The 72,089-nt window shown below is 32.6% G+C and overlaps 3 protein-coding genes across 6 annotated transcripts in view; 2 read left to right on the forward strand and 1 right to left on the reverse strand.

The window, feature by feature from the left end:
• The first annotated feature begins 12,423 nt into the window (after positions 1–12,423).
• Positions 12,424–44,731, forward strand: LOC134706993 (kinesin-like protein KIF28P). 4 transcript variants are annotated; one of them, XM_063566412.1, is made up of 24 exons: positions 12,424–12,603; positions 15,034–15,241; positions 16,163–16,295; positions 16,933–17,012; positions 17,432–17,543; positions 18,715–18,826; positions 23,907–24,014; positions 24,552–24,682; positions 25,046–25,116; positions 25,872–25,932; positions 26,263–26,433; positions 27,114–27,232; positions 28,522–28,691; positions 29,359–29,645; positions 30,873–31,021; positions 31,242–31,376; positions 31,949–32,032; positions 33,445–33,507; positions 34,184–34,333; positions 35,025–35,150; positions 35,587–35,739; positions 36,312–36,392; positions 37,508–37,646; positions 38,787–44,731. In XM_063566412.1, the coding sequence occupies exons 1-24, from the start codon at positions 12,560–12,562 to the stop codon at positions 39,098–39,100; spliced, it is 3,201 nt and encodes a 1,066-aa protein (XP_063422482.1). In that variant the 5' UTR covers positions 12,424–12,559; the 3' UTR covers positions 39,101–44,731. The 4 variants fall into 4 exon arrangements, with proteins under 4 accessions (XP_063422482.1, XP_063422485.1, XP_063422483.1 ...); XM_063566415.1 differs by having other exon boundaries at positions 37,508–37,656; positions 38,787–39,001; XM_063566413.1 differs by lacking the exon at positions 12,424–12,603 and adding an exon at positions 12,742–12,977 and having other exon boundaries at positions 15,043–15,241.
• A 7,102-nt stretch (positions 44,732–51,833) lies between these two features.
• LOC134705048 (uncharacterized) lies at positions 51,834–67,451 on the reverse strand. Its single transcript, XM_063563819.1, has 2 exons — positions 67,356–67,451; positions 51,834–54,048 (listed from the first exon to the last, which is right to left on the reverse strand). Exon 2 carries the CDS (start codon positions 54,037–54,039, stop codon positions 52,870–52,872), a length of 1,170 nt encoding a protein of 389 aa, XP_063419889.1. The 5' UTR covers positions 54,040–54,048; positions 67,356–67,451; the 3' UTR covers positions 51,834–52,869.
• A 1,819-nt stretch (positions 67,452–69,270) lies between these two features.
• LOC134706995 (iron-sulfur cluster transfer protein NUBPL-like) overlaps positions 69,271–72,089 on the forward strand; it is a 17,147-nt gene continuing 14,328 nt past the window's right edge. The window contains exon 1 of the mRNA XM_063566416.1: positions 69,271–69,407. Coding sequence (XP_063422486.1) covers positions 69,327–69,407 — 81 coding nt within the window. The 5' untranslated portion in view covers positions 69,271–69,326. The remainder of the gene's footprint in view (positions 69,408–72,089) is intronic.

Consider the following 72,089-nt stretch of genomic DNA (forward strand, 5'->3'; position numbering starts at 1 on the left):
GGTCTTCTGTGAAATAAATCAAAATTTGAATGAAATGCATATGGGTGAGTATAGACTTTAAAGGTGTTTATAATAACCAGAATGACCTGACCAATCATTTAGATTTTTGCACCACAGTAGAAAGACTGTAATGTTCGAGGAATTTAAGCATAATCTTTATATCATAAAAATTAAACAAACACAAAAACATAATTAAAGAAAGAAAACCAGTTAATATTAAGTGTTGTCTCTTCATCTTTATTTCTTCACATTAAAGTATGTGTATTACTATTGATGGCTATCAGTTACATGTTCCTTGCATGCACCTATTCTTGAGCCTTAATGTAACTCTATGGTAATCTATGACCCCATTGGACCCGCCTCTAAGATTCAGACCAAAAGGCTTAACCTATAATCCATTGATTATATTTGATCACTTTCTATATCAAATAGAAGATGCGGTATTGAAACAGCTCTTCGCAAGAGACCAAACAAAACAAAAATGAACAACTATAGGGTACCGTACGGCCTTTAACAATGAAAAAGCCCACACCGCTATTAAGCACACCGAAATAACAAATGTAGTCAGTGCATACGAGAAAACTAACGGCTCAATTTTTGCAAAAAGTGTGAACAAAATAATATATACAACCACTGAATTACAGGCTCCTGGCTTTGGACAGACACATATAGAATATGACGGGATTAAACATGTTAGCGGGCACCCAACCCACCACCTAACCGTACATTGACTGTTGTATGGTAAACACTTTCAAATATGCTATGAAATTAGAAATCGAACGTGTGTATCTGTATGCTTTGTCATAGTTGCATCTGTTGAGTTATTGTATTTTCCTACCAATTCACACTTTTGTATACATGAGGATTTTTTTAAATCTAAAAATTTCCTCCAAGTGTTTTTCGACAATACAACTGACATTATAGGTTGTTGTCTGCATGTTATGATGGTACATTATTATTTTCAAACATGCATATTCGTTATAATCATATCAAAGCATAATCTAATACATGCAAAATTCATCGACAAACGCAATATTTTGTCAACGAAGCGTACAGTATAAAAAGGTGTAATGACAACGAAGCGTACACAACATGAAAATAGAGACATTTTAAAACGTGTATTTTTTTATTTCTAGATACAACATAAACAAACGATCTTTATAAGTTTGTTAATTTATACTATGAAGTTTTCAAAAGTGTATGTTTTAAAAACTATGAGGTACGAGAAACATTAAGTTTTGAATGTTTAAAAATACCAAGCACGTTTTATCATTGATATCGTCATGCGTTTTTTGATGTTTGTATAAAAAAATGTCACATTTTTTAAAAACCTTTTAGTAACTCATGAGTATTATGGCAAAGAATATATTGGCTCAAAATATACGAAGAATAGATATTGAATTGTCTTTAAAAGTATGAATTCCTTACTGTATGAACTCAGTGCTATACGGTGTGCTCGACTCGAACGCGTCAACGTCCGGTTTCATCTGTATCGGGGTTATACAGGGTGTTATTGTGCAATTGTGATTCGAATAACATTTTGTATACAAACTACTGATCTGCTGGCAATAAAGGGAAATAATTTACATTACAAATAATCAGCAAAATTTTGTTCTGTCTGACAAATATCAAATTTCCCCATTTAATTTGTTTGTAACATTATTTCTGTTATTATTTAACTTTTATCTTCTGTTCTAAAACGAAAGATGAAACTTATTTAATGATGAAAGACGATTAACAGCTGTTTTGCAAAATGTTGAATTGTTCAAAGTATAAGGGATTGTCTACCAAGGAGCACAAGATATCTTATAAGCAGTATTTTGCAAAACCTTTCTAATTTGTGTTCTACATGCCCTTCAACTTCATACTAATTTTGCATTTCATTTTTTTTTTTATGAATCTTTTGTAGGCAAAATCATAAGCCTCGTATCATTGATTAAATTTTATGTGTACATTTAAACTCAATATAAATTATTTCCCTTTAATGACAGCAGATCAGTAATTTGTATAGAAAATGTTATTCGAATCTCAATTGCACAATAATTTCATCTTAAAGACAAAGCTATTAAATATACACCTACAAAACAATGTTTTGAACTATTCATTTATAATACTTATTTTTGATAGAAGTTTCCATGTCAAAATTATACCATTTTATTCAGTGACTCATACTATAGTAGGATATTATTTGTGTTAGAAATTATTGACAAAGGTATCAACTGACTGGATCTGGATGGTAAGTATAACTTTTTATTTTACAGCACTCACTTCATACTAACAACATTTCACTTGAGCAATCTGCTAAAATATTTTACCAGTTGATCAGTTAGTTGGAGTAGAAATCTGACTGCAATTTGGTAAACTGTTTTGGTCTTTGCAAATGTGATACCCCAAAGGTCACTGGATAAGCACTGTAAGAGTGATTGATTCTTGTTTTAAAATCTGATAATGGTTGATGTACACTTTTTGAGGGAGTTTGAGGGATCTGAAAAATTGTGTATTTTGTACACTTTGGAAATTGGTTAACAATTATGACCCCTTAGCAATTAGAGAAAATAAGTGGCTCGTGAAATATGGTAAACATAACACATTCTATCTACCCAGAAGGGCCAAGTGAGCTTTTCTCATCACTTAGCATTGTCCGTCATTGTTAACTTTTACAAAAATCTTCTCTGAAACTACTGGGCCAAATTTAACCAAGCTTGATCACAATCATCATTTGGGTATATAGTTTAAAAAACCAATAATTCCAACTGTCTTTCTATACATGTGGAAATAACTATTCAAAGAACTCTGCTTTAAATATGGTCCCACACAACAGTCACAGATTTGGTAGGTAGTATAATGGATCATAATGTTCCTACTGTTCAGTCATATGACAAAAGTGAGTTCCCACTACAAAAATGTCCTAACATTTCAACTTAAATGGGTCATTTTCAAAAAAAAAAATTACCAAGTAACTACATTAGTGATTTGTATAAAATAAATACCATAAGATGAAGAAATGTTTATTTGGCCATGATATTATTCATGTTCTTTTTAATTTGCTGATGAGAGGAACACAAAGAAAAAAAAGGTTTGCCATGTATTCTAATCAAATTAAAATCGTATAAATTTGCAATTGTGTTTAATTAAAGGGGCACTTGCTGTCAAATATATGGTCACCGATTTGACTCTAATTCTCATATTCGATTTATAACAATGTAAAACATTTATCAACACTATCTAAAGTCTAAAATAAACAGTTTACAGAGCATGGGGTAGATAAAATATAGGTTCGTTTCGTGTGTATTTTAGTCCAGACGCCATCTAATTTACTATTGATTTGACCTCAGATGACCATATAAGCGATGTATTCATCAATAAAGATATGAAAAGATTAAACCAACACGTGCAATTGGATTTTTATAGGTCTGTTTGATTTTATTTTATAGATTAAAAATAGATGTTTGTCATTGCTTTTAACCGTATAAGAATGATTTTATGTGCATCGAAATAGTAATCAAATGATTTACCGTAGTTTCACTTTCATTGTTGACATTCTTTTTCTTTAAATAACCAGTACAAGTACAATGCATGCGTTGTCAATCTCTAACTTGGGGTTAAATTGAAGTTCACATGAATACGGATTTAAAGAGGTCGACTCATTCACTTGCAAGTGAAAACCTAATTATCAATGTTTCTTAGCGTAATTTGACAAAATTTAACCTTTTTGGCTGCAAAAAGTGAATTGTTATTTCACTATTTCACTTTCATTATTGATTGAACAAAAAAATTAAACTTTAAATTTTTTATATATCTCGTAGCTAGTGCTCCTTTAACCTATCAGATAATGAAAACAAACCTCAAGAAAATTATGGTCAAATAAATAATAACACTTCAGACATTTTTGCATCTTATGGTATCTTAATTATAAAAATCGCTCCTTTAGTTACTTGGTAATATTTTTTCGAAATTTTCGAATTTAGTTGAAATGATAGGACATTTTTTGAGTGGGAACTCGTTTTTATCCTAAGACTATAGATGAGCAGCTTAGCTTACACATATCTAATATAGTAATATATGTCTGTCTGTCTGTGTCAGCTGCATTACTTTGCATTACTTTAGGACTGTACTACATGACAAAATTAGTGTCAGATTAAATTAATGTAATATGCATACACTTCTAAAGAAATGTCATAAAATTGACCTCAAAAAGTATGGAGAGCAATTAGAGTCAACTAACATTGTTTTGGGTACAGACATAATCATACGACCCCTCTAGGTTAGTAATCAACTACCTATTGAAGTAATGCTTTTAAATGATGAATTTTCATAATTTTTGGGGGCATTTTTGCCTAATATCTTAAAAATTTTAATAATAAATAGAACTTTAGAAGCAAATATGATAGGCAAGACTAGATCTATTAATAAGCCATTATGACCAATGTTGTTATGATCGTCAACTTCTTTAATGTTACTGCTCTTTATGGTTATTGTCCCCCAAATTTAAGGCCTTTACATGTCATCTTTGTTGTCTGAAGACAATTAAGGTTTCCAGATGATTACTTCCGTATAAGTGAATGAAGTGTGGCATTTAGTACTACAGGGTTCCATACCAAAAATTGAAGTTGGGATAGATTTTAAGGGTTATTGTCTCAACTGTTTTTATGGGCCAAAAGTCAAAGATTATCTGGTTTCCAGACAATAACTTAAGTATAAGTCTTTGGAGCTCTATAAAATTGTACATTATAGTTCTTTCGTAACCACAAAAGGAAGGTCACTGACATATCTCTGTGATAACAGTTTATTTTTTAAAAAAAATGCAGTTTGAGCAAAATCGGATAAGTATGTCAAGTTCTATCTGCCATTTAAATTTTCAAGAAAATTAGACTACCCAATTTGAGTTATGCCCTTATTTATCCATTTTTAGCTCACAAGGCCCAAAGGGCCAAGTGAGCTTTTCCCATCACTATGCGTCCGGCATCCGTCGTTGTTAACTTTTACAAAAATCCTTTCCTCTGAAACTACTGGGCCAAATTAAACCAAACTTGGCCACAATTATCATTAGGGTATCTAGTTTAAAAATGGTGTCCCGTGACCCTGCAAACCATACAAGATGGCCGCCATGGCTAAAAATAGAACATAGGGGTAAAATGCAGTTTTTGGCTTATAACTCGAAAACCAAAGCATTTAGAGCAAATCTGACATGTGGCAAAATTGTTAATCAGGTCAACATCTAACTGCTGTAAATATTTCAGATGAATCGAACAACCGGTTGTTGGGTTGCTGCCCCTGAATTGGTAATTTTAAGGAAATTTTGCTGTTTTTGGTTATTATCTTGAATAATATTATAGATAGAGATAAACTGTAAAAGGCAATAATGTTCAACAAAATAAGATTTACAAATAAGTCGACATGACCAAAATGCTCAGTTGACCCCTTTAGGAGTTATTGCCCTTTTTAGTCAATTTTTAACCATTTTTCGTAAATCTTAGTAATCTTTTACAAAAATCTTCTCCTCTGAAACTACTGGACCAAATTAAACCAAACTTGCCCACAATCATCATTGGGGTATCTAGTTAAAAATTGTGTCCAGTGACCCGGTCAACCAACCAAGATGGCCACCATGGCTAAAAATAGAACATAGGGGTAAAATGCAGTTCTTGGCTTATAACTCAATACCAAAGCATTAAGAGCAAATCTGGCATGGAGTTACTAGTAAATTGTTTATCAGGTCAAGATCTATCTGCCTTGAAAGTTTCAGATGAATCGAGCAACTCGTTGTTGGGTTGCTGCCTCTGAATTGGTAATTTTACGGAAATTTTGCTGTTTTTGGTTACTGTAAATTCACAAATTATTGCGAATTTTTTATTATTGCGAATAATGCGATCGAGTTGTAAACGCAATAATTAAAACTCGCATTTTGTAATATTTTAACTGAATTAAGCATGACTTTTCTCAAAATCGTAGAAATTAAAATCACATTCAAGTGTAAAATGACAAAATCACAATAATAAATGCACTCAATAATTTCTGAATTTACAGTATTATCTTGAATAATATTATAGATAGAGATAAACAGTAAACAGAAATAATGTTCAGCAAAGTAAGATTTACAAATAAGTCAACACGACTGATATGGTCAGTTGACCCCTTTTGGAGTTATTGCCCTTTATAGTCATTTTTTTACATTTTTCATAAATTTTGTTAGCTTTTTAGAAAATATTTTTCACTCTAATTACTAGGCCACTTCATTATAGATAGAGATAATTGTAGCAACAAGAAGGTTCAGTAAAGTAAGATCTACAAACACATCACCATCATCAAAACACAATTTTGTTATGAATTTATCTGTGACCATTGTTTAATATGCACATAAACCAAGGTGAGAGACACAGGCTCTTGAGAGCCTCTAGTTCGTTAGTCTGCAACTTTAGTCACAGAAAGCTAAACATTGGGATAGTGATCCAGTGATGGAGGCAACAACATACCTTATTTCTTTAAAGCTTTATATTTTAGAAGTTTGAAGACCTTACTGCTTCATACTTTGTATATAGATGCCTCATGTTACGAAGTTTCTGTCAGTCTCATGTCCAATGTCCTTGACCTCATTTTCATTGTTCAGTGACTACTTGAAAAAAAAGTTTTTTTGTATTGTTAATTTCTCTCTAATTATTAGTAATAGGATAACTATTTGGTATGTGCGTACCTTGCAAGGTCATCATGCTCATCAGACAGTCTTCCCTTTCACCTTGGCCTCATTTCATGGATCAGTGAACAAGGTCAAATGTTGGTGAACAAGTCCATATCTGATGCTATAATCAATAGGTCTAGTATATTTGGTGTATGGATGTACATGTCCAACTGGCAGGTGTTGTCCAACATTGACCTCATTTTAACGGTTCAGTGGTTATTATAAGTGCCCTCAACCTTCTAATTAGTTATACCTATCAAGTAATGAAAATAAAAGTAATAGCGTTTAAGCTCACCTGACCGAAACAAGTGAGCTTTTCTCATCACTTCAAGCGTCCATCGTCCAGCGTCATTAACTTTTACAAAAACAAATCTGATAAAATTTCTTGGCCAAATTTTATCTAACTTGGCCACAAGCATTATGTAACCCCACCTGCCAACCAAGATTACCGACAGGGCTGAAAATAGAGCATGTATGGGGTAAACTGCAAGTTGTGTCTATTATCTTGAAATCGCTATGAATAAACAAATATGATAGGGGCAGAGATATTCAGAAGTTTGAGGTCTACTTGCTGTCCAGTTTTAATCAGTTTCTTGTATATTCCTCCATTAATTGTAGAGCATTGTCTATATACATCTTAAAACATAAGGAAACATTTAATTATGTACAGATGAATTAAGGTATATAATTACTAAATAATATCATTATTAATTCATAGGATTGTCATCATAAAGTTTTAGAATAAAAAATCATTATGTGCTGAAGTGTTAGAAAGGGTTAAGTAAGACTGGATATATTTACAAATAAGAATTTAGAGGTCTCAAATTAAACTTTCTTATAATTGTAACTTAAGTTAAAGGTGCCATTCATACATTAAAATCTAAAATGGAAAGGCTATTTTATAAGACTTGTGTAAAAAGGGTTGGGGTTTAGAACAGTTCAACAAAGATACAAAAAGTTTTCCTTCACAGTTTTAAGTTACCTATTTAGTTATCTTGATGTCCATTTACATCAAAATTGTAAGACGACTTTTTACAAAAATGTATTTGAGTTATCTTCCTTAGATAATCAAATTTTACAGATTTGTTTTTCATTTTTAGCTCACCTGGCCCAAAGGGCCAAGTGAGCTTTTCCCATCACTTTGCGTCCGTCGTCATCCGTCGTCGTTGTTAACTTTTACAAAAATCTTCTCCTCGGAAACTACTGGGCCAAATTAAACCAAACTTGGCCACAATCATCATTGGGGTATCTAGTTAACAAAATGTGTCCGGTGACCCGACCAACCAACCAAGATGGCCGCCATGGCTAAAAATAGAACATAGGGGTAAAATGCAGTTTTTGGCTTATAACTCAAAAACCAAAGCATTTAAAGCAAATCTGACGCGGGGTAAAATTGTTTATCAGGTCAAGATCTATCTGCCCTGAAATTTTTAGATGAATCGGACATTCCGTTGTTGGTTGCTGCCCCTGAATTGGTAATTTTAAGGAAATTTTGCTGTTTGGTTATTATCTTGAATATTATTATAGATAAAGATAAACTGTAAACAGCAATAATGTTCAGCAAAGTAAGATTTACAAATAAGTCAAGTGACCAAAATGGTCAGTTGACCCCTTTAGGAGTAATTGCCCTTTATTGTCAATTTTTAACCATTTTTCATAAATCTTGGTTTTCATTTACAAAAATCTTCTCCTCTGAAACTACTGGGCCAAATTAATCTAAACTTGGCCACAATCATCTTTGGGGTATCTTGTTAAAAAAATGTGTCCGTTGACCCGGCCATCATATCAAGATGGCCGCCATAGCTAAAAATAGAACATAGGGGTAAAAGGCAGTTTTTGGCTTATGACTCAAAAATCAAAGCATTTAGAGCAAATCTGACATGGAGTAAAATTGTTAATAAGGTCAACATCTATCTGCCCTGAAATTTTCAGATGAATCACAAAACCTGTTGTTGGGTTGCTGTCCCTGAATCGGTAATTTTAAGGATTTTTTTCTTATTTTGGTTATTATCTTGAATATTATTATAGATATAGATAACCTGTAAACAGCAATAATGTTCAGCAAAGTTAGATTTACAAATAAGTCAATTGACCCCCTAAGGAGTTATTGTCCTTTATAGTCAATTTTTAACATTTTTCAAAAAATTTGTAAATTTTTATTAACATTTCCCACTGTAACTACTGGGCAAAGTTCATAATAGATAGAGATAATTGTAAGCAGCAAGACTGTTAAGTAAAGTAAGATGTCCAAACACATCACCATCACCAAAACACAATTTTGTCATGAATCCATCTGCTTCCTTTGTTTAATATTCACATAGACCAAGGTGAGCGACACAGGCTCATTAGACCCTCTAGTTGTCGAGCCTTCGACTTTTGTCAAATAAGGGAGATATCGATTCTAAATTCCATCATCGGCGGCGGCGGTGTCCACAAATATTCACTATGTGGTTAAAGATTTTGAAATTTTAATAACTTTCTTAAATTATCATGGATTTCTACCAAACTAGGACAAACGCTTGTTTATGATCAGAAGATGGTATCCAGAAGTAAATCATTTGTTAAAAAAATCCTTTTTTCCTATTTAATTTATTAATGAACTTAAGTCTGCTAATTTCTATTTTCTATTTAGTTATACGTCCTTGTCTACCTTTGGAATGTCCGCCATATTTTGTTCAACAAGGATTTTGCATACAAGACATACAAATCGAATTTTTGACTAGAAATTGCATTTTTATTAAATAAAAACGAGTACTATCTCTTATGAGTATTCTTTATTTTTGTAAAAAGTAGTAAAAACAAAATTAAAAATCTTGTTCTCGGGATATATAATCTTGTTTTCGGGCTATTACGTTTTTCTCGTATTTCTCGGGAAATCGTGGTACCGTAACTATAGTTCCTGTATTTTCCGTATGTTACTTTAACATTATGTACGTAGTTTCCTCTAGTTATTGGTGTGCTTGACAGGTCCTGCAATATATTTTATTTACGCTAAAAGGATGATCACCGAGACAGTTAAAACATCGACCTTCATTGCGTTAAAAAAGTTATAATTTTTACACAAGTTTTAAATTTGGTACGTCAGATCAAGCTACTGGATGTATATCTTCATTAGGAATGCTTAGAAAAGATGTGCTATTAATCGTGCCAGGAAAGAGGCTCTTTAGCTGATCATCCTCGCCAGAACCGACAACTAGCAACGGTACATGATGGGTCCACTGCAAGAAAATGACAATTACTATTTGTTAATTTGGTTAATTTCTATACTAAGTATTCATCATAAGGAACTCTGAAACGCAAACAATTGAAACCTAGTGATGTATCATTAAACTCATACCTGATGAACTTAATGAATAAAAGTGACAAAAAAAGAATAGCTAAATCCAACTTAAGTCAAGTTTGAGGGAGTTAGAACCTTAACGTACGTATAGATACGTGAACTCTCTTGTTTGAGAAGGGATAAATCGTACTTTTTAAAATCCTAATCGGTTTCCAACGAAACATTTATCAAACTTGACATCATCAAGATGATTGTTTTTTTTATTGCCAATAAATTTGTCACATTTTTCATTATAGACACACAAACGGCATTCCAATGTGAATCTGCTGTGCCTCTCTTCTTGTCGACTTGTCGAAGTTGTATCATCGTTTTAACCCACTTTCCGTATTTTAGATGATGTCATCTAACTAAATTATTCAAACTTTGATGACTATGTTTATGTTGAAAGCATCTATCCCATTCAACTTGCATTTAATTATGATTCTGTCCCACATCTGGAAATTGACAATAAGAATCAGTTGGAAACAAAACTTTACGACATAATAAATTATTTCAACTTTTCGATTGTGAGCTTTCTATTTCTTTAGGTAGCAACATTCGAGCAGGGGCTGCATAAGCAGTATATATCTCCCAGTTGTTATGATATTTCAGAGCTTGCGCTTTCTATTGTGATTTGCTAAACTCGAAGAGGACTCAGTACTGCTTATACATTGAAGCTTTTGAACTGTTGGTGTTTTTTTTGTGTGGTAAAGAACGTTGAAGTCCCCCATCAATTTTGTTTTCTTACGCCATTGGGACTGACTTGAAAAAATGGACTTGTCAGATAATCAAGGGTATGTAACAATTGTCGTAGCTACCCATCCCCTTTTCTATTCCTATGTGCTGGTGGACGTTTCGTCCCCGAGGGTATCACCAGTCCAGTAGTCAACACTTCGGTGATGACATGAATATTAATAATGGGGTCATTTTTATAAATTTCCTGTTTACAAAACTTTTGAATTTTTTGAAAAACTAAAGATTTTTTTATTCCAGGCATCGATTACCTTAGCCATATTTGGCACAACTTTTTGGAATTTTGGATCCTCAATGCTCTTCAACTTCGTACTTGTTTGGCTTTATAAATATTTTGCCGGATATGAGCGTCACTGATGAGTCTTATGTAGAAGAAACGCGCGTCTGGCGTACTAAATTATAATCCTGGTACCTTTGATAACTATTGTGACATAGTAAAATAAGACAAGACTTATTGATTTTTTTCTAGCCATAAACTTCACGACGGATGTCGCATGTCCGACGGGAGAATGGCCTGCTTATCCGCCAGCATCTTATGCCCTTGTTGCTTTAGTTTTCTGCCGGTACAGTGTTGTGTATTGGAGATTGGTGCTGGTCTTTTCGTCGCTTTTGAAAAACTTTTACATGATGTTTTTTTTTAGGGGGGTGATGATCTTAAGGTAGTTTACTCTTTAAACTTTTGAATAGTTATGCTTGACGGGCCTGAATTGGTATCTCATGCTCCACTTCTTTGAGTTAAACTGGTGACAGGGATCAATCATAATTATAAGGGAGTAGGGGACTTGGTTACATAATATTAAATATGGATGATGCCTTGACTGTTTGTCACGTACGCAAATCATTTAATGTTGCCCAGTATTTTCATTCCCTTTTCAATATTCTGGATCATCTATGTAGTCAGTAAATCAGACCGCACGACATGCTATATAGTGATTGCGAAATATCAAATATTAGCAATAATACACGTCACAACTCATTTTACGTCACGATTTAAAGTTTTAAATGGTTCTTGTCATCGGACCACTGAATTCATGAGTTTATATTGATTCGTAACCATAACTGATGAAAACAATAGACCCGACAGTCTTGATTTTGAACCTTCTTCAGAAGTGTCCTGCAGGTTGAAAAATCTACAAAATAAAATTGGGACAAACATTACAATTTGTTTTATCACAAGTTATCTTTAGTTGCTTTAATGTTATCATAATTTCGTTGGCATGTTTTTTTACAGGCGTTTGACGTGAGGGGGTATTTTTTCAAGTTATTTTTTGAGGGGGGTGGTAATCTTTTTTTCATATTTTCAGCTGTGTAGTTCTGCTTTAATGAATTGGTTGATTTTATATTTCTCTATTCAATTTATTTAAACATCTCTTTAATATGAATACATTAGTGACATTAATTATGCTTCATACTGGTTATTTTAAATTAACATTGATTTACAGAAATCTAGGTTTTATGCTACTGTAGTATTTTATTAAAAAAAAAAACGCTAAAAAGAGTGACAAAAAAATTGAGATTTCTGTACTTCAATCAGAAATTTAATCATTTAAAATCCCTGCTTTACAATGTACTTCTAGTATTACATTTCCACATTGTCGTCTTGTTTTGACATGTACCCTATGTACCCCATTGCGTGCTATTGATACCGATCGAAGTATTTTGACAGGCTCCCTAGCAACCAGCCAATGAAATAAAGCTTCACAATATGGCCGCCACAATTCCGGCAAGTGCTCTCGATGAGAAATGACATAAACTTGTCGGAATAGAATATATTTTTCAAAATTAGGACATTGTAAAAAAAACCAGACAAGATGTCAGAAGAAAATGTGAAAGTGGCCGTTAGAGTCAGGCCTTTCATATCCTTTTTATCTAAAGCATTTTAAAATTTGTATGTTTATTTATATTATTTCGTTTCTGAGTCTGTCATGTTTAACATGATTTTGTACAGTGTATTTGATTTTATTTATAATAAGCTACTACAATGAGACGCTTATTGTATGAGGTAAATTTATTCCCCATAAATCATCGCATATTTGTGTTGAACGTGGAGGATACGTAGTGATGCGAAATGCTACCGCAAGTGTGGACATGTTGATTATTTCAGTATTTAGGGCAAACTATTAGCGTCATGTTGGATTGTAACGGGACGGAATCTCTGTGAGGTACTAGGGAATTTGAAGGCATGGACAATTTAAAAACAATAATGTGATTTAAATAAAGCAAGGCAAGGTAAGTCAATAAATAAATGTGCATCAATCAAAGCATATAAGACATTGCTGCTGTAACATGCAGCCAGAGACATATAATACAGACATATAATTGTATTATATGTCTCTGATGCAGCTAACAGATTTGAATAATGATTAGTTTTTCATTAAAAATATCACTACCGTTGTATAAAAGCCAGAATTGGTAGCTACAACGTACCCATACAGATACAGAAGTACAAAATAACCTCGCAAGAGTTTACCAGGATATTTTGTTTTGATACTAAATTTAAGAGTTCCACATAGCATCCCATCATGATTCTGTATTCTGTCATGAATGAACACAATAAACGTATTCACACTTTTGGTTTTTAGCTGAATCTTGCCTCCGAATCACCTTTTGACGTCAAGCAACAATTATTTTTAAATTGTGACGTCAAATATTTTAAATTATGATGTAAAAGTTTACGGGAACCTGTGTGATTTTACGTAATGGCGGACAAATTTGCATACAAGTGTAAATACGTCTATACACCTGATCGCTTATCCCAGCTGACCCGGCCGCTTGAACTTTTGACACATACAACAATCACTTTTCCATTGTGGCGTCAGATATTTTGTTTTATGACGTTGAAATTTTGCCAGAACCAATGTGATCAGGTGATATCCAGTAATGGCGGACAAATAGCAATAAGATGTATAATGCATTATGATTCATTCCATAGCAGTACCTTATCCATCAATACAAATTATAAGCTTATGAGACATGTAAGAGGATTGCCCTAAACTCAGTTACGGATCCAGGGTGTTCAGGGGGTTGGAACCCCCCCCCCCCCCCCCTTTTTTTTTTGACGATCAATCCATTTGAATGGGAACATGTAGCTGGAACCTCCCCCTTTTTTGTCCTGGGTTAGGAACCCCCTCTTTTTAAAATGTCTGGCTCCGTCCCTGTAAACTTCAGTCGTCAAACAGTCATTTTCGGCTACCTTTAGCGTTAAATTGGTTAAAATTTTATTGTGTTTTGTCAAAATATCTCTATCATGATTTCAATTAATTATCTGTAGTAACAGTTGTCAATGGTTGTTTTGGAAAGAATTTAACGCAATTTGTCTATTTAATCAGTGGATTCTTTTTCGTCATTCAAAGACAAATGAAAGATCTAGGAATGGTAAATTTTCCTCCACCTCTATTTTTTAAAGCTGACAAAAACAATTGCACTACATGTATACTACATGTACATGTATATCATGTAAATGAAAAGGTGCTTCCCCTTTAATGCATACATGTACATGTAGAAACTTTCACATTCATGAAATTTCTTGTTTATTTTGAATGTCTTTTTGCTTATATTACTTCACAAACAGTAAGAGTCAGTTGTTGGAGAAGTTGAAGTTATCCCAGACCCTTTGTAAGTTTTACGGGTGTCATCACAAGTTTGTTGACTGTTATTGAATATCCCTATCACAGATAATAGCAGATATGTTTCTACTGTTGTACATGTAGTACAATCCTTTTCCCTTTTTTGAAATATGACATACTTAATTAGACATACTGGGTTTGTACTAACATCAACAAAATGACAGGTGCCACATGTTAAGCAGGATCTGCTTACCTTCTGGAGCACCTGAGATCACCGGACACCCCATTTTTTGGTTTGTTTTTTTTGTTGCTCAGTCTTCAGTTTTCTATAATTGTGTTTTCTATACCACATGTATTGTGTGTTTTTTAGTCTTTTTTTCATATTTAGCCATGGCTTTGTCAGTTTATTTTTGACTTGTGAGTTTGAATGTTCCTCAGAACTGTTCTCTTTCACCTTTCTTTTAGAAAAATTTACATTAGGTCAAATTCTGTCATTTTTTGTTTCATGTACACGTAATACATGTATTCCTACAAATGTATATATATGCTTGTGAATTATATTATGCTTGAAATGGAAAATCTACTGTAGGACCCATACTTATTGATGATACATTGTTTAACTGTATTAGGGATCTTTTGCACGAATGGAGGCTTGGTACAATTTTAAGAACTGATATCAGAATGACAGATATTAAATTTTATTTCCTTAACCTTATTCACAATCGAAGAGAAAGGGAAAGAAATGCAAAATGCATTATTGATATGACTGGAAATACTACTAGTATTGAAGACCCATCATCTAGTGATGAACCCAAAAAATTTTCATTTGACTTCAGTTACTGGTCACATGATGGATGTAAGGAGGAGGGTAATGGATACTATGGACCAGATACATCACATGCCAATGGCAAGAAATTCTGTGATCAGGTAAACTAATATTATATGTTTAAAAAAAAACTTTTGTTCATTAGGTCAAATAAAATATATGTGTGGTTCCAATTACTCTACCTTTCCTACTTTTTCGTCTTAAAAAAAGCCTACCCTAAAGATTTTATTGTCATCTTCACTTTACTGTTAAAGTTAGTATGTTGCTCTCATAGACTCAATGTAAAAAAATATATAAAATAAAAAATAATCCCTTTCTACTCTCCCTTACTTTTATTCAGATGTAACTGGAACCACACATACAGTTTTATTTGGCCTTACAATGTAAGTCAACACACAAACATATTATGAATGAATGGTTATCAATGTTCTCCCCAGATATTTCATTTAGCATCCTGGTAAACAGAAATTCGAAACACCATCATGTTCTTAAAATTATAGCCCCACATCCATAAAATAATCTATTAGAATTCAGATAGCTTAACAATTAAAAAAATATAATACATGTAGCATCATATTACCATGATGCTTTAAGGCGCTAGGGAGAACACTGATTATTTTAGAATTTCTATTCACCAACCATGAATGTATAAGTTAATTAGTTACATCATGTCACAAACAATTGACTAAATACTTAAAGAGAACTGAATTGAAGGATACAGTGTACACAAACAAAAATATTTTCTCTTTAAAAAGGCAGAATGTCAGGGAGATTTTGTAGGTTTCTAAATGCAAAATAGACCACCAAAAAAAAAATGAGACAATTACTAACCATCAGAGTTCATAGAAGTGGATAGCATTGTTTTAAATTTTATGGTACATGTAACCTGAGAAAAGTTAAACATAGTATTATTGTTGTATTATTTCATTAATCATCTTTCATTGTACCTGTATGATTTAGATGTATCAGCTTTATGAATTTCAATTAATGACAATTTAATGTATACATTGATTTGGTTACAGATGAAAGTCTATAATGAGCTTGGTGTAGGTGTTTTAGAGAATGCATGGGAAGGATACAATTCAACTTTGTTTGCCTATGGTCAGACAGGATCAGGAAAAAGTTGGTCCATGGTAGGATATGGTGTAAACAAAGGTACGTTGACATACATTAGTAAGTTCTCAATCCTGTTAAGTTGTTTATAGATGTATGTGATGTAAAAGTTAGTAAGACAGTCAACTTACTTTAATGAAGTAGATTTAACCTACATGTATGTACACGTATCTATGTTTTGAGTCTAGCATAGAGGAAAGATGAATTTTGTGACTGAAAGGACTCTTATTATACATGGAACAACAGTACAAAGTTTATAGTAAAAGAACAATTTAAAAGACAAGAGGGATCTCTCGAGCTACATGTGAAATAACATGTAAACAAAAGAATTTGAAGAAATCAATTGCTCACTTATTTAGCCATTATAAAATGAAAGTATTTTTGCACACTCAATGAATAGACTAATCTTAATACAGTGTACCGGTACAAATATCAAACATAATGTTATTGTGCAAAACAAGAGTTTTATTTCTATAAAGAACTTGTCCTCTGTCCCTGACCCCTACCCAAACAGTAACAAAACAAGTGGTGTTAATTTTCATAGACAGATGTTAAATAATGCATATGACATTTTACGAATGATTCTACCTTAAAATTAACACTTTGAAGAAAATTAATATACATGAGCAAATAATTTGAGGCATGGTATTTATACAACATGTGTTTTAATTGTTCACAGGAATTGTGCCTTTATATTGTGAGAACATTTTCAAACAGATTGAAGAGAAGAAGGCTGGTGGAGAGAAAACTGAATATGAGGTATGTTAGACAGTTGTTATAAAACTGGCAGGATAATAATTTGGTCATCATGTATTGTCTTTACTCTCGAACTTTGAGAAACTCATAGCTTTGTACAGACATAGAACTGAATGTTTAAACATGAGTTTTTAAGTAAAACTTAGTTCTTGTAATATCATATGAATTAAAAGATAATACACTAATGAAGATTTTGTGAAGAGAAACTTTAAAAAAAAATATTCATGTGACTTGTCGTTGAGATATATGTGTCACTCCAAAAGAGATTGAAAAAGAAATTTTCATGAATCTTCATACATGTATGTTATATGAGATAGAAAATTATTTGTAACAGAATTTCAGATTTATTCATGCTAAACTTCTCTGTAAGTATAAATTGATAAATTGTTTTCTTCATTTGCTTTTAAAAATCTTTATTATAGGTCACTTTCAGTATGTTAGAAATCTACAATGAACAAATACGAGATTTACTAGACTCTAAGACGAGAAAAGGAGGTCTGAAATGTAGACAGCATCCTAAACAGGGATTTTATGGTAAGCGAATAAGTCCATTTGGAATCATTTTCATGAATATTCAATTGCAGTTAAAGATATTTAGCCATAAAAAATATTTAAGAATAGTTTAAACCTTTAACTTTTTAACATGGCAGTCTCCGTTATGAAACATAGAGGTATAGAAGTTGACATGTCTTACAACTTTGGTGTTTATGACCATTCAGAAATTTGGTTTAGAAGGCAAAACTTCTGGTAGTCTTGTTTGATTAATAACCAATTTGTTTAGGCATAGAAAGACTTCAAAATTGCATAGGATATATACTTTTTCTAGTGTTGGATATAGTAACTATCTATTTTAGAATTTGTTTTATTATAATTTGGTGTGACTGATTCATTTGCATTTATGAATAAGCAATGGCTTGCAAATCAATTTCACAAAAAGAATATAAAAAGAAATGCAATATTCAGATAAAACTTCAACTTACTAATAATACAACATGAAAATCATTCCTGCTAACCAGTGAGTTAGTGACTGATTACGTGGTTCATGAAGAATTCACATTTTGGGAATCTTATGCATTCTAGATGACATTTTGAAAACCGTATACTAAAATGTTATGATTGGTTTAAAATGTTTTTAACATGGAATATTCAACCATTGATGTAACATTACTTTCATTTTGGTGTAAGAACAAAGGAATTGCCCATAGTCCTATAGAATATTTTGAAAAGGTGAATAACTCCTAAAACAACATGCCTGTGTTAATTTGATGGTATATGTATTAGTATCCTTGTATCTAAGTCATAATACTTGACCCAGTGGTTATGCTTTAATAAGGGATTTTGGAAATGTATGAGTTTTAAAGGTAAGCATCACATGTTTATTATTAAAAGGAGATTGAAAAATTAACAGAATGAAAACATTTCTCCTTTAATAAGATTTGCATAGACAGAGAACAGTGTATGTCTTCTTTTGAGTTGACTCCGATTTATTCTTGTATTTGAATGAAAAAAACTATTTGGAGGCCTTTTATTGCTTGCCAGGCGATAAGGGTTTTGCTCATTGTTGAAGGCCGTATGGTGACCTATAGTTTATTTAATTCTACATCATTTGGTCCCTGGTGGAGAGTTGTCTAATTGGCAATCATACCACATCTTCTTATTTTTATAATATATATATTTATACATGTACATCATTTTCAATTTTTAGCTGAGGGACTAAAGATTGTACCAGTGAGCAGTTATGTTGATATTGAAGCTAAAACAGAAGAGGGAACAAGAAACAGAACTGTTGCATCAACCGCCATGAATGCTACTAGCAGGTAAGAAACATGAATGATTATTAATCATAGAATAAAGGTCACTTCAAAATACAAATTTGAGCAACTGCCATACCTCCGAAGAATGCATAGATATACATATGAGAAGCATGCTTTGGTCCGTTTAGTATATTAAGAAATGTGATTGTTAGTCTTAAATCTTAGACAGGCCTAGTTGCCACAACTTGTTTACTGCTAACATACATAGAGTTTCCTTACAATTATATGTTATGTTTCTCTTTGTCATGTTTATTAACTACTGCCAGCTTACATTTATAACTTCAACCCAACTCATGTGTCTTTGATGTGTAGCACTTGGAAAGTTTTCTCCTTGCATACTTAATTGCTTACTATAATTGTTTCCTACCTTTTTGTTGTGCTAAAAAAAATTAGCTATGAATAACATAATTTCAATGTAATTTCATCAATTCGATTTTATTCAGTTATATAATAGTAATGCTACTACAGAGCTTGCTGTTTCTATGTGAGCCAAGGCTCCGTGTTGAAGGCCGTTCCTTTATGGTTTACTTTTATAAATTGTTACATGGATGGAAAGTTGACTCAATGGCACTCATACCACATCTTCCTTTATAACAAAATGTCTTCCCTACATATTACAGTTGTGTCTTTCTTTAATGCATGTATCTGTGAGATAATTATATAAGATCTAGAACAAAAACAAAATGGATTAAGATTTGATTCAGAAAAAAAGTATATATGGTGTGTTAATTTGTGGAATATTTTATCATTGAGACCGGAGTATAAAATCAAGTTAAAGATTGATATTTGTTGTATACAACATCTAGTAAAAATAATCCAGTTTATAAATTTATATTCTTTCATTTTTTTATCGATATTCATATCATACTAACATTGGTGATTAAGGATTTTCCAATACTGAATAATGGCAACTTAATCCTTCCTGCCTCTTATCTTTAAAGAATGTCATGAATATTAGAAATGACAAAATAAAAGATATATATCTTTATACATGTATATTATAAATGAATACTGCTGTGATACATGTATTTAACAGCTAGTAAGTCACAACATATAGTGAACAATAGTGGCATGCTTCTATAGAATAATCTAACAGTATTTTGGCATTTATTTAAGAAATGACTTATTTTTTTCTGTCTTTGAAGAAATAAGATGACAAATATGGTGCAAATTAATTAACTCATATGCGGGTTATTTTAAAGTGCGCATTATATTTTTAAAGTTATTTCAAATAGACAGAAAATATTACTATTATTCAATTCTAAATTCTGTTTTTGGGAGTAAATCACGAATTTTTTTTAAAGACACTATGTGACAAAATTATGTCTATAAGTCTAAAAGCTTTTAGCTAATCAAAAGATATGTTATATCAAAAATTAAATTATTACCAAAATACATTTATGATGTGTTTGAAAAATACATCCTCCATAGACTTAACTCCAGTTATTCCTTATGAACAAGTTACCTTAAATGACCCAGGGTCTATCTGTCTTAATCAATTACATCATTGAACATCATTGAACAATCAGTTCTTACTGTGATGTAACAAAATAAGCATTGTGACATAAAAACTTTTGATATACATGAATTTGATAGACGTCTATGCTATTTCTGTATATAATTGGCAGTACATCTGAACTTGAAAGCAAAAGCAGCATAGTTTATGATATACATCAGATCAATGTAAAGCCGTCCATTTGTTTTAAACTAGATCATCCTGACTGAGAGAACTACACAGCTGTACATAAACTATAGTATTTTGTACCTTTGATTTATGGTTATATAAATGTCTAGACATATTAACAGTCTGTTTTACCATTTTCAACCTTGCCTGTATCTTCTGAGTTAAAAGAGCAATAAAAGCAATAGGCAACTCCTTAAAGGACATGTGCAGAAAGAAAAACAGAAAGAGGAATGCTGATAGCATTTTGGACCAATTTGAATGGGAATGTAACTTTTTATTTTAATGATAACACAACAAAATTGTATACCACCAAAGATTCTTTTATATGTTTTGGAGTTCAGTTTGATGTCCAGTTTACTGAACTAGTACACCATTTTACTTGGGGGCTAGCTGAAGACACCTCCAAATGCAAGATTTTCTTGCTGCATTTGAAGACCCATTGGTGGCCTTCAGCTGTTGTCTGCTGGTCAGGTTGTTGTCCCTTTGACACATTCCCCATTTCCATTCTCAATTTTATTTTGAATTTGAATGAATTGTTTTGTTCAATTGCTTGACTCTTATGTTCAGACAGTGTCTGTGAAATGCACCTTTATTTTACAACATGTAAGCAACATGGTTGATAAGGTGCTGTCTTTAATTAAAATAGACCTTTATTACACTCCAACATTTGTATCATTAAAAGATGTATATACTTCGTAGGCAAAGGTTGTGAAAATTGATCAAGGTTAATTCAATCATTGTACCTGAAGCCAATTATGGAAAGGTATTATATAGCCATGAAAGTGTTATAATCTTGTTTGTAATAATAATGTATTAGTTACATATAAAATAAGGGACTTTCTCAAAGATGACAAGTTCGTCCATTACCTTAGTAGAAGTGTTTATAGAGTGTTAAAATATCTAGAAAGATAAATCAATTCTGTAATTAATGATCTTTATTACAGAATTATCTTCTTATTTAACCAACAGAACAAAATAATCTTCAATATAAGGCGCAGTACAGTTTAATTAAATACCTTAAGTGAACAATAGATTTGCTTTCATACATGTAAATAGCTTTTAGTGCTACCATGGCTTCAATATAAATATTTTGTCCCTAATCAAATTTCTAGACTATGGTTATTCTATAATGAGGTTTATTTTATTGATTGTTAATTTCAGTGGTGTACTTATGTACAAGCAATGATTCGTGAATAACTTAAATGTAATGACATAGCTCTTATGTTACATGTACCGAGTATAAACACAAAACTTGATCCAAGGACATAAAAATTCATGTATATTCATAAGCTTATGATCAAATATAGTTCTTTATGTATTGATATTCAATACTTTTTACTTTTAATCAAAATTTTTAATGTACCATGGTCAGCAAAATCTATATTTTTACAATTTATTAATCATAGAGAAAATTAATAATCGCATTTTAAATGAAATTTAAGTGTTTCATACTCTTGATAAAACCTATAATATTATTTTATTAATTTGGTTTAAAATTATTTATAAACTATAGGTGAGAATAGGTTTTAAAAAGGCATGATGAGGATACTTACAAAGAAAACATTTACATTGACTTATAAAAAGTGAAATTATAGGTTTGAAATTAAGAATTTATTTTACATGTAAATTAATAGGGTATACAACAAAGCTTAACTTTTTATATGTTAAATGACCTTCATTCAATATGAAGGTTATGTTTGTACATGTATAACAATATTGTTAAATAAGCTTTCTTGCATACATTATAAACATACAATTTATACACAAATTCCCAAACAACAACCATGGTCTATGTATAACAGTATATACTACAAAGATATGCATGCCAGTAATACAATGATTTAATGTTGATTCTATAGATTTACTTAACAGTTAAATACATGTTAAGATATTTAAAACTTAAGTTTGTGTTTAATTCAAAATTTTCATCTTTTAATGTGGTTAATTATATGATGTTTAGTTGATCTTACTTTTTTATGGATTTTTCTACATGAGAGAAAAAAACTTTGAAAACAGGGCATTTAAGAGTGATTGTTTTGAATAACATAAATATGAAATAACAAAAATTACATAAGCATTATTTTAATCTTATAAAACCTTGAAAATATAAAAACAGTTTGATTAAAGTCTGTTATGTAAAGAGGATTACAAAGAATTTAAGTCAATCCTATCGTAAATTTCAAATTACATCATTTTGAGAGATTTAAACTTATAATTAGCTGTTTGTTTCACCTTGCTGATTTTCTTATATAACTAATTTATGGTTTTTACTGAATTCCACAGATTCAAAATAAAAAGTTATGGAGTGACCCTCAAGCCTATCCATTTTTTGTTTCAACAGGAACATGTTTTTCTGGCATTTGACATTGAATCATTCAAGGGAAACAAGCCATTACAGTTTAAACCCAGGGTTAAATAATTCATGACAATCTTTCTTTTGTTTCAAGTTCATGTGACCGTTAAGCTGTTACATTATAACTGAAGATTGAATGTTGAAAGTAGAATTTGATAGTCATCGTAAACTTCCGTAATGTATAAGCATTGATTCAGTAAAGTGTTTTTCCATGAGGGTTTATCTTCCGTGTTTCTAACAACAGATACATGTATTTCAGAAACATTGAACCATTAATGATAAATCAATATGCGTTGGGAGTGTTAAAAAATAACTAACAACAATATTTATTATAAATTAAGAATACAATCACAGATCTTTAAAACTGGTGTTCAAATGGGACCACAGAAAAAAGGGTTATCTTGAAGTGCAAAATATGCCCCAAAAAAATCTAATTTTTGGTCCAAAAGAGGACCACAGGCCACCTTTCTTCCTTCCTGGATCTGCACCTGCCAGTCTTTACAGAATTCTTATTTGAATTTTTATTTTCTACTGTTTTTAATCAGATTATGGTATATAACTGGAATATAAAAAAGAGGTGTCATGGTTTTTTTCAAAATGAAAACCAATTATTATCCTCTTGTCATTTCAAAATCAGTTGACATAAAATAAAACTTTACAGATATATATGTATTTTCTGAGTTCATAATTTACTGGTCAATGGACACAATGTAAACATACAACCAGTTTTCTACTGGCTGGAATATGTTTTCCTCATATATGCAGGGGGTCTTGACTATGTCTTGATAAAACTTTCACAACAGCTGAATAAATTTGAATGTCAATGACTGGGATTTTCAGCATCCATTATGAAGTCCTAATTTGAAGTTTATTTGGCTGGAACTTGACATTAAGTTAGGATGTTTGAACATTCTTTTTTGCTTTGTTAGTTGTCCATAGCTTTCTCTATACATGGCTTTATGTTCTGCTTTGGACAGCTGCTACTGTAAACTAATAAACAACCATGAAATTACAAAAGTATTTAAATGATATATATTTTTTTACAGTCGTGCCCACACAATAGTTGGTATAACATTTGTACAGAAGTACATCAACGCTGCTGGAGAAGAAACAGCAAAGACTTCTATTGTTAACCTGGTAGATTTAGCTGGAAGGTAAGTAATAGTAGGAGGAACAATATCATGACATCAACTTATTTAAAAGAATAACAAGTTTTACTTAGTTCTAAGACATTTTTTATCAGTTTTTTAAGGTACGAAGGCAATTTATTTAGAAATCATCTGAAATTGAAATATTGTTGTCACTGTTTTGATTTGTGGATTTTGCAATGATTGCCTTTTGAATTTTTCCTAATGTGTGGATATTATTGGGGTAATATAACATGGCAGACATTACTTCATTCACCTCTTTAATTCAGACAAGAACCAATAAGACTTTCCTTTCTTTTGAATGTAAATCAGTGTTGCACTTGCTTATAGACACCACCTTTTCATACTATTAAATTAAAATCAATAAGATGCAGTTAACTTTACATTGCAACAGTCAGTTAATGCTTATTTAGTTGTTAACTTATCACATCATTTTATGCAGAACAATTACTCTGTAGTAAATATTACTGTTTAAAAGTGGGAGGTTCTGTCATTTTATACTTAATTTTCTCAGCTCAATATATGACATAATACTTTTTACAGTGAACGTGCGGAGAGTACAGGAGCAACAGGAGACAGACTTAAAGAGGGAGCTGCCATTAACCAGTCTTTATCATGTCTAGGAAATTGTATCGCTGCCTTAGCAGACAATGCAGGAGGAAAGAAAACAAGAGGTGACTTATTCTTAACATTTATTTGGGAAATGGTTAAACTAAATGATATTACTGATATTTTGTTTTAACTGTTACAATATTTTGCACATGAAGTCCAGATTATCATTGGAGAAGAATGTTTGAAGAATTATTCTCAAACATACATTTTACTACCTATACACATCTTAAACTTAATAAGTACACAGTATTTGTTTCTGATATCATACACTATAAAACTGAAATGTTGAAACCTTTGGACTTTGATGGCAACTTTTTTTTAATGATTTTTATTCTTCTGACCAAATACAATTTTTAATTTTGCATCAACCAATATTCATAATAAAAACATTATCAAAAATTTATTTATATTTTTCATTGTTGCAGTGCCTTACAGAGATTCCGTCCTGACCAAACTACTGAAGAATGCCTTAGGAGGAAACAGCAAAACTATTATGGTAAGAGGAGATAACTCTCAATTGTCTATATTAAAACCTATCAATTTAAAACTTATCTTTTTTATGAATTTAAAACTTATTTAATCTTTTTTTTATGAACTTAAAACTTATATTTTAATGGTCATGCCCCCTCTGCAATGGAGGGGGCATGAACTTTTACCCTTGTCTATATGTACGTCCCAAAATTGGTTTTCGTTCTGGAACTTTAGTTTGCCGCAACCAAATGATATGAAACTTATACACAATGCTCATTACCACAAAACACAGATCAATAGTGAATTTTTGGTGGTGTCACTTTTATTGTTCTAGAGTTATGCCCCTTTATAATTGTAAAAATTTCCCTTAATTTAGTTTGCTTCAACCAAATGCTAGAAAAATCATACACAATGCACATTTCTAAAAAACAAACATCGAGTATGAATTTTGGTGGTGGCACTTTCACAGATCAAGAGTAATGCCCCTTTATAAATGGAATATTTGTTGAATTTTTTGTTTCCATTCTCTAACTTAATTTTGCATCAACAAAATGTTTTTAAACTTATATGTTCATTACCACAAAACACAGATGGTGTTAGAATTTAGGTGGCTTCACTTTTACCGTTCTAGAGTTATGCCCATTTAAGAATGTAAAAATTGCTCAATTTTTTGTTTCCATTCTCTAAAGTTTGTCTCAACTCAATGTTATGAAATGTATTTATTTATCATCATAAAGTATTTTGCTCAATTTTGAATATGCTTCATTGGTGTTTTATTAGATTGCTGCCCTTAGTCCAGCAGATATCAACTATGATGAAACACTGTCAACCTTACGTTATGGTATGTTTTGATAACTTTAAAGAGAGAAAATTTCAGCCCATAAGATTTTAATTTACTCTTATTTTTAACACATAATGCATTCTTGTTAACCAAGTTTTAAATGAAAGTGTTGTTTTTATGTTCTATACAAAAGTTCCATTTAAACATGTATGACAACAAGATTGATAGGTTGGTGTCATATTTTGAAGCTCAACTTCCTGTAACCTGGTACCAGGTATGTTTAATTATAGGAGCAGTCTGTGCATTGATTAACCAAAATAAAAGTATTCAAATGCATATGTATATACAGTGAAGATCTTTATTACATAGTTTATAAACTTTTCTTGATAGCTGACAGAGCAAAGCAAATTAAAACCAAATCCTCCGTCAATGAGGATCCAACAGCACAACTGATTCGTGAACTTCAAGAAGAGAACGAAAGATTGAAGAAAGCAATAGAATCTGGAAATCTGACCATAATCACAGGAGAAGGTGAAGAAGATGATGACATGAGCGAAGAAGGTAAAAAAAAATATATTTGTTCAGTAAAACTAACTATACAGGGGTGCCCTGTCAAATGATGTAGACATGGTTTTCAATTTATCAGCAAAAGTGCAATTGATTAGATTGTAGGAAAAGAAAAAAATATTGATATGAAAACACTCAAAAGCATTTAAGCTTATTGAACTCCTGAAAAATATGAAGGACAAAAAAAGTTTTTTTCCCCTTAAAATGCTTTAAAAATGAGGGGGAGGGGAATGTCATATATGCCTGTTATATTTAAAAATGAAGTTGATACCAGTAAGTATTAGTGTGTAAACAATGCCTCATTTTAAACCAATAGTTTACACCTTTTTGATAACAATTTTTACACAGCTATGAAAAGTATTAGCTTGTAATGACAAATCCTACAGTATGAAAGTGATCAGTTTCAAACTTTCATTGAATTATAAGGATTCAAATCAGATTTTTGTAGTTATTTTAAAAATATATGCCCAGAACTTCAGCTAGATTGGGTTCAAGCAAATTATTGTCAATGTAAGTCTATTGTCAATTTGATCAGTATCTAATTCTCTTTAAGTAGCGGGTATGTTTTTGTCTAATATATAGAAAATATAACATTCAAAAACTTTTTGAATGTGATATTTTTTCCATTTGATATATAACTTTGTTCTACACTATATATATTGTTACTTGTATAGAGAGGGAAAAGATCAAACAGGAGTTAGATGAGGAATATAAGAGTATCTTAGACAAAAATCAAAAGGAGATGGAAGAAATGAAGAAAACATTTGAAGAAAGATTGAAGGAACAAGGAGCAGTAAGTTTCATCTAAGTTTTTTTTTTTTTTACAAATAACAATTACAAACCTAAAGAAATTATATGTTTTGTCAAGCAATTGAGTTTGTGGTTTACCAATACCCATGATGATAACAAAAATTAGTACTTATTAGTACAAGTTATAAGGAATCATCAGTACTGAAAGTTGTAAGATTGACCTTGGTGGGTAAAATTCAGAGACTCTAAAATATTAGTTTTCAGCTTTTCTGATAAGTATTGAGTATTGACTGTTTGAATTAGTATTGACTGCTAGATATAAGCTTAGAGCATTGACTGTTTGATTCAGTATTGACAGCTTGGTGATCATTGACTGTTTGATTCAGTATTGACTGTTTGTTTCAGTATTGACTGCTAGATAATCATTGACTATTGACTGTTTGATTCAGTGTTGACGGCTTGATGATCATTGAGTATTGACTGTTTGATTCAGTATTGATTATTGACTGTTTGATTCAGTGTTGACGGCTTGATGATCATTGAGTATTGACTGTTTGATTCAGTATTGACTGTTTAATAAGCATTGAGTATTGACTGTTTGATTCAGTATTGATTATTGACTGTTTGATTCAGTGTTGACGGCTTGATGATCATTGAGTATTGACTGTTTGATTCAGTATTGACTGTTTAATAAGCATTGAGTATTGACTGTTTGATTCAGTATTGATTATTGACTGTTTGATTCAGTATTGACTGCTTGATAATCATTGAGTATTGACTGTTTGATTCAGTATTGATTATTGACTGTTTGATTCAGTGTTGACGGCTTGATGATCATTGAGTATTGACTGTTTGATTCAGTATTGACTGTTTAATAAGCATTGAGTATTGACTGTTTAATAAGCATTTAGTATTGACTGTTTAATAAGCATTGAGTATTGACTGTTTGATTCAGTATTGATTATTGACTGTTTGATTCAGTATTGACTGCTTGATAATCATTGAGTATTGACTGTTTGATAAGCATTATGTTTTGACTGTTTGATTCAGTATTAACTGCTTGATGAGCATGGAATTATTGACTGTTCGATTGTTATTCAATATTGACTGTTTGATAGGCATGAAATTATTGACTAAATTCTAAACTAGTACACTAAGCTATAGATCTGATCTACTCCTGCCTAAATAATAAGGTTGGCTTAATAAGACTAAAATAAAGGGGGCTTCTGTGTTCGATGAGCACAAGCTGGGTTTTCTTATTTTCTAAATTTACCAGTATCACTGTCAAATGTATATGAAATTATTGATTTTTTTATTATTATTTTTTTACAGGGAGGTACCGATTTAGCTGATATCAAAGAGAAACAGAAGACAATCCCACATATCTACAACTTAAACATGGACCCTCAGTTAACAGGGCACATGTTTCACTTTCTGGATGCTCCATCTAAATCATTTGGTGCTGCTACAGAAGGAATTGATGTTACTATACATGGACCAAGGTATGGTACTAGTATTTATTATAGAACTATGAAATCATTCTAAAATAGGGATTGGTATTTGTCTGACCAACACTGAAAGTTGCATAATATAAGACATAGGGATGCAAATTAAATAGGGGCATTAATGTAAACTATTTGTATAATACACATGTACTTTATTATTTGTAAGCTAAAGACCTGGATACTTCATATCTTTATTCAGATTTGTATTCTGAGGTTTCCTTTTGCACATGTTTGTTTTTTCCTGTCCTCATTTTCATGCTTCAGTGAATTAATAATTTTACATGATTTTTTTTAAACTTCTCAGAACAACTATATTTGATATATAGAAATATTGCAAAGTATGTATTTGAAATAGGATTTACCTGACCATGACCTCATTTCATTGATCAGTTATCAACATCAAGTTTTCATGGTTAGGTCCTTTTCTCAAATGCTATAAACAATAGGTCACCAATATAAGGTGTATCGATTGGTTGTGCTAAAAAGACCGTACAAGGGCTGTATAGCCAGTCAAGGTCGTTAAAAACTTCCATTTGTTGTACTTAAATTTCTGGTGTTGTTCATTTGATCTTGGCCTCATTTGGATCTTTTGTTGAATTTTAGAATTAGACAATTGTGACTGTTTTGAGACCCTTACATCCATGTTTTATTCTACATTTTCCAGTATATCTATGAAACATGCAGTATTCACTGAGACGGAAGGAAAATTCAGTGTTGAACCAATGGAGGCAAATGTTCGTCTGCTTGTCAATGGAAAGGCAATAGGAACAAAAACACAACTTTCACATAATGATAGAATTATTTTTGGTACTACTAAGTATTTTGTGTATGTTAATCCTAAAGAAAGGGACAGTTCTAAAGAACAATATAAAGAAATAACATTTGAGATGGCTCAAGAAGAACTTGCCAAAAAATCTGGATTTGATGTGGAAGGACAAAACAAATCTAGAGGTAAGTGTACAGTTAAAAGATAGTTTTTTAGGCAGCTATAAATCATGTAAACCTACATACTTAGGTCTTTTGTGAGATTTAAAATAACTATGCTTAAAACAAAATGCTTTACATAGAAATGTATAAAAGTTCATCTATCAAATATGTTTTTCAAAGAAATGTGTAAAAGTTGATTTTATCAAGAAAAACTTGGGGTTATTTCCTGTAAAAATTCTCCTTCATCCTAATATTATTACTGATACATAATATAGGGTTATTGCATGAATATTGGGGAATATTGTCCCGAGTAGAACTTTATATTGCACGAGCTTGCAAGTGCAATATATGTTCTACGTCTACGAGGGACAATATTCCCCAATATTCATGCATTAACCCTTTTCTTGTATAGCAATATAATATTTGAAAGTAAAAAATTGTTTAAACTAAGATTTTGTCGTTGATGACGTCATGAATTTTGAAGATTTATTGCACTAGTTCAATATTTGAATTTATTGCACGCTAACTTTTGGTTACTTTCTGTGGGGAATATTATATAGACAATAATAGTGCATTGACTTGACATATCAACGATATAAGGATGAGGCTTAGAAACGGGGAAATGCGAGGCTGTGCTGAGCACTTTCCCCGTTTCGGGCCGAATCCTTATATCGTTGATATGTCAAGTCAATGCACTATTATTGTCTTTATACTGCAATCTAAAAAAACATTTTCAATTGTTGTTTAGTGTGTTATTGTTATTTATTTGATTTAAATATTGGAGGAAATCCTCCTTTAAAAAGGCCTCATATCACACAGGCGGAGAAATATACAACACGATGAAATGTAAATCATTTACCTGTTGAAAACCGTAATCAATGGTGAACAAATTTCTTTGTTTACAGACTAAAATATCAACAATAAACATGAAAAATAATGATATATAGGTTGCAAACAAAAATATTAATAAGTGGAATATGTTTTCCCAAAAATTGTACAAGAAACAAGTTTGAGTCGTTAAACGCATCGTTGTTTACATTGGAAACAAGAACAGGTTGAAGAGGTCGTATGAATAATTAAATATAATTTCGACAATTTCTATCTAAATATTCATGAGGAAAAGTGATATCAGGTCAGTGACTGTATATGACATAGAAATATACGGTCAACGCATTTTGACTGCTCAAATAGAACGAGTGCTGTATAAATTGCTATACAATAATATAAGATACCCTCTTGTTTTCCTTACAGAGGATGTATTATTACAAGAGGATTTGTTAGAAATGTTGCCTGCTGTAGAGGAAGCTAATGCCATTAGTGAAGAACTAGACAAGAAACGAAGGTTTGAAATCATGATTGTCTCCCCTGAGGCCAGAGGTGAACTGTCTGGACGAACAGAGGTAAGAATCATAGATCAGGAATAAATGTAATCTGATAAATCTGTCTAAGTAAAAAAAAAAAAATATCTTTGAATATACGATTGGTTGAAAAGTCCTAAAACTGTAAGATTTGTGATCAGAAATGTTAATTTTAGTATCAAATGAAAAAATTATGACAGCAGACAAAACTTTTTTTAAATGTTGAATGATAGTTTACTATAACATATTTTCTTGTTTATAGGTAATGGTAAGAATGAAGGACTTAGAAACTAATCATGAATGGGTGTGGCCAAGACAGAAGTTCTTTAATAGGAAGTTTGTGATGCAGGAAATGTACAATGAATTCCAGGAAGGTGATCCATGGGAACTTCCAGCAGTAAGTTATTAATTTCTTCAGGTTCTCATAACTCAACATACAGTATGTCATTTTGGTTTCGATTGGGCATGGTGGTGGATGGACACAGAACCTTGTTTTATACAAGGATAGTTTCCCATGTATCTACATTATTATTTAAATGTTTGATGAAAGATTTGGAATGAACAAGCATTGAAATAATTCAATATATGAACTGCTAACTGTGACTACTTTATTTACACCACTTTTGCAGACCGAAGAATAATGTAAATATGATCTTCTATTACATAAATATATTACTAAAATTATGAGAATAAATCACCATGAAGTTCGCTACATACAGATCACTGTGAAAAACAATAGCTGTGAAAACAAGTTGCGCGTCTGGCGTATTTACAAAATTTCGTCCTGGTATCTATGATGAGTTTATTTGCTACAGTATTTTTCATTGTTGTTAATAAAATAATGGTATAGATGTTTTCCAGTTAGGGGTCACGAAGTCTTCCATTGATGTGGTTTTTAATTTAAAAAAAAGACTATGCTGTGAAATGATATGATAACATTATGATTTGATTGACTATTTTTTTCTTCAGGAGAAAGATCCATTCCTTGATGATCCTAATGCAGAATTTCACATTGGAAGTGTTAAAGTTTGGCTGCAATCTATATCATATATGGTAAGATTTACATAGGAAATCGTATTGTTAGTGATTGATTTGTTTATATTATATTAAGAGGTAAATTGATATTTTAGTAAAGTTCTTATTTAGAATTGGCAAGTGATACTAAAATATATCAGAAAAGAATTGGGTGTCGTTTTATGGTTGTAAATTGATATATATCAGAGAGAATTGGGTGTCATTTTATGGTTGTAAATTGATATATATCAGAAAAGAATTGGGTTTCATTTTTGTCGAGCCTTCGACTTTAGTCGAAAAAGCAAGACTAAGCGATCCTACTTTCCGTCGGCGGGGGCGTCCACAAATATTCACTCTGTGGTTAAAGTTTTTGAAATTTTAATAACTTTCTTAAACTGTACTGGATTTCTACCAAACTTGGACAGAAGCTTGTTTATGATCATAAGATAGTATCCAGAAGTAAATTTTGAAAAAATAAAATTCCATTTTTTCCGTATTTTACTTATAAATGGACTTAGTTTTTTCTGCGGGGAAACATTACATTCACTCTTTGGTTAAAGTTTTAAGAATTTTAATAACTTTCTTAAACTATCCTTGATTTGTACCAAACTTGGACAGAAGCTTGTTTATGATCATAAGATAGTATCCAGAAGTAAATTTTGTAAAAATAAAATTCCATTTTTTCCGTATTTTACTTATAAATGGACTTAGTTTTTTCTGCGGGGAAACATTACATTCACTCTGTGGTGAAAGTTTTTAGAATTTTAATAACTTTCTTAAACTATCCTTGGTTTGTACAAAACTTGGACAGAAGCTTGCTTATGATCATAAGATAGTATCCAGAAGTAAATTTTGTGAAAAAATAAATCCATTTTTTCTATATTTACTTTTAAATGGACTTAGTTTTTCTGTGGGGAAACATTACATTAACTCTGTGGTTAAAGTTTACTTTCTTAAACTATCCTGGTTTGTACCAAACTTGAACAGTAGCTTATTTATGATCATAAGATAGTATCCAGAAGTAAATTTGGACTTAGATTTTCTTCCAGTTAACATTGCATACAGTCTGCAGTTAAAGTTTTCAAAACATTTGTTAGATTCATGAACTATCCTAGATTTTTACCAAACTTGGACAGAAGCTTCTTACAATCAAAAGATAGTATCAAGAGGAATATTTTTATTGATTGTTTTCCTCATTTTTGTTGAGCCTGTGATTTACAGCAATAGTAGGCGAGACACTGGGTTCCGCGGAACCCTTACAAATTTTATGGTTGTAAATTGATATATATCAGAAATAATTGGGTGTCATTTTATGGTTGTAAATTGATATAATTCAGAAAAGAATTGGGTGTCATTTTATGGTTGTAAATTGATATATATCAGAAAAGAATTGGGTGTCATTTTAGGCTTGTAAATTGATATTGTTTAGTATAATTGAGGTTTTTTTTCAGATTGATACTAAAGAGCAATTAGAAGTGACAGATTTTAAAGGAAATGAAGTGGGTCTACTTAATGTAAGTTTTGAAAGTAATGCTTAGATAACAAGTGGTATCCTGTTGTTGCCTATCAACAAGACTTAAACTTACACCATATACTTATCTCTTTTGTTTAAAGATGTATGTTTTATTTCCCTGTTTGACATATTTAAGTATTTTGTAAATCTCGTTTAAAAAAATGGTGTAGAATGTTAATAATTCTTATTTAGTTACCTTCCACTAGGAAAATTATCCTCTTGTGAAGTCTATTCTTAATTTAATTTTCACTTTGCATTGTCTTATCACTGAACTAAAACGTTGGGGGTCTATTGCTTTACCTCAGTCTGTCCATCCGTCAGTCAGTTTGTCGTCCAATGAATAAATTTTATCACATCTTTCTCAGGAACTACATTACAAGGTTCTGATTTTGGTTTCAGGGATTTATAAGGCAGCTATATTGTGTGATGTGTCACTCAGCACTCAACAACTTCCTGTTTACCTTATGCTATTAGCTGCCATCAGGTTTCATTAGTGAGCAATAACTCTTAGATTCACCTGTTTTTATAATTTTTTTAATTAGATTTTATGGATATTTAATTGTGGTGGTAACAAATTTTTCTTTTGTTGAAAATTTAGATTCATGGTAAATTTTTAACTCTGTAATTGCAGTTTATTGTAATTTGTAAAGTCATTAGGTTTAATATACTATTTGTAGCTTGAAGTTGTACCATGTGACAAGACAGGGAAGAAGGAGATAACAGAAGATGATGATGTCTTTATAGAGAGCCCTGATGAATTAGTAGGCAAAGAACTCAACTTTAATGTCAAACTTCTCGGATGTAAAGGACTCCCAAATAAATTTACAGTAAGTTAATAGAATTTAATATACATGAAAAGATTGTCAGACATTTTTCCTCTCCCTAATGATTCATTGATAGACTCAAAATTAAATATTTTACACAAGAATAAAACATCTAGTCACAATACACACTTGCATAGATATGTTTGACTTGGATATGGAAACTTCTATTATAATGCCATTTTATAAGAATTTTCTTTTAAGACTTTTTAGTCTAGTAGCTAAAACATTTTGATTTCTTAGGACTTATTTGTACATCTGTACTGATATATATTATAATTATGTCTGTGAATACATGGTCGGGTTGTTGTCGCTTTGACACATTCCCCATTTCCTTTCTCAATTTTATATACAGGTAGCTATTGTCACACTTTAAAAAGGAGTAAAATCACAAAAATACTGAAAGGCAAGAGAAATTCAAAAGAAAAAATCTCTAATCAAATGGCAAAATCAAAAGCTCAGACCTATCAAAAGAAAGGATAACCGCTGTCATGTTTCTGACTTGGAACAGGCATTTTCTGGATTAAACCTGATTTTATAGCTAGCTAAACATGTCACTTGTATGACAATCACATAAAATTCCATTATATTGAAAACAGTATTAATCATAAAGTACAAAAATAGTCTGGTCAGATGAAATATTTTGATACTTTTATTTTTATTTATTTTTAAATATTATTCAATCATATATTTTCAGGATATCTATGCTAAATATACATTTTATTTGGACAAGAAACTTATTGAAACAAAGAAAATTCCTAACACCATTAATCCAGATTGGAATTTCACACAGCTTCATGCAGTACCAAAGTGTACTCAAGAGGTAAATATTGGTTATGTGATTCATTGTACATAAAAAAAATTAAAAGATGATAAAACAATGGAACTTAAGTCTTTTTCAGAAAAAGTAAATTTATATAAAATTGTAGTCAAATGATTACGAAATTATTTTATTCTTGTGATATCAGATACGGTAAATCTTTTCTTTTCATGTCCGTCCTTTTTTTCACTGACAAAATATGGAAGTCCAGTTTTTCTATAATTATTTCCGTACGTATACATAAAAGACAAAGTTTCGGAGCAGACCAACATTGGCAACAATAATGTTTCATCAAATCCATGTTGTATTTGAGATTCTTATTTGCCGTATTGTTTAAATTTAATATGTCATTTATTTAAAAAGTGGATTAAACAGAAGATATTGACAATTTGAAATCCAGTTTATATATAAATTATCACTATTTGCTTGTGTATTTTAGTTCATTAAGTATGTTAGCGAGGGAGCTATCATGGTCCAAATTTGGGGCAAGTTTAAACCACCAAAAGAAAAGAAGAAAGTCAACACTAAGGATTCCATGATTAATGCTGGTCTACAGAAGGCTGCTACACACAATGCTAACACCAATGTGAAGGTTTGTTTATCATTTCTTCTGTCTTCCGTTAGATAATATTACATGAATTATATCAGGTTAAGATTTAATAGCTCAAGTATTTTAAATATCTCTCCTGTTAACCCTTTGATGAAACATGTTAACAAAACAAAGAAATATGAATCTTTTTCAAAGTCAAATTTCGATGAAGATATAAGAAGATGAGGTATGAGTGCCAATGAGACAACTCTCCATCCAAGTCGCAATTTGTTAAAGTAAACCATTAATGGTCAAAGTGCCGTCTTAAACACGGTGCCTTGGCTGACACAGAACAACAAGCTATAATGGGCCCCAAAAATTACTAGTATAAACCATTCAAATAGGAAAACCAAAAGTTTAATTTTTTTTTTTTTTAAATCCAGAAAAACTTATGAACTTACATGTAAATTCAGGATATACATTTTGCCATAAAGTGTAATTGATATTTAAACAAAAAGTTAGAACATTGATATCATATTTTTGTTAAAGAATAATATTTCTTCCTGTAAAAATGAACTTCTTGTTTAATAATGGTTACTGGCTTTTGATACTATGCTATCTGTGCGACTTTTCAGAAATATGATGCAGACAAGATGAAATACATGATGGAAACAGCCATGTTAAGAAAGAGACAAGAAAAGATGGAGAAGAAACTGGTGATTTTATATTTTCTTACAAGAATAATCTTTTTTGTGACACTAGCAGATTTGGACACCGAGGGGAACTCGGAAGATTCCCTTTGAAAACCATTATTAAACGTAAAATGGTGTTGTTTTGGAATAACTTGGTATCGGAAAATAACAAGTTATCTTCCATTATGTATAAATTAATGCTCAAATTACATTTTCAAAACCCCACAAAATTTAAATGGATTACGTACGTTAAATCCATATTTGATGAAAATGGAATTAGTTTTATTTGGCAAAATCAACTTCCATTGGATAAACTGGGATTAAAGAACATTATTTCACAAAAACTGAATGATAAATTCATCCAACATTGGTTTTCACAAATGAATAACTCTTCAAGAGGTGCATTTTATTCATTTTATAAAGAGGAATTTCGTTTGGAAACCTATTTGATAAAGTTGAAGCTGTGTGACAGGATTTATATGGCAAAACTCAGATGTTCAAATTTAAAAATTCCTGTATAAACAGGAAGATGGTCCGGAATTCCAAAAAATGCACGAATTTGTCATCTTTGTGGAAATGGAATAGGGGATGAATTTCATTATCTTTTTAAATGTCAAAAACAGGAAATAAAACTGCTTAGAAATAAATATATTCCACAATATTATACTGCAAATCCAACGGAGTACAAATTGAAACAGCTTTTAACATTTTGTCATGTAGAACTTTACAAAAACTTAGCAATATTTTTTAAAATTCTTACACGATACTTGTGATTTATGTTGGTTTTTAGTTGAAAGTTATGGTAGTTTGTAAATTGACATTTGCTATATTTTCTCATGTATGTAGCATTATTATGTTTAGTGTGAATGTATTGAGTACAGACATGTGTATACGTGTATATATGATGTCCTCTTGTACACCTATGTGTCTGAGGTTTATTAATAAAGTATTGTCTATATTGGAACATAGGGTTGTCAGCAATTATCAATTATTCTAGATTATAGATTTTTACCTTTGACGAGGAACAATTTTTCCTATCACTTCACAAATCTAATTATTTTCTGTTGGCCTTATTACATATTTTATTGCTGTAAGTCTCAGAAAATATATAAGAAATTAACTAATGTGATATTTTATAGGTTTGGTTGAGAAAGATGCTTGATGTAGCAGCAGAGCACAAGAAGAAGAAGATTTCTACAAATATCATAAAAGGAGTATATGATGCAACAACAGCTGATACAGCGGATAAATGTATAGCTATGATTCCGGGGGAGAAAGGTAAATATTGGTACGTGTTTTCAACAAAAATTGTCAGGTTAGGGGTTGGGTTGGGATCCCGCTAACATGTTTAACTCCACCACACTCTCTATGTATGTGCCTGTCCCAAGTGAGGAGCCTGTAATTCAGTGGTTATGGTTTGTTTATATGTTACATATTTGTTTTTCATGCATTTTTTATACATAAATTAGGCCGTTAGTTTTCTTGTTTGAATTGTTGTACATCGTCATTTCAGGGCCTTTTATAGCTTACTATACAGTATGGGCTTTGCTCATTGTTGAAGGTCGTCCAGGGACCTACAGTTGTTAATTTCTGTGTCATTTTGGTATCTTGTGGAGAGTTGTCTCATTGGCAATCATACCACATCTTCTTTTTTTATAATGAAGAAAAAAGAAATCAGTTAGTGAACTTAACTTTGTAAGACTTTTGTACATTCTGTTTCTGTAACTAGTTTTTAATATCAGTCAAAACAATCAGAAGTATTTTTTTATTAACACAGATATAGATAAAACATGGAATAAACCAACTGATTTTGAAGTTTCACTCCTTTTGACAAGTTTTGTACACATTTATTTGACCTAAACAAATAAATGTGAATTTACCAAAATTATAAGAAAGAAAAAAAAGAATCTAGGGAAAATTCTATCTAGAAATTATTTCGTTTGTAATTTTTAAATCAAACTACATCTGGAAATATGTTGCATCATTTAACAGAGCATCTATAAGATACTTTTAGCATTTATGCTCTGTTTAGACCTACAGAATAGAGCAAATTTTCTAATTTTTAGACGAAGCAAGTTTTTCTACACTCCCAAGTTTTGACATTCATGTTTAAACTTAGATGTGTAAATGGTCCTATCGGTTATTTTGTCTTGTACATATTAAAAGAGCCATGATTTTTGAATTGTCAGAAATTAAAAGTAAATACAGGCACTTAGATTTTTTTTTGGTGTTTTTTTTTTTTAGTATTTTAATACCACTTTTAAGCACCACATTTATGCTATTTCGTGGCGTACAGTTTTGAAAGGGGACTATGTAATATCAGATTATCTCCCCTGTATTTGTCTGACTTTCTTTGGATACATCAGATTATCTCCCCTGTAGTTAACTGACATTTTTTTTGATACATTTCTACTTTAGATTCAGATTCAGAGGGTAGCAGCAGTTCATCTAGCAGTGATAGTGGGTCTAGTCATTCATCAAGTGATTCACACAAAAAAAATGAAGATGGGGAAAAAAAGAAAAAGAAGAAGAAGAAGAAACGTAAGAAGGACAAATCAAATGATAAAGCAAAATCATCCTCTCCAAAAGAAAATTCCTCTCCAAAAGAAGATCACAAGAAAAAAGAAGAAAAATGGGAGAGAAAGAAATCTGCTCATGATACATCCAGACAAGAAAATAAAAAGCAGAAAATTGCTCCCAAGAACACAGCATCAACATGTGTTTTACTCTAGACTTATCACTGTTGTTTGAATGACACTTTTTGCTCAAATCCATGCGATAAAGATATGTGTGTATTTTGTTAAGCTATTATTTATTACAATATTGTATGCTACACAGAGCTGCATATTTGTCCTTGATTAAGATTTTAACCATTAGGTTTGGTTAAAATTCTACCCAAAGGCAAAATAAATAACGACATCAGGTACTGAAAAGCCTTATTCATTTACGTTTGATCACTCAAAAGGGGAAAAGTAGGTTTGTTCTTTCAAATTTATGTCATAAGGATAATAAATACACATATATTTTTATTTCAATGTTATTTTTGTGTTGATTATGCTTTTTTGCCGTTACCATTTGATTCTTTCTAAAGTTACGATGGTTACAAGAAGGAAATAAATGTTGATTTGAAATTTAATTTGCTTAATATGCAAAACCTTTAACTTATTTTGTTTGCTATTTTGTGTATAAAAACATAATTATTTATCAGTGTGGAAAAACATATTTCAAAGTTGCATTCTTAACTTAAATTTCATCACCTGAATAGAATAGGCTGCATATCATCAAAATATTCTGTTCTATAAAGTATATAATAAAATTCTCTTTTGTTATATGCATATTTCTCTATTTTATTTTATTGTTAAATTGTCCATTCTAATGACAAGTTATTATTATAGAAAGCATTCATCATTTTAAACTGAAAAAACTACACTTTTATTTACCATTCAGGACTAATGACAGTATTTCTTTTTGTATTTCTTTGGTGTTAGTTTGCTCTGTCACCACTGTATTGTTGTATATGATGTTATTCAGCATTCAACAGGGAATTATATGCAGTTTTTCTGTTTGTAGAATTTCCAGAAAAAATTCTTTAGTGACAACAGCTAGTAAAATATTTAACGGAACAACTGTAACTTGATAACCATAACTGAGTTACGATTCAACCAAATCAGCTAGATTCTGATGCTTTTCAGTTGGACTTGAATACAAAAAAAATATGAATATATGTTTTCAATTCATTTAAATCAAACAAAAACTGAAATATTTGTACATGTCATAATATTTTAACTTAGGGATTGTTGACATAAGCATATCAAATATATATATATATAATATTTTATCAAATGTGTTGAATTTTCAAAATTTAGTAATTTATTGTTTGGTATTTAGATATATCTTGTTTTATGACCTCATAAGATGGTTATGTATATTGATTTACAAGAAAGTTATGATTCAAATGGTTGCATAATTCTATCTGTTACTTATATTTTTTTAATAGCTTTATTGATAAACAATTTACTTAAAGAAAAATCTTGATTTCAATGTCTGATTTCCCCTCCTAATAACTATATAACAATGAACTTGCCTGTAAGAATAGATATCAGTTATGACCTCAGCAGTAATATAAAGGGAAATAATAAATAAGGGATATAATTATCGTCAATTGCCAAAAAGTTCAAAAAAAGATACAAATAATAATATAAAACTTAGAAGCAGTGACATCTTTTGCTTAGCTTTAATGTTGTGTTTTGTCTGTAAATGTTGTTGTAAAATCAAAGAATCCATGGATCAAACAAAACAAGTAAGGTAGAACCTTATCCCTGGCTACAGTTATAACTTAATTGGTTGTTGTTAGATTTTGATTTATTTAACTTTTCATATTGCATCAAGTGCATTAAATTTTAGAACAGTAGAATTTGAAAAAAAATTAGCTTAGTTATAAACTCTGGTTGTGATCCATGGATTCTTTTATAGCTTTATAACATAAATATATACTATTTGTGTTATAAAGTTAGTTAAAAAAAATATTCATGAAATTGTGCAATATCAAAATCATATTTTTTGTAGATTTATTTTGTTGTTTTTATATGTTTATGCAGAGAATGTCTCTTGCATCTCTTGGTACAATTAGTGCTTATGTTTCAGTTACTTGTCACCTAAAAGCTTGTTGCATTGTATTATTTTATGTTTTATCAAAGAGCATAAATGATATAGATGCATCATTGCTGGTGGTAATATATTCATAATCTCATCTTTCCATTTATAGTTTAATGATTTGAATTGTGTTCGTTTGATTTTGTTCACTCTCCTAAAAAGTTTCCCCTCACTGTTATTTTGCATGCAGCCCATTTTAAACCCAAGTCTAAAGAGTGATGCATTCTAAATTTAGGTACTAATCGAGAATTCTTACTAAAATGTTCAGGTTTAATTTGCACTTACGCTTATTTGAAATTTGAAGGAAATGAAAATATTCTAACTTTTCTAACTTTTGTCTCCCCCCCTTTTTCTCACTGAGAATTTTTGTGTATATGGTATAGGTAGCACTTGCTGATTATAACACTGGCTTGATTTGCTGTGGTAGCTAGATTTATTAACAATATAGATTGTACTACCCTTGTTCTATCCACAAATAATGGATCGTCTCCCTTGCAATCATTTTTGTGCTGCCATCTTTGTTTACAGCCTATCAGAAGGAAGTAACTGCTAAATCTGAAATCAGTCTAGAATTCTGAAATTCTTATACTAAAATTAGTTATGTGTTGTTTGTCAATGTTGTGTGTAAAGTAATTAGCAATGCTTGTCATCTGCTGCAAATCTAAATTTCTTATTTATTTAGAAATCTTACATTTTTAGTTTAAAATTCCAAAACATTTAGTCCCATGACATGTCTTGCTTGCATGTTAATCCCTGATGATTGTGTTTGACATTGTGGATATAGTAAGGGTTTGGGTTTGTAGTGTATTAACATATTAGTGTGTTTAATGGAACATGTTCCAAATTTTTACACTGCCAAAATATTTATGTGACTTGTCGATGGACAAGCGAAGGCTTATCAAAGCAAGACTGTGATACAATTGTAAATAAAATAATCATTTTTTGTCATATTCATCTTGACAAATGAAGGTTAATTTAGTATCCAAAGAAAATTGTGATATTTCTATGGAAACAATTTAACCTCAACTGTCAAGGTCATGTTCATTTGTTATTGGAATTATTGAAAATTGTTATTTAATTGATAAACTCCAGTTGGGCCACTTTTTACTTCATATTAGTTTCTGTTATAAAAGCAATCAAAAAACAAATTCTACATGATATTGCAAGTGTGTGGCTATAATACTTCTTGTATGCGCCTCTTTATCTTGTGTTACGTCTCGTCTGCAAGGAAAGTTGTAAAAGCTTAGCTTAGCTGCTGAACTAACTGTTTCTACTGGTGACATCAACAATTATTAATGTTACACTGGCAAGACATTTCTCTGTGCCAACAGCTTATTGTGCAGAAATCTCCAGTTTTGAAATTAGTTTAATACAGAAAAAGCAGGGTATTTAAAAAAAAACTAAATTTGATTTCTATCATAGTTTGCATAAATTTTCTATGGAGAGGTTTTTAAGACTTTTTAGTGTACAAGTAATAAGTGGCCAAACTATATCTATGTGTTAAATTTTGTTGAATAGAGATGACATTCAACAAAATATTTGTTTTATAAGTATCTAAAAATTATTATAATCTTGATTATAAAAACAAAGAAAAGGACAATAAACCAAGTAATAAAGTCAAGTCAAGATTAGAAAAACAGTATATCCACATGTTGAATGGTCAGGTTTTTTTGTGAAAAATTAAACTTTTCTAATCATAAAAATAGGATAATCTATGTCAACCATCAGATGGATGGCATTAAAAAAATAATCCCGAAAAAAAATAAAAATATTTGGGGGTTGTATAATAAACAATCAAAACTGTTACCAGTAATGTCAAGACTTTTATTGCTACTTACAGGCAAGTTCATTTATAAAAATAGTTAGCTAAAGTTTAAAACTATGTTAAGACTTCTAGCCAAAAATGTATCTGTAGATTATTTTTCTTATTGAAATGTTAATGATTATATCTATAAGTTGTTGAGATTTATGTTTACACATTCCATCCAGTAATACCTCTTATGTCTTTAATGTTGTTTATAAATTATTTATTTTATACTTTTTGTTATTATTTTTACAATGTTACAGAAGACCAATTAATGAAAGATTTGTTTTTTAATGAGAAAGTAAATTTCCCATTGAACTAACACTAAGGTGAACAAAAGCTATAATGATTTAGTCAATAGGACAGTTCATTTGCAAAAAAAACATTGTCTTGTCAAAACATTGTACCAACAAGTTCAGGAGAAATGTATCATTGATCTGATTCTCCCCAAAAAAAGCTATAATTTTCTGCCTGTTCATGGTAGGAATACTGTATTCAACCATGTTTAATATAAGAATAACTGTTTGAAAAGTTATCTCCCTTTGAAAGGAAGTTAATGACATAATTTAATGTTCATTGTTGATTCAATTAGGTGGTAGGTTTCAAATGACAAAACTTTTAACCAAATCATTTTATATTTGTTGTTTATTCAAATGTTTATTTATATGTTAATCCAGAAATGTTACTTTGAATATTCTGTATATCCTTGATGGATTTCTGAATATTCAATTGTTTGTTTTGACAAAATTACTTGTATGGTGTTAATGCTTTCGTTTACATGAATTTAGATGTAACACTGCAAACTTTTATGTATATTCTATTTTTGATTCACTGATTTGAATATGATATTCATTTAAGATACATTCCAGGCTGTGTGCTTATTCATTGAATTTAACATCATTTAGTTAAAAAAAACTAATAAAAAAAGGTCACAATCAAGCATTCACTTTCTTGTCAATTTTAAACTAAAACATGATTTATAGTTTTTTGGTTTTTTTTATGTTATGATTTATGGTCAGGAATCGTTTGCAGTTATATGTTTTAGAGTCCCACCTACAAAACAGATGGGAGAAAAAGGCAAATGTAAAAAAAAACATCTCCATATCAGTGAGCTTGAACTGTGCAATATTTCAGACAAAGCAGGCTCATTTGTTCTTAAATGCTGTGTAGCTTTCTAGACTGGATCTGTTACAAAATTCCCATACCATAAAGTGTATTTGTAGGACACTATACACACCAAAAGATGTGGAGTATTTTTACCTGACCAAATGCTCAATTTATTGGAATATTGTACAGCTTGAAGCATTATAGATTGATCCATGTCTTAGTTGCTTTTCTCAATCAGGTTTATAGGTGGGACTATCTAGATTCTAACAATGTAAGATAGTGGAGAAGGCATGTATGTATGGAGATTCAAATCCAAATATCAAATTTATTGTTTATTTTTTCCGTCCATAACTTTGCAATATTTAATATATTTGTTTTCTTTTTTGTTTAACCTAGTATTTATATGCAATCATACTGATGAATAAAATTCTATTAAAAGAGATGTGTACATGAACTATTCAAGTCGGTTTGTTTTTTTGGAATGCAGTTATACTTTTGATTGGTTAGAAAGGTTCAAAATTTAAATTATAAACATGGTAAATGTATTAAAAAATTGAAACTTTTGGCAACATGTAACTTAAAACTAGGGCATAGGTTTTTTTTTTTTTAATTTATCATACATTTGCCCTCTATTTAATTCTGTTTATTGATCAAAGATTCAAGCGATCGCTATGTAATTTATGTATGTATTTATTTATTTGCACCTTTGTTCAACCATTTAAAATGATGCACCAAGACTTCTAATGAAAAGAGTCAACTGTAAAAAAAAATTACAACAATTAAATTATTACAGTATTCAGATGTGTCTTGTTTTATTTGTTTTACTATAGATTTTTCTTACTAGTTCCCTTACAACTGTTGAAGATCTTATCATACTCTGTGACAAAGCTTATGATAATAGCAGTATTGTCCCTTTTTTAGGAAATTAAATTTTTTGTTTTCGGTGTAATTTGCTCTAGACTATTAATGTTTTGTTTGGATCTGTAAAGTATAGGGTCAAATGCATAGGAGGAACCAATGGGGGGGGATTTGGTTGGTTATATAGGGAATCACTGAAGCATTGGAGCGGGTCCCCTTTTGTCAGTCAGTGAGCCCCTTTTGAATAGTTCTGGATCCGCCACTGAAATTATCAGTATTCTGACGAAAAATTCTTGTGCACATTTTGTTGATAATTGTTATGAATATGAATGAATGAATGAATATTTTATTTGCGAAAGCATATAAAATAACCATCTTCGCTAGCCAATGGTTACAATCCACTCCCGCTCTCTTCACCTTTGGCAGATTGAGCCAACATTTGTGATATCAGTGTTGCGCCCTCTATTGGAAGATTAAAGTCCCACCCATTCCGAATACATTATTCTTGACCAATGGTAGCACTGGAACTCTTTAATTTGGAGGTAAAAATACGGTAGTGCTAGATTCTACCCACTTGGTAAAGCTGGAAAGGAAAATTTACGTCAACATTCATGCATTTGTGCATGAAACATACACAGAAACTTCTATTAGTTGATAAAAAAAATCAAGTTGTCACTAAATATAGTCGTATGTTTAGTGATGTAAAGAATTGTTGCACAATAAACATGTGGCAATTGTTTACAAACACTTTCTACATTTACAAGTGATAATACAGTCTTCTTGGACGGGGGCCCTGACTACTTAAAACAGGCCGTAGAATTTGAAGGGATATTCAAACATATTAATCGACGATAATATCAAAACGGCATGGTAAAAGAACGATGTCAATGAGAAACAAAATTCTGCAAAACTCTACATAGACCACCAAAGATAAACACGAAACATACTGAAAACAAGGGGTTATCTCGTGTGCCCCCGAAAGGTTAAAAGATTCTGTTTCAATTGTAACACCTGAGTGTCGAACGTGGATATTTTATTTTGGTGTCATGTACTTAATTATGAAGAACTTGCGACTGAAATAGACACAAAATAGGTTTTTATATTTAACCAAACTTGGCCACAATCATCATTGGGGTATTAGTTTAAAAGATGTGTCCGATGACCCGGTCAACCAACCAAGATGGCTGCCATGGCTTAAAGTAGAACATAGGGGTAAAATACAGTTTTTGGCTTATAACTCAAAAACCAAAGCATTTAAAGCAAATCTGGCACGAGTTAAAATTGTAATCAGGTCAAGATCTATCTGCCCTGAAATTTTCAGTTGAATCGGACAACCCGTTGTTGGGTTGCTGCCCCTGAATTGGTAATTTTAAGGAAATTTTGCTGTTTTTGGTTATAATCTTGAATATTATTATAAATAGAGACAAACTGTAAAAAGCAATAAATGTCGGCAAAGTAAGATCTACAAATAAGTCAACATGACGGAAATGGTCAGTTGACCCCTTTAGGAGTTATTGCCCTTTATAGTCAATTTTTAACCATTTTCGTAAATCTTAGTAATCTTTTACAAAAATCTTTTCCTCTGAAACTACTGGGCCAAGTTAATTATAGATAGAGATAGTTGTAAGCAGCAAGAATGTTCAGTAAAGTAAGATGTACAAACACATCACCATCACCAAAACACAATTTTGTCATGAATCCATCTGCGTCCTTTGTTTAATATTCACATAGACCAAGGTGAGCGACACAGGCTCTTTAGAGCCTTTAGTTTGTTTTTCCTGGAATTTTTCTAGTTTACCAACGGTAACTTACGTACTGTTGCCTGTAATGTTTCATTGAGACATACAGACAAAATGGCAGCCAGCTCAAGTCAAGAAACCGAAGTCACGGCTATCAAAGGTTGTGTTATGTGTACTTTTGTTTGTCTGTGTTTTTTTTTCATTTTTTGGCCATGGCGTTGTCAGCTTATTTTCGACATGACTTATAATGTCGTCTCTCTTTCAAAGGCTTGCATCTATTGTAAAGAAAACTACAACCAAGACGAGGAATTTCATTCTCTAAAACAGAACATTTAAGTAAAGGCTGTTTAATGCTTATTTGTCATATAGCCACTATAAACCTTTACTGGGAGTCAAACTGTTGTATTCTAAATTACAAGAACATTCACAGAAAAAAGTGTTTTTTTTACCATCAGCAGTGTGATATAAATGCTATCCCTAGTTGAGATATCAAATCACTTACTAGTATACAGACCAGAACCTAGGGCATAACGACCACGACAATCGGAAACATTGCACAGACTACAGTCATGTGATCCTGGCCTAGTGTATACTGTCGATGCGGATCACAGATGGGTTTTTTTCTTGGCTCTTGTTTAGAGATATTTTGAGTTTCAAGCAGCAGGACAAGACGTTTCTTTCAATACAGAGTTCTTTTGACATTTGTCCTAAAGGTGAACTGATGTTTTAGTTGTTTCAAGTTATGCTCCCCCATAAAATAGATTGGAATGGCCAAAGTGTATTTTGTAATGACGATGATGTCCAATGGTGATGGGTAAAAGCTCGCTATATGCGGTACACAAACATTTGACCACCACTCTATTGCAAGGCACAACACGTTAAATGTCCAAAGTTTAACATTGATATTCGCAATATCATTATAGGATTCGCGGCTTAAGAATTTTGTCGTGTTCCTTAAACACTACAGACCAATACTGACATTCGAGATTTGCTAAAACTTCCACTTGCGAACATACTTATTCCAGCCTATGGTCAGAACGTTGTAATAACGTTCCCACATTACAAAAGTCATTTGAGGTCTGAATTACTGATTAAAGTTAGGTATATTCAGTGCTATGTCAATATATCCCGCATACAAAAAAATATGATCTTGCGTCACTTAGTTTGGGATTGAATAACCGAAACGTTCTTCATTATCAAACAAATAAAAGGCTATTCTTTCATAAAACATACCTTTTTAAAGTTTTAAGTTTATCTTAAAATGATTTATTTTCCTATTGATACAAATTTAGTTCATAGAAATTGTCATGACATTGTAAAAACTCAACTATATTAAGTATGTTTTGAAATAATTTGTGTTTTCTGTTTTGCATGTAGCGTAATCTGGCTAAAACTTAAAAGTTTTCACTTTCATTGATGTATATTAGATGATATATGAATAAATACATATTTTTTCATAATTTTCTTTAAATTTTAAGTTTTGACAGACTTTGTTCTTATTATTTGAAAAAAATACATAATTTAAAACTGAAACTACCCCCCTTTTTGTACAGTCGCATACATGTGTTTGGAAATCTCATATAATGATGGATTTCCACTTTTTGGATGACAAATTGAATAAGGAAGAAAATAGATTTAAGTTTTCAATCATTCTACTGTAAAAATGGTATTTAAATTGGAGTTAGATATTCAATTTTATTTTTCCTTGAAAACGACAGATGACCTTTGATCAAGATTTCTGAAAAACTGCACCATATTTTCATTTGACGACCCAAAGAATCTTAAAGTACACATATTTTCGAATCCAATGATATAGCCGTGTACCATTTTTGACGATTAAAATTTTATAAACCCGACTTTGGTCACCGGCCTAAAAGAATCATAATTATTTTGGTCATTTCAGACAGCTACATCGGTCTCAAAGTTCAAGGGAATGCCTTCAATACATACTATTATTGATGATATGTAGAAAAAAAGCGGAAGATAACAAGGGGGACATTCAACACTCACAAGTTGAGATGAAAATAACAGCACATGACAGAAACGAAAAAATAAACGATGCTTGAATTATAATTGATCTATAACACATTTGTGACGTTAAGTAGAACATGCTTTTCAGCAGACAGTCAGCATTCTCATGGGAACAATCGTGATCCTCTTACTGCTAAGTTCAATTATTCATATGAGCAAGGATTTGTATAGTAAATTGTTGTCTTACTAATCTATGCAGATTCATGATAACTGTGATAAGGAGTCGATTACGGATTTTGTCTGCTTGATTTCTTTGGAGATTTTTAATTGCTGGTCAATTGGGCTTATGAAGTTTCTGATCCTCTTACTGCTAAGTTCAATTATTCATATGAGCAAGGATTTGTATAGTTAATTGTTGTCTTACTAATCTATGCAGATTCTTGATAACTGTGATAAGGAGTCGATTACGGATTTTGCCTGCTTGATTTCTTTGGAGATTTTTAATTGCTGGTCAATTGGGCTTATGAAGTTTCTGATCCTCTTACTGCTAAGTTCAATTATTCATATGAGCAAGGATTTGTATAGTAAATTGTTGTCTTACTAATCTATGCAGATTCTTGATAACTGTGATAAGGAGTCGATTACGTATTTTGCCTGCTTGATTTCTTTGGAGATTTTTAATTGCTGGTCAATTGGGCTTATGAAGTTTCTGATCCTCTTACTGCTAAGTTCAATTATTCATATGAGCAAGGATTTGTATAGTAAATTGTTGTCTTACTAATCTATGCAGATTCTTGATAACTGTGATAAGGAGTCGATTACGGATTTTGCCTGCTTGATTTCTTTGGAGATTTTTAATTGCTGGTCAATTGGGCTTATGAAGTTTATATTTACATATAATGGTTTTCAAGATACTATGATAAGCAAAAACGAAAGAAAAAAAAGATGGTTAAAGGAGACAAGTCGACTGACGATTTCATCACTGTTGAAATATTATCAGATTATATTTTTCTGGTCATTTTTATATAAATGTCTATTTTTTTCTTTTCATCTGAGTTTTCAAGATTAAAAAGGCAATTTATGTACAAAAAAAGAAGTTTGCAGAATAATGCTGAGTTCACAAGTAATTCGAATTCGATTCGCATTTATTAATTCGAATTAGTTTAATTCGCATTCGAAATGTTTGTACGTACTAACGTAAATTCTTTTTCGAATTGCAATGCGCGTTAAATTTGATTTACTGTCCAAACGACGTTAACTTTTAATTCGTTACAACAAAACCGGATTTCTCAGTGATTAAAACGTGAATAGAAGGATTTTAAGGAATATTTGTAATGAAACAGCAGCCAACCAAACAAAACAATATAAATCTAGAGGTCAACATACGGTATGAAATAATATACGAGTGTGTACAGTAAATGTACCTGTATGTCAAGTTCTAAATTGCCGAGTCTGTAATTTTAAAAGCCGTAAAAATTATCAACAGTCCGTAATAACTTTTCTTGAGATGTTTCTCACTTAGACCACAAACAGAGAGTGGGATTTGTTATTCACATGATTTTATTTCCGGAAACAATTTTACCAATTTATAGATAGTAATCAAGTTACACATGTTACGAGCAATATTTATACATCTGAAAAATGTCTCCGGTCATTTGCAGAGATAACGTCGAAATTGTCTGCCAGCGACGTCGTGCACTTTAGCGCTAACGTTGAGGTTACAAAGGGGGGACGCAATTTTTAGGATAAATCGCGTTTATCATGGAATCAAGCACGGTGACCTATATTTTTTATTTGGGATTTTGAGAAAGCATGACAAAACGCAGTTTATGCAGAAAAATTATAAAAATGACATTTTCAGAAACAGTTTATTTCCATTTTTTTAGGTTTTAAAAAATACCACTTTGAGCATCTGGTCTGCAATGACAAGCAAGGCTTGAATAATTGTATAGTTATTCATGTAGTGATTTATTTTTTTCCTTTTTGTCACTTATCACAGCTTCAGATCGAACCCGATCTTAATATTTTACGACGAAAAATATCTGCTCCAAAATTTTTTTTAACATTGCCTCATTTTTTACAAAATTGCACAAATCCCCAATTTTCAGCCTCAATTTTCTCGAAAACAAGCACGGTGACCTATGTTTTATTTTGTGTTTTATTTTATAACTCGCCAAGGCCTACATCATATTACAAATTTATAAAAATGACATTTAATCGAGAAACTGTATCGGATGCCCTTAAGATCATTTAAGACTGACGATTTCAACCATGTAAACCTTGTTTTGCTAGTCATTTTTTCTGCACGTTGACGACGGATGCAAAGTGCCTGGTGAGCTAAATATTACAAGTATAAACCGACCGTGGCAATTCTTTTATCTTTTAAATGCTGACAACATATATATTCTAGTTATTATATTTGAAATGATGAATACACATCATATAAACTGTCGATTTCCAAGGCACGCCAATATCAAAATAATTAAATAATATAATCCAAAACCGTGACTAGAATTCAAATTATACTGAAAGGTCAGTCCTTTTTTTCATTTTATTTCTTAAAGTATAAACATTTATTTAAATCATTTAAAAAACTGAGAATAGAAATGGGAATGTGTCATAAAGACAACATCTCCGGACCAAAGAGCAGAAAATAGCATAAGGCCACTAATAGGTCTTCAACATATATAGTGAGAAAATCCGGCATCCGGAGGTGGGATTTGGTTGGCTCCTACACAAAAAGTGTGCATTACTTGAATAGAAAAAAACAATCATGATTTGCTGTCGATATGCACATCTACATAGTATGTTCCTATTATCTACAAAGTTTCATGAAATTTTGTTGTGTGGTTTAGATGCGATGCGATGACGAACCGTTGCAGTAGTATATTGAGGCCAAGAAGTGCGAAGGGGCATAACTATAACAAATATTGATCATTATGACATCATTTCCTGTCGCTGTGGCACATCCACATTATATGTCATGACAAGTTATCCATAAAGGTTAAACAAAATCGGCTGTGTGGTTTTAAAGAAGTTGCGATTACACTGACAAACGGGACGACAAAAAACATGATACCCAACGCAAAAATTGCGTGGGGTATACAGAATTTTTTAAGATGAAACATTTTTACTGCTTCTAAAGATAAAGCATATCTGCCACAAGCACTTCCGTTTTATAATAGCATCATCCAAGTTTTAAACCAATGACACACACTAAAGGTATTATAGTAAATGTCTGTATGTACGTTGAGCGAAGAAAACGGCAATATGTTCTTATATTCATACAGAGTCTTAATAAATTGATGAAATATGTCATAGTTGAACAGAATAGAAACTTCGTCATTGCTTTTTACTGTTCTGTAAACAAAATGTATGTATTAATTGTGATTGTAACTCATTGACATTTGAGACAGTATGTCATATATATTACCAAAAGTTTTTCATTGTGACTGTAACTCACTGACAAATGAGACAGTATGTCATATATATTACCAAAAGTTTTTCATTCTGATTGTAACGTTTTGACATATCGAGACGGTATGGTATGTCATATATATTACCAAAAGTTCTTCATTGTGCTTGTAATTCATTGACATATCGAGACGGTATGTCATATATATTACCAAAAGTTCTTCATTGTGATTGTAACTCATTGACATATGAGACGGTATGTCATATATATTACCAAAAGTTCTTCATTGTGATTGTAACTCATTGACATATGAGACGGTATGTCATATATATTACCAAAAGTTCTTCATTGTGATTGTAACTCATTGACATATGAGACGGTATGTCATATATATTACCAAAAGTTCTTCATTGTGATTGTAACTCATTGACATATGAGACGGTATGTCATATATATTGCCAACAGTTCTTCGTTGTGATTGTAACTCAATGACATATGAGACGGTATGTCATATAAATAACCAAAAGTTCTTCATTGTGATTGTAACTCATTGACATATGAGACGGTATGTCTTATATATTACCAAAAGTTCTTCATTGTGATTGTAACTCATTGACATATGAGACGGTATGTCATATATATTACCAAAAGTTCTTCGTTGTGATTGTAACTCATTGACATATGAGCCGGTATGTCATATATATTACCAAAAGTTTTACATTGTGATTGTAACTCATTGACATATGAGACGGTATGTCATATATATTACCAAAAGTTCTTCGTTGTGATTGTAACTCATTGACATATAAGACGGTATGTCATATATATTACCAAAAGTTTTACATTGTGATTGTTACTCGTTGACATATGAGACGGTATGTCATGTATATTACCAAAAGTTCTTTCAGTTGTTATGCGCCGAGACTGATCATTATCGGAGTCTGAAATGCTGGTTCATTGGTCAGGGGTGTTGTTCGATGGGATCCGCGATTTTCTTAGACTTTTTCTCACTGTTTGGATAATTCGTTTTTCCTTACAAATAACGTAAACAGCAAATATGGCGGGAACTGAAACGTGATAGATCACGTGCGATGCCAGATGAAACATTTCTATCAATTCATGATAAAAACTTTCTCGGGAAATCTGGTCAATAAGCAAAATTTCAAATACGAGTCGTGGTATAAGGATGATTATGAAGACCAAACTTATCGTTCCAATAAATCGTGTATGTTGTAAACGACCCGCTTCAGCAAGCTCAGTACTCTTCTGTTTTGCCTTTGACCTTGAATTTGATTGGATCTCTAGGAATAGTATGATCGAACCTGCTATCATACATACAAAAGGAATCACGATGCCTATGGTCATTGGAGCCACTATCCTTATGATGTTATATACGTGAGATTCGACGTCATAAATTGCTGATGGTACCATAATGCAGGTATTAACTCTTCGCTTTGACCATTCATTCAGGTAGGAAAATCGTTTAAAATTGACATCAAAATGCATGAGAGACGAAATTGCTGTCGAAACAAGGAAAGATACGACTAACAATGTGGTTAAAAAGCGTTTCCTATACAACCACTGAGCTTTTGTGGGATAATAAATGTAGAAACATTGAAACACACAGGTAACAAATTTCAACCACTGCGACTGGTAATACAGCACTTGCGGTAAGAACGATGCCAGTATGCGGTATACTTCACACCATTTGAATGGCACACCACCATAGTGTGGGTCAATAGGCAAGAAGACAAAATGGAACGGAAGAGGAAGCAAAACTCCTATGATATCGATGAGCATAAATGTCATTGTTAGAACGTACGTTTTGAAGCATTTATCTTTCCTTATGTAAAAGGCCATGAGAATGAACGCTGTTACAGCAACCAAAAACACCAATGGCTGGGCATAGAGTCTGTACATGCGCTCCAAGGTTGACACATATGCAAATGGCTTCAACACACTTGAACGCCTGGCATTGGCGATGGCTTTCGACAAAGCAAACAATTTTACGAAGTAAGACTTTCTTGACAACACATACTCATCTACTTGGTCCTGTGACATATTATTGAAGAACATGGAAACATTCAAAGTGTCCCGGAAATGCCGTGAGAGTAATAAAGCCATTATTTTTCTCTGAAAATAAAACAAAAATATGAGTGAGATAGTACATTTTACAATGTAAATAAATTGTCGCGGTTTAATATTCTCAAAAGAGAGTTGCCGTTTTTACTTTTAAAACAGTAGAACATATTTACTTCATTGAATTCAATGCAAAAAAGTCAAATATTTAGGTCCTGATAAAGACACAATACCATCACCAATTCTGTAATCAGTCCACAGAAGTTGATATTGAACATAAACTATTTGAACATTTTTAAACCTGCGGCTTGGTATATTTTCCGTTTGTCTCGCATTGCAATTGATTCCATTGTAGATTGTTAACCAAATTAAATGTGTATATTTAGTCGTTAAGAAATATATATCTTTAATTATTGTTGAATATTCGAAAGAAACGTTTGTAACATCTTCACCAATTTTCCGTGCAAAACTTCCGGATTTTTTTATTTATCTAAACATCTGATATATGAATGAGTTGACTGTACAAGGGCGATATTTTATTTTTAACATGAATTCCCTTAACTAATGACAACAAAATAAAAGATGTATACACTGCCACGGACGTGGTTCTTACCTTGGGACAGGTGCGTGGTTATATATATATATGTTCCGGACCATATGAGTATCTGGACCATACGCGTATGGTCATGACCATATGGATATATACTCATATGGTCCGACCATACGCGTATGGTCGGACCGTACGCGTATGGTCGGGGTAATCAACACGTATACTTTTAAACTCTTCATTAGGTGTGACCGTTCTGATTGTTACGTCACTAAAATGTCATTTTATGTATATTAAAAAAAAATATATTTAAAAAAAACAGTTTCGCACAGTTAATATTTCTTACTATTTGTAAGTACAATTATAAACAGATGCCAAAATTAAAGAACATATTGTACAAGGAATTTTATTGTTTAAAGTAGGTGACATCACCGGCAAGGATCATGATATTTTTTAAAGATCATGATATTTTTTAAGACATTTTAAAAGTAAAATATTAAAAGTGTATGTTTCTTTATTTTTTCTATTCCTCTTTTCTATACTTCTATTTAATCTTAATTATAAGACGGTAAAATAGCATTTAAGAGCCATGAAATAGCCACTGTCTTTATCTAAATTGATCTGTGAAATTCATTTTACGATATTGGAGATCTAGAGTTTCTCACAAACACCGTAGACACATCGGAATTGTCCGAGTCGATATCACTGCACGCAGCCAAAACAAGCAATCTCAGAAAAACTACATGTATTTTTGTTTTTAAGATAAAGTTTATTGTATTATTTCTATTGTAAATTTGAAAAAATACCTATATGGTCCAAATACTCATATGGTCCGGCCCGTTAATAACCAAACGAGTATAATACTCATATGGTCCGACCATACGCGTACGGTCGGACCATACGCGTATGGTCGGACCATATGAGTATACGCATATGGTCATGACCATACGCGTATGGTCCAAATACTCATATGGTCCGGAACATATATATCAAAATCCGATAATCGCTTAACCGTATTTGGCACAATTTTTTTTTTTAATCTAGGATCCTCACTGATGCTCTTCAACTTTTTACTTATTCGGCTTAATAAATATGATGATGAGTCTTATGAAGACGAAACGCGGGTCTGGCGTACTAAATTATAATCCTGGTACCTTTGATAACTATTAACTTAAAGCAAGCTTAAAGTGCGTTTTTAAACTTTTGAGAAGAAAGCATGCCGAAATTATTTTTTTTTCAACGGAGGTTCAACTTGACTATATGGGCGTCAAGTTGGTTACCTATTCCCTATTCCCTATTCGTTACCTATTCCCTATTCCCTATTCGTTACCTATTCGTTACCTATTCCCTATTCCCTATTCCCTATTCGTTGCCTATTCGTTACCTATTCCCTATTCCCTATTCGTTGCCTATTCGTTACCTATTCCCTATTCCCTATTCGTTACCTATTCGTTACCTATTCCCTATTCGTTACCTATTCGTTACTTATTTGATTTTTGATATCCTTCCCCCTTTTTAATTATGGCATGGAATAGTTTAATATGGCTGCCGTTACCATGGAAACGGCACAAATGTGAAAAAATCAGTTTTTGTTTTTTGGTGAACTGTTTGGATATGCTTCAACTCAGAATCATCATATTTTAAATCAATGTAGGTGCCCACTATATACAGGTGTTGGATAATTTTGGCGATCATTGGAACTACTATGTTGCCATGGAAACTACACCAAAATTTTCAAAATTCTCAAAATGCTCAAAACTTCATGAAACTCACAGTAATTATGAGCAACATCGGTAGATGTGGCATTTGGAGTTGGAATATCCAAAATAGGTCTTGTTACCATGGAAACAATACAAAAAGGTAAAAAAAATCAAAAATAAGAATTTTGAGTAAACTGGATGAGACTTTACAGGAATGGTAACTGGCATAGGCAGAGTTGGATTTTGAAGTTATAATTTTCAAAATGGCCGCCGTAACCATGTAAACAGCAAAAATATCCAAAATGTTACTAGACATATGTAGATGCTCTCTTTGCCTTTAAAATTGTCAAAATGGCTGCCGCTCACCTGGTAATAGGGGGGAGGGTGCCATCCGTTTTAATTGCTAGCAATTACAAATCTAGTTGTTAATACTCTTACATATGGTAATAGTTCTAAATTTGTTGAGGTAAAATTTGTGCTCAACCGATCCTTTTACTTCATGTTCGATACGCATTTGTTCCTTACTTGTTTTTTATACGTTCTACCTTTTAACTGCTTTATGTCCGTATGTTTGAAGATGGATCTTTGTTCGACGGGATGAAATCACCGTGTTAGCGCTTGCATAAAAATTAAGATGTGGTATGATTGCCAATGAGACAACACTCCACATTAGACAAAAATGACACAAAAATTATCAACTATAGTTCACTGTACGGCCTTCAACAATGAGCATACCCAAAATCGTGTAGTCACCTATAAAAGACACAGACACAACAACCTCATACAATTCAAACAACAAAACTGACGGCCGTATTTCATATACAAAAAAAATAAACGGAAAATGTAACACAAAAACAAACGATAACTACTTAATTTCAGGCTCTTGTCTAGGGACAGGCACATACTAACATAATGTGGTGGAGTTAAACATGTAAGCAGGGTGTACATCGTTTCGGAGCATGCAATTACCTTGTTTAATTCGTTCCATCACTCGCTTATAATACGTGTATCTTACGTAACACCTTTTAAAACATGATTTTCAATTGTTTTGTTGTCTCTGGTGGAAGATTTGGGCTCTAAGAGGTGATATAATTCTATAAGTGCATTGGTATCCGTTCCAGCGCTCGGATAATACCCTGTTAAATATTCGTTACTTATTCGCTTTTAAAAAGTTTGTTGTACGTTGCACCTTTTAGAAAAGGATTTTCTTTTGTGTTCATATCTCTGGTGGTAATAATGTGTTCTTATAGATGAAATACCTCTATTAGCGCGTATGTACCTGTTCCAGCGCTCAGATAATACCCGGTTACTCATTCGTTCCTGATTTGCTTTTAATGCACGGAGTATACGTTGCACCTTGAAATAAATCGTTTTTTAATTGTTTTCATGACTCTGGTGGTAACAATGTGTTCTTAGAGATGAAATGTCCCTATTACAGCGCATGTACCCGTTCCAGCGCTCAGTTTATACCCTACTACCTGTTCGTTACCTTTTCGTTACCTTTTCACTTATAGTACGTTTGTTGTACGTTGCACCTTTTAGAAAAGGATTTTCAATTATGTTCATATCTATGATGGTAATAATGTGTTCTTAAAGATAAAATACCCCTATTAGCGCGTATGTACCCGTTCCAGCGCCCAGATAATACCCTGTTACTTATTCGTTCCTGATTTGCTTTTAATGCACGAAGTATACGTTGCACCTTGAAATTAATCGTTTTTTAATTGTGTTTATGTCTCTGGTGGTAACAATGTGTTCATAGAGATGAAATGACTATATAAGAGCGCATGAACCCGTTCCAGCGCTCGGTTAATATCCTGTTACCTATTCGTTACCTATTCAATTATAATACGTTTGTTGTACGTTGCACCTTTTAGAAAAGGATTTAAAATTGTCTCCATGTCTCTTGTGGTAACAATGTGATCTTAGCGATGATATTACCCTATTAGCGCGCATGTACACGTTCAAGCGCAAGGTTAATACCCTGTTACCTATTCGTTACCTATTCGTTACCTATTCACTTATAATACGTTTGTTGTACGTTGCACCTTTTAGCAAAGGATTTTTAATTGTCTCAATGTCACTTGTGGTAACAATGTGTTCTTAGAGATGAAATTACCCTATTAGCGCGCATGTACCCGTTCAAGCGCTCGCTTAATATCCTGTTACCTATTCGTTACCTATTCGTTACCTGTTCACTTAAATTACGTTTGCTGTACGTTGCACCTTTGAGAAAAGGATTTTCAATTGTGTTCATATCTCTGGTGGTTATAATGTGTTCTTATGGATGAAATACCCCTATTAGCGCGTATGTACCCGTTCCAGCGCTCAGATAATACCCTGTTAATTATTCGTTCCTGATTAGCTTTTAATGCACGAAATATACGTTGCACCTTGAAATAAATCGTTTTTTAATTGTGTTCATGTCTCTGGTGGTAACAATGTGTTCTTACAGATGAAATGACTATATTAGAGCGCATCAACCCGTTCCAGCGCTCGGTTAATACCCTGTTACCTATTCGTTACCTATTCGTTACCTATTCACTTATATTACGTTTGTTGTACGTTGTACCTTTTAGAAAAGAATTTTAAATTGTCTCCATGCCTCTTGTGGTAACAATGTGTTCTTAGAGATGAAATTACCATGTTAGCGCGCATGTACCCGTTCCAGCGCTCGGTAAATACCCTGTTACCTATTCGTTACCTATTCAGTTATAATACGTTTGTTGTACGTTGCACCTTTTAGCAAAGGATTTTTAATTGTCTCCATGTCACTTGTGGTAACAATGTGTTCTTAGAGATGAAATTACCCTAGAAGCGCGCATGTACCCGTTCCAGCGCTCGGTAAATACCCTGTTACCTATTCGTTACCTATTCGTTACCTGTTCACTTATATTACGTTTGTTGTACGTTGTACCTTTTAGAAAAGAATTTTAAATTGTCTCCATGCCTCTTGTGGTAACAATGTGTTCTTAGAGATGAAATTACCATGTTAGCGCGCATGTACCCGTTCCAGCGCTCGGTAAATACCCTGTTACCTATTCGTTACCTATTCACTTATAATACGTTTGTTGTACGTTGCACTTTTTAGAAAAAGATTTCAAATTGTCTCCATGTCTCTTGTGGTAACAATGTGTTCTTAGAGATGAAATTACCCTATAAGTGCGCATGTTCTCGTTCCAGCGCTCGGTAAATACACTTTTACCTATTCGTTACCTATTCACTTATAATACGCTTGTTGTACGTTGCACCTTTAAGAAAAGGATTTTCAATTGTGTCCTTGTTTCTGGTGGTAACAATGTATTCTTAGAGATGAAATGACCCTATAAGCGCGCATGTACCCGTTCCAGCGCTTGGTAAATACCCTGTTACCTATTCGTTACCTATTCGTTACCTGTTCACTTATATTACGTTTGTTGTACGTTGTACCTTTTAGAAAAGAATTTTAAATTGTCTCCATGCCTCTTGTGGTAACAATGTGTTCTTAGAGATGAAATTACCCTATAAGCGCGCATGTACCCGTTCCAGCGCTCGGTAAATACCCTGTTACCTATTCGTTACCTATTCGTTACCTGTTCACTTATATTACGTTTGTTGTACGTTGTACCTTTTAGAAAAGAATTTTAAATTGTCTCCATGCCTCTTGTGGTAACAATGTGTTCTAAGAGATGAAATGACCCTATTAGCGCGCATGTACCCGTTCCAGCGCTCGGTAAATAACCTGCTACCTATTCGTTACCAATTCATTTATAATGCGTTTGTTGTACGTTGCACCTTTTAGAAAAGGATTTTCAATTGTGTCCGTGTCTTTGATGGTAACAATGTGTTCTTAAAGATGAAATGATCATATTAGCGCGCATGTACCCGTTCCAGCGCTCGGTTAGTACTTTGTTACCTATTCGTTACCTATTCACTTATAATACGTTTGTTGTACGTAGAACCTTTCAGAAAAGCATTTTTAATTAAGTTCATATCTCTGGTGGTAGTAATGTGTTCTTAGAGATGAAATGACCCTATTAGCGCGCATGCACCAGTTCCAGCGCTCTGTTAATACCCGGTTACGTATTCACTTATAATACGTTTGTTGTACGTTGCACCTTTTAAAAAAGGTTTTTGAATTGTGTCTGTGTCTCTTGTGGTAACAATGTGTTCTTAGAGTTGAATGACCCTATTAGCGCACATGCACCCGTTCCAGCACTCGGTTAATACGCTGTTTCCTTTTCATTACCTATTCTTTACCTATTCACATATAATACGATTGTTGTACGTTGCACCTTAAAGAAAAGGATTTTCAATTTTGTCCATGTCTCTTGTGGTAACAATGTATTCTCAGAGATGAAATTACCCTAATAGCGCGCATGTACCTGTTCTAGCGCTCGGTAAATAACCTGTTACCTATTCGTTTCCTATTCGTAACCTATTCACTTATAATTCGTTTGTTAATAAATAAAATTTTACTGTTGTCCTGTTTTTTTTCTATGTTTGACTAATACCCTGTTACCTTTTGGATTTATTTACTGATTTGTCATTTGTCAGAGTCAATATGATTGGACATAATGACGTTTAAATAAAGAAAGATGATCTTGTTTTGTAAGCTATCAGAACACATTATTACCACCAGAGATATGAACTTAATTAAAAATCCTATTCTAAAAGGTGCAACGTACAACAAACGTATTATAAGTGAATAGGTAACGAATAGGTAACGAATAGGTAACAGGGTATTAACCAACCGCTGGAACGGGTACATGCGCGTTAATAGGGTCATTTCATCTGTAAGAACACATTGTTACCAACAGAGATATGGGCAAAATTGAAAAACGATTTATTTCAAGGTGCAGCGTATAACCCGCGCATTAAAAACGAATAGGGAACGAATAAGTAACAGGGTATTATCCGAGCGCTGGAACGAGTACAAAAGCGCTAATAGGGGTATTTCATCTAAAAGAAGACATTATTACCACCAGAGATATGAACTTAATTAAAAATCCTTTTCTTAAAGGTGCAACGTACAACAAACGTATTATAAGTGAATAGGTAACGAATAGGTAACAGGGTATTAACCGAACGACGGAACGGGTACATGCACTCTAACAGGGTCATTTCATCTCTAAGAACACATTGGTACCACCAGAGACATGAACAGAATTAAAAAACGATTTATTTCAAGGTGCAACGTATACCTTGTGCATTGAAAGCAAATAAGGAACGAATAAGTAAAAGGGTATTATGTGAGCGCTGGAACGAGTACATATGCGCTTATAGGTGTATTTCATCTATAAGAACACATTATTACCACCAGAGATATGAACTTAATTGAAAATTCTTTTCTAAAAGATGCAACGTACAACAAACGTATTAAAAGCGAATAAGTAACGAATAGGTAACAGGGTTTTAACCGAGCGCTTAAACGGGTACATGCGCGCTAATAGGGTCATTTCATTTCTAAGAACACATTGTTACCACCAGAGACTGAGACACAATTGAAAGCCCTTTTCTAAAAGGTGCAACGTACAACAAACGTATTATAACTGAATAGGTAACGAATAGGTAAGGAATAGGTAACAGAGTATTTACCGAGCGCTGGAACGAGTACATGCGCGCTAATAGGGTAATTTCATCTCTAAGAACACATTGTTACCACAAGAGACATGGAGACAATTTAAAATCCTTTTCTAAAAGGTGCAACGTACAACAAACGTATCATAAGTGAATAGGTAACGAAAAGGTAACGAATAGGTAACAGGGTATTAACCGAGCGCTGGAACGGGTTAATGCGCTCTAATAGGGTCATTTCATCTCTAAGAACACATTGTTACCACCAGAGACATGAACACAATTAAAAAAAGATTTATTTCAAGGTGCAACGTATACCTCGTGCATTGAAAGCAAATAAGGAACGAATAAGTAACATGGTATTATCTGAGCGATGGAACGAGTACATATGCGCTTATAGGTGTATTTCATCTCTAAGAACACATTATTACCACCAGAGATATGAACTTCATTGAAAATTCTTTTCTAAAAGATGCAAAGTACAACAAAAGTATTAAAAGCGAATAAGTAACGAATAGGTAACGAATAGGTAACAGGGTATTAACCGAGCGCTTAAACGGGTACATGCGCGCTAATAGGGTCATTTCATTTCTAAGAACACATTGTTACCACCAGAGACACTGACACAATTGAAAATCCTTTTCTAAAAGGTGCAACGTACAACAAACGTATTATAACTGAATAGGTAACGAATAGGTAACAGGGTATTTACCGAGCGCTTGAACGTGTACATGCGCGCTAATAGGGTAATTTCATCTCTAAGAACACATTGTTACCACAAGAGACATGGAGACAATTTAAAATCCTTTTCTAAAAGATGCAACGTACAACAAACGTAATATAAGTGAATAGGTAACGAAAAGGTAACGAATAGGTAACAATGTATTAACCGAGCGCTGGAACGGGTTCATGCGCTCTAATATAGTCATTTCATCTCTATGAACACATTGTTACCACCAGCGACATGAACACAATTGAAAAACGATTTATTTCAAGGTGCAACGTATACTTCGTGCATTAAAAGCAAATCAGGAACGAATAAGTAACAGGGTATTATCTGAGCGCTGGAACGGGAACATACGCGCTAATAGGGATATTTTATCTTTAAGAACACATTATTACCATCAAAGATATGAACATAATTGAAAATCCTTTTCTAAAAGGTTCAACGTACAACAAACGTACCATAAGTGAAAAGGTAACGAATAGGTAACAAACAGGTAACAGGGTATAAACCGAGCGCTGGAACGGGTACATGTGCTGTAATAGGGACATTTCATCTCTAAGAACACATTGTTACCACCAGAGACATGAAAACAATTAAAAAACGATTTATTTCAAGATGCAACGTATACCTCGTGCATTAAAAGCAAATATGGAACGAATAAGTAACAGGGTATTATGTGAGCGCTGGAACAGGTACATACGCGCTAATAGGGGTATTTCATCTATAAGAACACATTATTACCACCAGAGATATGAACACAATTGAAAATTCTTTTCTAAAAGATGCAACGTACAACAAACGTATTAAAAGCGAATAAGTAACGAATAGGTAACAGGGTATTAACCTAGTGCTTGAACGGGTACATGCGCGCTAATAGGGTCATTTCATCTCTAAAAACACATTGTTACCACCAGAGACACAGACACAATTGAAAATCCTTTTCTTAAAGGTGCAACGTACAACAAACGTATCATAAATGAATAGTTAACGAATAGGTAACGAATAGGTAACAGGGTATTTACCGAGCGCTGGGACGGGTACATGCCCGCTAAATGGGTAATTTCATCTCTAAGAACACATTGTTACCACAAGAGACATGAAGACAATTTAAAATCCTTTTCTAAAAGGTACAACGTACACTAAACGTACTATAAGTGAATAGGTAATGAATAGGTAACAGGGTATTAACCGAACGACGGAACGGGTACATGCGCTCTAATAGGGTCATTTCATCTTTAAGAACACATTGGTACCACCAGAGACATGAACACATTTAAAAAACGATTTATTTCAAGGTGCAACGTATACCTCGTGCATTGAAAGCAAATAAGGAACGAATAAGTAACATGGTATTATCTGAGCGATGGAACGAGTACATATGCGCTTATAGGTGTATTTCATCTCTAAGAACACATTATTACCACCAGAGATATGAACTTCATTGAAAATTCTTTTCTAAAAGATGCAACGTACAACAAACGTATTAAAAGCGAATAAGTAACGAATAGGTAACGAATAGGTAACAGGGTATTAACCGAGCGCTTAAACGGGTACATGCGCGCTAATAGGGTCATTTCATTTCTAAGAACACATTGTTACCACCAGAGACACTGACACAATTGAAAATCCTTTTCTAAAAGGTGCAACGTACAACAAACGTATTATAACTGAATAGGTAACGAATAGGTAACGAATAGGTAACAGGGTATTAACCGAGCGCTGGAACGGGTGCATGCGCTCTAAATGGGTAATTTCATCTCTAAGAACACATTGTTACCACAAGAGACATGAAGACAATTTAAAATCCTTTTCTAAAAGGTACAACGTACACTAAACGTACTATAAGTGAATAGGTAATGAATAGGTAACAGGGTATTAACCGAACGACGGAACGGGTACATGCGCTCTAATAGGGTCATTTCATCTTTAAGAACACATTGGTACCACTAGAGACATGAACACATTTAAAAAACGATTTATTTCAAGGTGCAACGTATACCTCGTGCATTGAAAGCAAATAAGGAACGAATAAGTAACATGGTATTATCTGAGCGATGGAACGAGTACATATGCGCTTATAGTTGTATTTCATCTCTAAGAACACATTATTACCACCAGAGATATGAACTTCATTGAAAATTCTTTTCTAAAAGATGCAACGTACAACAAACGTATTAAAAGCGAATAAGTAACGAATAGGTAACAGGGTATTAACCGAGCGCTTAAACGGGTACATGCGCGCTAATAGGGTCATTTCATTTCTAAGAACACATTGTTACCACCAGAGACACTGACACAATTGAAAATCCTTTTCTAAAAGGTGCAACGTACAACAAACGTATTATAACTGAATAGGTAACGAATAGGTAACGAATAGGTAACAGGGTATTAACCGAGCGCTGGAACGGGTGCATGCGCTCTAATAGGGTCATTTCATCTCTAAGAACACATTATTACCACCAGAGACATGAACACAATTAAAAAAACGATTTATTTCAAGGTGCAACGTATACTTCGTGCATTAAAGCAAATCAGGAACGAATAAGTAACAGGGTATTATCTGAGCGCTGGAACAGGTACATACGCGCTAATAGGGGTATTTCATCTATAAGAAAACATTATTACCACCAGAGATATGAACACAATAGAAAATCCTTTTCTAAAAGGTACAACGTACAACAAACTTTTTAAAAGTGAATAAGTAACACAATTAAAAAAACGATTTATTTCAAGGTGCAACGTATACTTCGTGCATTAAAGCAAATCAGGAACGAATAAGTAACAGGGTATTATCCGAGCGCTGGAACGGATACCAATGCACTTATAGAATTATATCACCTCTTAGAGCCCAAATCTTCCACCAGAGACAACAAAACAATTGAAAATCATGTTTTAAAAGGTGTTACGTAAGATACACGTATTATAAGCGAATTATAAGCGAGTGATGGAACGAATTAAACAAGTTAATTGCATGCTCCGAAACGATGTACACCCTGCTTACATGTTTAACTCCACCACATTATGTTAGTATGTGCCTGTCCCTAGACAAGAGCCTGAAATTAAGTAGTTATCGTTTGTTTTTGTGTTACATTTTCCGTTTATTTTTTTGTATATGAAATACGGCCGTCAGTTTTGTTGTGTGAATTGTATGAGGTTGTTGTGTCTGGGCCTTTTATAGGTGACTACACGATTTTGGGTATGCTCATTGTTGAAGGCCGTGCAGTGAACTATAGTTGATAATTTCTGTGTCATTTTTGTCTAATGTGGAGTGTTGTCTCATTGGCAATCATACTACATCTTCATTTTTATGCAAGCGCTAACACGGTGATTGCATCCCGTCGAACCAAGATCCATCTTCAAACATACGGACATAAAGCAGTTAAAAGGTAGAACGTATAAAAAAAACAAGTAAGGAACAAATGCGTATCGAACATGAAGTAAAAGGATCGGTTGAGCACAAACACATATAAATAGGTCATAAAAAGATCATTTTACCTCAACAAGTTTAGAACTATTACCATATGTAAGAGTATTAACAACTAGATTTGTAATTGCTAGCAATAACGGATGGCACCCTCCCCCCTATTACCAGGTGAGCGGCAGCCATTTTGACAATTCCAAAGGCAAAGAGAGCATCTACATATGTCTAGCAACATTTTGGATATTTTTGCTGTTTCCATGGTTACGGCGGCCATTTTGAAAATTATAACTTCAAAATCCAACTCTGCCTATGCCAGTAACCATTCCTGTAAAGTTTCATCCAGTTTACTCAAAATTATTATTTTTGAATTTTTTGACCTTTTTGCATTGTTTCCATGGTAACAAGACCTATTTTGGATATTCCAACTCCAAATGCCACATCTACCGATGTTGCTCATAATTACTGTGAAGTTTCATGAAGTTTTGAGCATTTTGAGAATATTGAAAATTTTGGTGTAGTTTCCATGGCAACATAGTAGTTCCAATGATCGCCAAAATCATCCAACACCTGTATATAGTGGGCACCTACATTGATTTAAAATATGATGATTCTGAGTTGAAGCATATCCAAACAGTTCACCAAAAACCAAAAACTGATTTTTTTCACTTTTGGTAACGGCAGCCATATTAAACTATTCCATGCCATAATTAAAAAGGGGGAAGGATACCAAAAATCAAATAAGTAACGAATAGGTAACGAATAGGGAATAGGGAATAGGTAACGAATAGGTAACGAATAGGGAATAGGGAATAGGTAACGAATAGGCAACGAATAGGGAATAGGGAATAGGTAACGAATCGGAAACGAATAGGGAATAGGGAAAAGGTAACGAATAGGTAACGAATAGGGAATAGGGAATAGGTAACGAATAGGGAATAGGGAATAGGTAACCAACTTGACGCCCATCTTGACTATAGCCATGAAGTTTAAACGGCAACGGTACGAAAATTGTGGTGTTTTATCTTATTCTAAATTGTTTATTTTGTTTTTGGCAAACAAACAGTTTCATAACACACAATTACCAGTGTATATATAAGAGTAGTTATGAAATACATTAAATTTTCTTAATTAATGATAAACAAATAAGATGTGGTTATTCTCAACTTGGAACAGGTTTGAGGGTATATATATATATATCAAAATCGGAATGATCGCTTTTAACTGAAAGCGAGCTCAACATGTTACTGACAAGAAAGCATTTCGGTAAATCGTTGTCCGTAAGGTTTTGTCCAAATTTTAAAGCCATCGAAAGAAACGAAATATCACAGCGCTCCTTTGTTATAAGTTGTTCTTTTTTTTTTAATTTAAGCTCTAAATTTATTCGAGAAAGAAAATAGATTGTATACATACCTTTTACTATACGGTGTTTGTTTGTTAATCCCTGATGTTTGTTTATATCAACAAAGGCATATAGATGGCTTTTATAAATAGTGTTGGTTAATTTAGATGAATGACGATCTAATCCGTTATAACGCACGTTAACGCACGTATTCAATTTTTTCGTGCTCACAAATACGATACATTTCTAATTAAAATACAAAACCTACATGATTTTATAAGCTCGTCGTATTTGATCGTTGGCAATCACACATATAGTATAACATATAACGGTTCAGTTGCCGGTTCCTGAAATACAATTATTAATATCGATAGTTGTTGTTAAATAAAAACACTGGCTACGAATGCGTTGAAACGTGACAATAAAAAAAATAGTTTTACGTTCAAGAGTAATTGCCAGAATGCAAGGTGGGTTTCGGGAACCCATTAATTACGGATCAGTACTGACGACATACCAGTTTCAGTGACTGCATGCCATGCTTGGGTGAAAAGTACATCATTCTTTCAAGGATTTGTATAGTTCTTGTCCATTCGTTTTTAATGCGTTTTGTTATTTGATTTTGCCATGTGATTATGGACTTTCCAAATTGATTTACTCTAAGTTCAGTATGTTTGTGATTTTACTTTTTTCTATACAAATCCTTGATTCTTTTATTTATGAAGAAGAAAAAGTATAGTTTTGGTTCCGTAATTGATTGGTTCCTAACCTGACTAAACATTCCGACAATGAGCCCTAAACGTGTCATATTCTTTATTGTTACGTTTTCAGTGTAATCGTACCCAGTGCCTATATTGATTTTAAGCCTAGTTTGACGCCATCCTTACAATTTTTAAGCACGTTGCGTTTATGCACTGTAAAGTTATGGATGTCTATACAAAGGATACAAATGTAAAAAAAACCTGTGACACCACAAAATTTAGATTAAATGTCTTAAACTTCCACCTCATTATCTTTAAAAGTAGCACATGAAGGTAACTATTACTGCATAATTAAAATTGAGAATGGAAATCATCGGGGGAATGTATCAAAGACACAACAACCCGACCATAGAAAAAACAACAGCAGAAGGTCACCAACAGGTCTTCAATGTAACGAGAAACTCCCTCACCCGAAGGCGTCCTTCAGCTGGCCCCTAAACATATATATATATATACTAGTGCAGTGATAATGAACGCCATACTAATTTCCAAATTGTACACAAGAAACTAAAATTAAAATAATACAAGACTAACAAAGACCAGAGGCTTCTGACTTGGGACAGGCCGGCAAAAATGCGGCAGGGTTAAACATGTTTGCATGTAAGATCTCAACCCTCCCCCTATACCTCTAGCCAATGTAGAAAAGTAGACGCATAACAATATGTACATTTAAAATTCAATTCAGGCAAGAGAAGTCCGAGTCTGATGTCAGAAGATGTAACCAAAGAATATAAACAAAATGACAATTATACATAAATAACAACAGACTACTAGCAGTTAACTGACATGCCAGCTCCAGACTTAACTTGATTAAACTGATTGAAAGATTATGATTTCGATAATTGAATATTTACTAAAGTCTAGGTGAAAATAGCTTGTATGCACATTTTCGAAAAAACGACATCATCGTGTGAATTAAAGGAACATTTCGTGCAGCAACCGGGAGAATGAAGATACGACATTGCATTATGTCCAAACATTTTTTTTACATATTTTCCACTCAAAAAACATCATGAATAAAATATTTCAGTCTGGATTTAAACTGTTTGTCAGTGAATCTATGATTATCCCGAACCCAACAGCGGATAAAGAAATAAGTGGCTAATACAATGCCAACCTGTAAGTAAACGTAAGGGTGAAGTTTAGTCGGGGTGAGTGCTCTTTCGTAGGAGATGTATACATAAATTGTATACAAAATGTAGTTTCTTTCCCCTAACGATTTAGTACCCTAAAATTAGAATGAACGTTTCTTTCCCCTAACTATTTTGTCGCCTAAAATTAGACATGAAACTTTTGCAAAGAATAATTAGTAAACATATTGTTAAACGAATGAACAGAAAATATTCTTCTCACGAAAATCCGTTGGTAAGGATGATCAGTTTCATTATTATGACATACAACATTTAAGCCTTTTAAAAAGTTTTGTTTAAGGTTCATCACAATATATGGCAATCTTTTCACCTCTAAAACTACTCTGCGTAGAGATTGACCTGTGCAGTTTGGAACGTTTTAAAGCTTGACATCTACTAGATATATAAAAGTAACGTTCATTTTGCATATCAGAAAGATAAAATCTTTTTTGGATTATGATGACAGTGCTTTTCTGCAGAATGAGTGACATGGACAATAGATATCTACACATCTGAATCTGAATCTGAATAAATACGTTGCAGGGCCAGTATATGGCATCAGTGGCAACAGGAGAGAGGCGCTGGAAAATTAGTCCAACGTTGTGAGAGCAATCGAAGTTTTAAAGCTCTCAATTGTCTTAGCACACACGAGATTGTCTGGTAGTCTATTCCATTCGGGTATGGTTCTTACAAAGAATGACTGTTTGTATTGGTCGGATTTGCTAGGTGGAATCTTGAAGCACAGGCTGTTGTTTAGAGCAAGTTTGTCTACAATGTAACTTGTTTGTTGTTTTATAGTCACTAAATTGTTTAGATTTAATTTGTCGTTTTGGTCTCTCTTTGACTAATACTGAGTCTTGTGGTATAGCTGGTACCAACTCCCCAGCCACCTTGTAGAGAAAAGTTAGTCTACTGTGAGGACGTCTGTTTTCCAGTGTTGGAAGTTTTAGTTCTTTCATAAGTCTCCTTATACTGCCTTCTTCTCTGCTTGTATAATCCCCACTGATGAAGCGCACTGCTTGTCTCTGTACTCTTTCAAGTACATCTATATGAAATTTGGACAGTATATATATATCAAATGCAATTCAGATGTTTCTTTATAGTAGGAAGGCAAAACTGCTCATCAAAATCCAAAAACAATTTTATCTTTCTGATATGCAAAATAAATTTAACTTTTATATATCTAGTGGATGGTACAATGTATTAAGTCTGTACACACAGAAGTATTTGAGGTGAAAATATGGCCATATTTATCCTTTTGTTAAGATGAACCTTAAAGTCGATGCTTCTTGAATCAATTCTTATGAATCATGTGTGCATGTTGATGCAAAATATTTCCAAAAATATCCAAAGCAATGATTTCGATTCGTATAGGACAAATGAAGCAATTGTTTTGGATCGAAACGCTCTAGGTGAAGGCATATAATTTGATGTTCCCAAAAATAAATGCACTATTAACAGGGGCGTAGCTAGAAAGGATGTGGAAGCAACTACTGCCGAGCGGACCCTATTATAAAATTGGATTTTTTTTAGTTTTCGGTTATAGGATGGTTAAAAGAGGAGCTATATGTAGATAAAAATTTATGAATGTAAAACTATTAATAAATTTTCTGAATATATAGCAATACATAAACAACACATATTTGTGATACAGAATTTACTCAAAATTGTCCAAAATCTGCTCTTCGGGTCTGGGCAGAAACAAACTTCTCTATTACTTTGTCAACATTCTAACTGAAATCCCGATGAATATGCAGTAATGCTATGTAACTTTTGTTGTCCATTGTTGATCGTACATTTGTTTTCAATTACATACGTAGTACCGTGACTGATAGATCTCAGGGCCATCATGGCATGATAGCACTAGCGAGATGTTATAAACCAGCGTACATGTTCGGCATCGAGCAACCTCCCAATAGACAACTTTCGAGTTCATCCGTCACCGGAAAAAACTCGTCAATTATACGCGCCTTTATCGCAGTCATCTGTGCGTTTAGGGGCGTCGTCACTTCCTTACAAGGTTGAGCGAGTGGTTGGAAAATTATAATTCTATATTGTACGAATTATTCGGCAAATTGAATTCTAAAAATAGACAATCAACACTGCTGTCATTAGGGAATTGTCAGTAAGTACCTACAGAGCAACCATTATTTCTAGTTTATCCTGCACAAAAAAGATCACTAAGACGCTTGATGAACGTAAATAGTGCAGGGATACAGGCGAGCCCCTCTATCTGGTAAATGACGTCATAAAGGCGTGCATAATTGACGAGTTTTTGCCGGTGACGGATGAACTCGAAAGTGGTCTATTGAATTCGTCAAAATTACATGCCAGGTCAGTTTCATATGTCTCAGACAATATTGAGCTTTGATCATTTGTGATATTTCCTACAACACGATGAAGCAGATACAGCATGAAGAAGCGACTTTCTGATAACTTGACACGACTCTACTCTCCAATTGCCTTATCATATGGTCTATGAACGCAAACAATAATGAGACTTTCCAATACTGCTTTGGCGTGGTTGTAGGGTGATTGGCTCCGGTAGTCTGTCAACCACATCGCCTCGGCATATTTTCAACGATATCCAAGGGATCTGATAGTTCTAATGCCAATTGGTACATCTCATTCCAAACTGATGAATAGTTCTATGACGTCAGGAAGCTCATGAATTCATAAAAAAAAGCATATGACGTGGGACGGTGGGAGTATGATCGATACAGCCGAAATAATATATTTATATTTTACCACGGGTGTGTACTCAAAGCGTTTGAAGAACATCATGTTAAAATAAGATACAATTCCATTTGATATGTGCAATCATTTGAAATTGTTTCCCTTATTTCCCAAAATCCTTTGCTTTAGAAGAGTATAGAATACCAAACTCCATAAAACTTGATGGATCTAAATTTCCACA

The sequence above is a fragment of the Mytilus trossulus genome, chromosome 2 (genome assembly GCF_036588685.1).
Source record: "Mytilus trossulus isolate FHL-02 chromosome 2, PNRI_Mtr1.1.1.hap1, whole genome shotgun sequence".
Lineage (NCBI taxonomy): Eukaryota > Metazoa > Mollusca > Bivalvia > Mytilida > Mytilidae > Mytilus > Mytilus trossulus.

What these genes read in the sequence shown, in the direction of transcription:
- LOC134706993 (XM_063566412.1), top strand. Translation starts at nt 12,560, where the DNA reads ATGTCAGAAGAAAATGTGAAAGTGGCCGTTAGAGTCAGGCCTTT. An exon ending in GAAACAGCAAAACTATTATG is followed by an intron (nt 25,117 to 25,871) that starts GTAAGAGGAGAT and finishes GTGTTTTATTAG; the next exon opens with ATTGCTGCCCTTAGTCCAGC. An exon ending in ATGCTAACACCAATGTGAAG is followed by an intron (nt 35,740 to 36,311) that starts GTTTGTTTATCA and finishes GCGACTTTTCAG; the next exon opens with AAATATGATGCAGACAAGAT.
- LOC134705048 (XM_063563819.1), bottom strand. Translation starts at nt 54,039, where the DNA reads ATGGCTTTATTACTCTCACGGCATTTCCGGGACACTTTGAATGTTTCC.